Genomic DNA, 72,089 nt, shown 5'->3' with positions numbered 1-72,089 from the left:
TTTACTAGGCTATAGGAGGTATCTACACTACTTTACTAGGCTATAGGAGGTAACTACACTACTTTACTAGGCTATAGGAGGTAACTACACTACTTTACTAGGCTATAGGAGGTATCTACACTACTTTACTAGGCTATAGGAGGTAACTACACTACTTTACTAGGCTATAGGAGGTAACTACACTACTTTACTAGGCTATAGGAGGTATCTACACTACTTTACTAGGCTATAGGAGGTAACTACACTACTTTACTAGGCTATAGGAGGTAACTACACTACTTTACTAGGCTATAGGAGGTAACTACACTACTTTACTAGGCTATAGGAGGTAACTACACTACTTTACTAGACTATAGGAGGTAACTACACTACTTTACTAGGCTATAGGAGGTATCTACACTACTTTACTAGGCTATAGGAGGTAACTACACCACTTTACTAGGCTATAGGAAGTAACTACACTACTTTACTAGGATATAGGAGGTATCTACACTACTTTACTAGGCTATAGGAGGTATCTACACTACTTTACTAGGCTATAGGAGGTAACTACACTACTTTACTAGGCTATAGGAGGTAACTACACTACTTTACTAGGCTATAGGAGGTAACTACACTACTTTACTAGGCTATAGGAGGTAACTACACTACTTTACTAGACTATAGGAGGTAACTACACCACTTTACTAGGCTATAGGAAGTAACTACACTACTTTACTAGGCTATAGGAGGTATCTACACTACTTTACTAGACTATAGGAGGTAACTACACTACTTTACTAGGCTATAGGAGGTATCTACACTACTTTACTAGGCTATAGGAGGTAACTACACTACTTTACTAGACTATAGGAGGTAACTACACTACTTTACTAGACTATAGGAGGTAACTACACTACTTTACTAGACTATAGGAGGTAACTACACTACTTTACTAGACTATAGGAGGTAACTACACTACTTTACTAGGCTATAGGAGGTATCTACACTACTTTACTAGACTATAGGAGGTAACTACACTACTTTACTAGGCTATAGGAGGTATCTACACTACTTTACTAGGCTATAGGAGGTAACTACACTACTTTACTAGACTATAGGAGGTAACTACACTACTTTACTAGACTATGGGAGGTAACTACACTACTTTACTAGGCTATAGGAGGTATCTACACTACTTTACTAGACTATAGGAGGTAACTACACTACTTTACTAGACTATAGGAGGTAACTACACTACTTTACTAGACTATAGGAGGTAACTACATTACTTTACTAGGCTATAGGAGGTAACTACACTACTTTACTAGACTATAGGAGGTAACTACACTACTTTACTAGGCTATAGGAGGTAACTACACTACTTTACTAGGCTATAGGAGGTAACTACACTACTTTACTAGGCTATAGGAGGTAACTACACTACTTTACTAGGCTATAGGAGGTATCTACACTACTTTACTAGACTATAGGAGGTATCTACACTACTTTACTAGACTATAGGAGGTATCTACACTACTTTACTAGGCTATAGGAGGTAACTACACTACTTTACTAGACTATAGGAGGTAACTACACTACTTTACTAGACTATAGGAGGTAACTACACTACTTTACTAGACTATAGGAGGTAACTACATTACTTTACTAGGCTATAGGAGGTAACTACACTACTTTACTAGACTATAGGAGGTAACTACACTACTTTACTAGGCTATAGGAGGTAACTACACTACTTTACTAGGCTATAGGAGGTAACTACACTACTTTACTAGGCTATAGGAGGTAACTACACTACTTTACTAGGCTATAGGAGGTAACTACACTACTTTACTAGACTATAGGAGGTATCTACACTACTTTACTAGACTATAGGAGGTAACTACACTACTTTACTAGGCTATAGGAGGTACCTACACTACTTTACTAGACTATAGGAGGTAACTACACTACTTTACTAGACTATAGGAGGTAACTACACTACTTTACTAGACTATAGGAGGTAACTACACTACTTTACTAGACTATAGGAGGTAACTACACTACTTTACTAGACTATAGGAGGTAACTACACTACTTTACTAGACTATAGGAGGTAACTACACTACTTTACTAGGCTATAGGAGGTAACTACCCTACTTTACTAGACTATAGGAGGTATCTACACTACTTTACTAGACTATAGGAGGTATCTACACTACTTTACTAGACTATAGGAGGTATCTACACTACTTTACTAGACTATAGGAGGTAACTACACTACTTTACTAGGCTATAGGAACGCGCTTTCCTGTGTTACCCAAGGGATGAAGTTTATGACTTTTTGTTGCACTTTATGTTTTATTCAGTTTTTTCAGGTTTTGTTCTCATGTTTCCCAAAGCCTGTGCTTATACAATAAACTCTATGCAGAAAGAGTGTCATGTATCTTCTTCTACACGGTCAATTAAGAAAGAGGAAAGTAAAGTAATAAGTAGTGAAGTTACTTTTCAAATGCAGTAACTAGTAAAGTAATCTCGTTACAATTTACAGAAGTAACTAGTAACTAGTAACTAATTACATTTTTTGAGTAACTACCCCAACACTGGTCACTTGTGTGAACATTTCCCTCTGTCCTGGTGTGTGAACTTTGTGAGCTCAGCCCAGCACTACTAGTCAGCAGATGAAGGCGGAGTGCCCCTTAAAGCTGAGGTGGGGCACTTAGAGAAGGGTGCAGCTTTTCCAATGGCTTCCTTCACATAATCCTAATATATCTATCAATACAATTTATTGATCCTTCCACATCATTATCTTCTACAGCTGGAAGTGACTGATGCTGCATCGCCCTCTGCTGGTCACTGCTGATCATTGCTGGAAAACATCTATGCATGGTACTTCTGAGCGTTTCCGCAGTGCTTTTTGCTGTGCTTTCCACTATATGGACACGCGTTTTGCGTTTTTGATTTTTTTTTCTTTTAATTTGCCCAAGTTGTCGTTGAACAGATTAAAGAACGCAAAACGTGTCAAAAATGCATCAAAACGCGCCAAAACCACTCTAAAAACGCACTTTCTGCTGCTTTTCCATTGAAGTCTATTAAAACAAAAAAAGCAAAAAAGCATCGCTTTGCGTTTAACCACTTCCAGACCGCCCACTGTAAATATATGTGGGTACTTTGACGTTACATACCAGGGTTATGATAGCAGATGGCTGCCATGACATCGGTATTTTTTTAAATGGCGGGCGGTCTGCTTTAACATAAAAGTGGTCCCAGCAAACGGATTCACTGCAGGATCGCCTTTATCGGCGCTTCCCTGACGTTTTTCCCCCTTTCCAGAGCCGTCGGTAGCGAGAAAAATGATCCGGTCCTTCCCCTCCTAGGCAGAAAGTGGAGTGAGGGCAAACTAGCCCCCACTCCACTCGATGGCCTCGGAGGACCGGAGCGACGTCATACGTCACTTCCTCCCAACGGCCTTAATGGGCCCATTTTTTATCATGAAAAAAATGACTTTTTTTTTTTTTTGCTTTTTAGTGTAGATGTGAGGTGTGAGGTCTTTTTGACCCCGGATCTCACATTAAAGAGGACCTGTCCTGCTTATTTCTATTACAAGGGATGTTTACATTCCATGTAACAAGAATAAAAGTGATCAAATTTTTTTTTTAAAAGGGACAGTGTAAAAATAAAAAAAGATAAAATAAATAGCAAAAAAAATAATTAAAGCGCCCCGTCCCCGTTAGCTCACGTGCAGAAGCGAACGCATATGCAAGGCCCGCCCACATATGTAAACGGTGTTCAAACCACACCTGTGAGATATCGCCGCGATTGTTAGAGCGAGAGCAATAATTTGAGCCCTAGACCTCCTCTGTGACTCTAAGCTGGTAACCTGTAGAAATTTTTAATGGATATTTTTAAGTACCAATGTTTGTGGCCATTCCACGAGCGTGCGAAATTTTGAAGCGTGACATGTTGGGTATCTATTTACTCGGCGTAACATCATCTTTCACAATATACAAAAATGTTGGGCTAACTTTACTTCTTTCTTATTTTTTGATTCAAAAAAGTGTATTTTTCCAAAAATATTGCATTTGCAAGACTGCTGCACAAATACGGTGATAAAAAATATTGCAACGATCTCAATTTTATTCTCTAGGGTCTCTGCTAAGAAAAAAAAAATGTTTGGGGGTTCTAAGTAATTTTCTAGTAAAAAAAAACGATTTTAACTTGTAAACAACAAGTGTCAGAAATAGGCCCAGTCCTTAAAGCGGAGTTCCGGCCTGAAAATTTTTTTTATATAAAAATACCCCCGGGACAGTCAGGGCTGTGCATTTCAGCAATGATAGCCTCTGAACTGTCCCCGGGTTCACTTACCTTTTAGAAGAAATACTTACCTTGAAAATTTCTTGTCCAGCGCTGCCATCTCAGGTGTGGGCAGCTGAAGCCAGGTCCGAGAATGCCCTGCATCGGCCCCGCTCGTCAGTACCGGCGCAGGCACGTCATCCCTGCACAGCTTCTGGGCATGCCCAGAAGCTGTTTAGCAGGGAATGACGCGCCTGCTCCGGAAGGGACGAGCGGGGCCGGTGCAGGCGCATTGATTCCTGGGAGTGATGACGTTCAGCTCCCAGGAATCAATGCAAGCAGGAAGTGACAGCCGCAGAGGGAGGAAGTGGAAGTAAGGTGAGTATATTTTCTTTAAAAACAAGGTAAGTGAATAAAAAAAAAATGTTAATTATCCAATGGTTTTACAGGTAATTTTGAGCAAGCGAACAGTGAAAAAAAATTTTTCAGGGTGGAACTCCGCTTTAAGTGTTTAAAAAAAAAAAAGTCGCTGACCCTTTCGAAAACCGCAGAGGCACAAAAATGCATTGATGGGAATGAGTTCCATAGGAATCCGTGTTCAAAACAATGTCCTGCGTTTCTGCCAAAAAATATGAAAAAACGCATTAGTGTGAACCGAGCCTAAGCCTGGATTCACACTACTGCCATGCGGGAACCAGTGCGATTATAGTGCAAGTTCCCGCATCGCATCTTCCACCCAGGCTGTTCAAACAGTGCGAACTGTGAATTCCGACAGGAACCGGACCGCATGGGTGTGAACACCAATGCGATCCGATTCCAGTGCGGGAAAAAAAAAAGTTCCTGCAGCATTTTGTGCGAATGGGATGTGAGTTGAGTTTGCATGGCACAGACATCGCATGTAATCTGCATAGAAATGCGGTGCGAATCACATGCGATGTCTGTGTTTATAATAGTGTGAGCCGGGGCTGAGTCACTGCTGGCTGCTCCTATCATAGCATGTAAATAGAGATGACATAGTCTGCAGCGCTGTACAAAGCGAGGACACATTGCAACATAGAACAGCAGCATCAATTACAATCTACATTCCATATATATATATATATATATATATATATACACTCACCGGACACTTTATTAGGTACACCCGTTCAGTTGCTTGGTAACACAAATTTATAGTCAGCCAATCACATGGCAGCAACTCAATGCATTTAGGCATCTAGACCTGGGTAAGACGACTTGCTGAAGTTTGAAGCATCAGAATGTGGAAGAAAGGGGACTGAGGTTTGCTTCAGTGAATATTATTGTGTTGTACTGCTGCTGCCACCTAGTGATGACAATTGGTTACTGCAATTATAAATGTCATTATTATAAATGTAGTAATAATAATAATAAAAATGATAAAAATAACGGTAAAAACAATAACAACAACAACATTATTGTATATAGTAATGATAATAATAATTTTGTATACAGCGATAAAAATATTCATAATTACAGGGGTGTCAGTATTGCGGTTCTATTCTTCGCCTTCTACAAAAACAATGCTGAGCTCTGTAGTGACCTAAGGGTTGGAGGACGGAGGCACAGGATGAGGCAGGGGTCACAGAGGACAAGGGGGACACAGAGGGACACAGAGGGTCACAGAGGGACACAGAGGTCACAGAGGGACACAGAGGGACATAAAGGGACATAAAGGGACACGGGGCCACACAAAAGGACACAGGGGATCGCAGGGGACACAGAGGGACACAGAGGGACATAAAGGGACACAGGGAACACAGAAGGACACAGGGGATCCCAGGGGACGCAGGGGACAGAGGGACACAAAGGGATCACAGGGGACACAGAGGGATCACAGAGGGACACAGAGGAACACAGGGGACACAGAGGGACATAAAGGGACACAGGGCGACACAAAAGGACACAGGGAACACAGAGGGACACAGGGGATCCCAGGGAATGCAGGGGACACAGAGGGACACAGAGGGACACAGAGGGATCACAGGGAACACAGAGGGATCACAGGGGACACAGAGAGATCACAGGGGACACAGAGAGATCACAGGGGACACAGGGGGACAAAGAGGGACACAGAGGGACATAGGGGGTCACAGGGTTCACAGGGGGTCACAGAGGAACACAGAGGGACACAGGGGGACACGGGGGACCCAGGGGGACACAGCGGGTCACAGGAGACACAGAGGGACACAGGGGGACACAGCGAGTCACAGGAGACACAGAGGGACATAGGGGGTCACAGGGGACACAGGGGTTCAACATTTATGGAAGTGTGGAATGGTGAAGATTCTAACAGAGGCTGCAGCACACCAACAAAGTGAAGAGACAATGGCTGCTGGAGAGGTGAGAATATTATCTCTTCTTTTTATCTGCAGGGGGGCCTGAGAACTAAAACCTCCCGGGCCCCCGGGTACAATCAACCCACTGCTTCTCAGTACAGAAAGAAACATGCAAAAGGAAATCTGCAAAGTTTATACAGCGGGGGAGGGGTGTATTTGAAAAAATTAAAAAAACAAGAAGGAAACCCCTGTAAATATTTTTTTTTAATTGTTTTTCAATTGTTAGCCTTGAAGGAGGGAAAAGCCCTTCCCCCGAAACGCGTTGGCTATATTTTTGCCACAGATCAGCTTTTCAGCAGATCTGGTCCTGCTCTTCTGTCACTTGTAGTCCCACACACATGTGGTCTGGTCTTCCCTCCTTGCTGCACAGGACTGAAGGCTTTAGGTGTCACCACATCTCACCTGGTGATATAGATAATTCTGCCTTATTCAGGGCCATGAGTTGTCCAGCCTCCCTGTCTATGTCTTTATATATATACTGTATATAGTGCTCAGACTGTTATCCGGTGTCTAGGCAAAAGGCTGCATTCCTCACTGCAGTGTTTCCCAGTGACCCCGAGTTCCAGTTCCTGTGTCCCCAAGTATCCTTGTGACCCCAGTGCCCCCATGGGATCCCTGTACTCTGTGACCCTGTGTCCCCCCGGTGTCTTTATGCCCAGCGGCCCTGAGTTCCTGTGTTTCTGTCTCTTGGATTATGGACCTCGGCCAGGGTTCCCACTTTATCTTCAAGCCAAACCCGATCACGTTAGCGGTGCACAGCAGATTCCTTTTTTTAGTATACAATACAAGAGGATACCAGTCTTGGGACATCTTCGGGCGCGCCAAAGAGAAAAGTAATGCAGCTCGCATAGATCCCCTCACCCTCCTGTCATGTTGGGGGGGGGGGCAGCATCCTGGGAGCTGTGCAGCAGCAAAACCCATCACCCCTCGCAGGGTGCACCTCAGTTCCTGTCTCTTGAGTTTAGGACCTCGGCCCTGTGTCTGGCTACGCTTGTCTGCTGCCTACCCTGAACTTTATTTTCTCCCTTTTTTCGAGATTGGTACAAGTATCCTTGTGACCCCAGCGCCTCCTGGGATCCCTGCGCTCTGTGCATCCAGTGACCCCGAGTTCCCCAGTGACTTTGCACCCAGTGTCCCTGAGTTTGCACGTTTCTTAGGTTATTTACGTATCTGGCCCCGCTTGTCCGCTGCCTGCCCTGACCTTCCATTTTTCCCTGTTTTCCAGATTGGTATTTCCTTCTAGTTCTTTTCCCGGTCAGCTGCCATCAGCATGGGAATGTTGGGCGGCCGCAACCTGGGAGCAGCCGTGCCGCAGCAAAGCCCATCGCCTTGCGGGGTGCACTGGTGATTTCCAGGCGGTTCATTAAACTTTGTGCCTCCGCCCTGTTTATGGCTCACCAATCATGCAGACAGTCCCAGGGGTCTACAGTCCCAGTAGCTCATAATATTTTTTTTCAATAGACTTTTCAATTAATTTTCCATCTCCTTGATTGTTTATGAGGGGCGCTCCTAAATTTACTCAAAATATGGATCATCTGTTGAGCGTTCACCGCGGTCTGAGAGGCAGCAGCCTAAGGACCACAACTAGGAAACTTTCCACCACGGCTTTGTTGGAGTTTTCTTCCAGAATTATGTAAATTAACACCTAACTGGACGCTCCCACGTCTTCCTAATCCTCAATGTCTAGCGTCGCGTTCCAGGATAATGAGGGGATATTTTCTGGCACTGGGAGAGATGAAAGAAGATTCTGGAACCCCCAGGAGCCATTAATACCCCGATATCCCTTCACAAACCACCTTCTATCTGCCGCTTTCATTGACTTCAATGCATTCTGGTAAAATTTTAGATTTTTGCCGAAAGTTTGAAGGAACCAAAATTCCCAATTTCATCCTCGCCCCATTCACACTTGTGTGACTCGTCATGTGACCTTGCACCCCAAAGTTGCACGACAAGTCATGTTTCTCAATGAGTACCGTTCAAATCTGTGCAAACTAAAGTTGCAGCAACTTTAAAGTAGTTCCTGCACTTCTTTGATCCAACTTTTATGCGACTTGAGGGCCATAGACTTCAGGCTGGGATCAAAGTTATGCGAATTGGATGCGGATTTCCAATTCGCATGACAGGAGATTGTGACCAGCTCTCAATGGAGCCACTTAACACATTTCCAGGGGGGCCACGAAGCGCATTACACGGGGGTCCTGTGCGTCTTTGGCTTTGTTTCAGGTCCGAATTTAAGCAAAAATTTGGGCCTGGTTCATCCCTGAAATGGAGAACAGGGACGCACCGGACCCCCAGCTGTGAGCCACATCGGTATTTGGTGTGAACCCAGCTTTAATGCAAACCCTCAAAAGTCGCACCTACATGATATATATGCGACTTTGTAGAGCACAATCAATTGGTCAAAGCCGAAGTGGCAAGGAAGTTGGACTCATCCAAAGTCTAATCAAAAGACGCATCAAGTCGCAATAGAAATTGTAAATTTTTTAAGTCGCACAAGTGTGAATGGACTCCTAAACCCGTTATGTGGAGGGCTGAGTATGTTGGATGGATGAAGGCAAACCTAAGGAGATAAATCTATGAACATCTCTCATCTACAGAGCTGAGGGCCCCTTCACACCAGTGTGGTCATTAAATGCACGTGCATTACCGCACATTTCATCGCATGTTGGGGTGCGTTGGGTTACGGCAGTCCATTCATATAAATGCACCACAATGAACCAAAATCATGCGTGTGCGCAGAGCGCCGCCAGTTATTGCATTGCTGCATCTTGCTGTGCGTTGCGCTGCACATCTGTCGGCACGCTGCATTGGGGTGGCGGTTAGAAAGAATAGCAATGCATCCACCAATGCAAGCAGTGGCCGTTCCCACAATGCGATATTCTGCAGGAGCCCCAGGGGCCCATTTATATTAGTGCGGTATGGAATTGGCCCCTCTGGGTTTGGCCTTCTGCGTTGGCGCAGCGGATTATTCAGCCTGGGCTCGGAATCTTCAGATCAGAATCCGGAGATCTGCAATAATCTTTGCTGTATGCAGCCGGTCCGTCTTTTTGTTTTTCTGGAGTTCCCCTTTAAGTTGTGCGTTGTGTGCGGATGTTCTGAGAATCGCAGCCTCAGAGTTATTTTTAGTGATCTCAGCGTTACCGGAGGAATCCGGATGGCTCAGCACAAAGTGTGAGGGGGGGGGGGGGGGTCTCTGAGCCCCACAACACCTCCGACAAGAATCATTATCATCCCAACACTGCAAATATCAGCAAATCGCTCTGCAGAGAGGAGAAGGCAAAACTCCACCAATCAGATCACAGACATGGGGAGGAAAAGGGGTCCTATCAATGGGGACCCCTAAACTCCCAACCCCAAACACAACACTGACACTTGGGGGTCCCAGAACAATGACACACTGACACTTGGGGGTCCCAGAACAATGACACACTGACACTTTGGGGTCTCAGAATAATGACACACTGACACTTGGGGGTCCCAGAACAATGACACACTGACACTTGGGGGTCCCAGAACAATGACACACTGACACTTGGGGGTCCCAGAACAATGACACACTGACACTTGGGGTTCCAGAACAATGACACACTGACACTTGGGGGTCCCAGAACAATGACACACTGACACTTGGGGGGTCCCAGAACAATGACACACTGACACTAGGGGTTCCAGAACAATGACACACTGACACTTGGGGATCCAGAACAATGACACACTGACACTTGGGGTCCAGAACAATGACACACTGACACTTGGGGGTCCCAGAACAATGACACACTGACACTTGGGGTTCCAGAACAATGACACACTGACACTTGGGGGTCCCAGAACAATGACACACTGACACTTGGGGTTCCAGAACAATGACACACTGACACTTGGGGGTCCCAGAACAATGACACACTGACACTTGGGGGTCCCAGAACAATGACACCCTGACACTTGGAGGACCAGAACAATGACACACTGACACTTGGGGTTCCAGAACAATGACACACTGACACTTGGGGTTCCAGAACAATGACACACTGACACTTGGGTGTCCCAGAACAATGACACACTGACACTTGGGGATCCAGAACAATGACACACTGACACTTGGGGTCCAGAACAATGACACACTGACACTTGGGGGTCCCAGAACAATGACACACTGACACTTGGGGTTCCAGAACAATGACACACTGACACTTGGGGGTCCCAGAACAATGACACACTGACACTTGGGGTTCCAGAACAATGACACACTGACACTTGGGGGTCCCAGAACAATGACACACTGACACTTGGGGGTCCCAGAACAATGACACCCTGACACTTGGAGGACCAGAACAATGACACACTGACACTTGGGGTTCCAGAACAATGACACACTGACACTTGGGGTTCCAGAACAATGACACACTGACACTTGGGGGTCCCAGAACAATGACACCCTGACACTTGGAGGACCAGAACAATGACACACTGACACTTGGGGTTCCAGAACAATGACACACTGACACTTGGGGTTCCAGAACAATGACACACTGACACTTGGGGGTCCCACAAGAATGACACACTGACACTTGGGGGTCCCAGAACAATGACACACTGACACTTGGGGGTCCCAGAACAATGACACCCTGACACTTGGAGGACCAGAACAATGACACACTGACACTTGGGGTTCCAGAACAATGACACACTGACACTTGGGGTTCCAGAACAATGACACACTGACACTTGGGGGTCCCAGAACAATGACACCCTGACACTTGGAGGACCAGAACAATGACACACTGACACTTGGGGTTCCAGAACAATGACACACTGACACTTGGGGTTCCAGAACAATGACACACTGACACTTGGGTGTCCCAGAACAATGACACACTGACACTGGGGGGTCCCCAGAACAATGACACACTGACACTTGGGGGTCCCAGAACAATGACACACTGACACTTGGAGGACCAGAACAATGACACACTGACACTTGGGGGTCCCCGAACAATGACACACTGACACTTGGGGGTCCCAAATTCTTTAAATGGGGGAGTCAGGGATTTTTAGATGGGGGTGTTGAGGAATTCTTTAGATGGGGGTGTCTGGGGATTCTTTAGTTGGGGGTGTCTGGGAATTCTTTCAATGGGGGTGTCAGGGAATTCTTTAGTTGGGGGTGTCGGGGAATTCTTTAGATGGGGGTCGGAATTCTTTAGATGGGTGTCGGGGGATTCTTTAGATGGGGATGTCGGGGGGATTATTTAGATGGGGGTGTCGGGATTCTTTCAATGGGGGGTGTCGGGGGATTCTTTAAATGGGGGGTGTCGGGATTCTTTAAATGGGGGTGTCAGGGAATTCTTTCGATGGGGGGGGGTGTCGAGGGATTCTTTAGATGGGGGTGTCGAGGGATTCTTTAGATGGGGGTGTCGGGGATTCTTTCGATGGGGGGTGTCGGGGGATTCTTTAAATGGGGGGTGTCGGGGATTCTTTAAATGGGGGTGTCAGGGAATTCTTTCGATGGGGGGGGTGTCGGGAATTCTTTAGATGGGGGTGTTGAGGGATTCTTTAGATGGGGGTGTTGAGGGATTCTTTAGATGGGGGTGTCAGGGATTCTTTAGATGGGGGTGTCGGGGAATTCCTTAGATGGGGGTGTCGGGGGGATTCTTTAGATGGGGGTGTCGGGAATTCTTTAGATTGGGGTGTCAGGGATTCTTTATATGGGGGTGTCGGGGAATTCTTTAGTTTGGGGTGTCGGGGGATTCTTTAGTTGGGGTTGTTGGGGAATTCTTTAGATGGGGGTGTAGGGGAATTCTTTAGTTGGGGTTGTCGGGGAATTCTTTAGATGGGGGTTTCGAGGGATTCTTTAGATGGGGGTGTCGAGGGATTCTTTAGATGGGGGTGTCGGGGAATTCTTTAGATGGGGGTGTCGGGGAATTCTTTAGATGGGGGTGTTGAGGGATTATTTTGATGGGGGTGTCGGGGAATTCTTTAGATGGGGGTGTCGGGGATTCTTTAGATGGGGGTTTCGGGGATTCTTTAGATGGGGGTGTCGGGGAATTCTTTAGATGGGGGTGTCGGGGAATTCTTTAGATGGGGGTGTCGGGGAATTCTTTAGATGGGGGTGTTGGGGGATTCTGCGTTCTGGTAAAGGGAGCCCCCCCAATAGGAGGAGAAACGCTGATCTAGTGGCGCCCTCACTGGACATGAAATTATTTCAGCCAATAGAAATATTCTTTGTATCTCTGCAGACTGCGGAATCCTGAGCCGCCATTGCTTCTTGTCACGCCAGTCCGATCGTTCCTATTGGATCAGCATGACAGCCAGGCAGTTGGTATTTCTAGAAGGGGGCGGGACTTGAACCTCCTATTTTACTGATTATACAATATACTGACACTTCCATGGCTGCCCCTTCTTCTGGATACACCGGTCCTCATTCCCATCCAATGGCTTCAGTACTTTCCAAGCCCCCTGATGCAGATCAGATGTTGTGATTTCACTGGCTGCTTGCTTGCTCAGTGACACAGAAAGTACTGAAGCCTGATGTAGCCAGTAGGGTTGCCACCTCATCCCTTTAAAACAGAACACATATTTATTACACAGGTTCTGTGGCTGATTAAGGTGGTAATTAAATTCACTTAGTGCCTTTTCTGCTTTAAATTTGCTCCAGAACCTGTGTAATAAATATGTGTTCTGTTTTAAAGGGATGAGGTGGCAACCTAGTAGCCAGGCACATTAGCATCTTCGGACAGCCAGAGACAGAATGAAGCATTTCCTAGGACAGGTTCTCTTGTAGGAGGGCTGTAATGATCACTTTCTGTCAGCAGGTGGCGGCAGAGTGCAGGAAGCGGCGGATGGAGGATTTGTGCGGCGGGCAGGAGGCGCTCCCGGTGCCGGTGTGCGGGGGGGCCCGGGGGGAGTTGGGGCCCTTCCAGGTGAGCCGGGGGGGGGGGAGGGGGAATGACTGCACAGTGTGAGGCTTTATGGGAACACATAGAGGCCAGGGAGCACTCTGATTGGCTGAGGGATTTCTTTTACTTTCTGCATGGAGCCCCCCACCCCCCCCCCCCTTATCTCATGCTGGATTCTGATTGGTTGGAGGGAGTTACATTTAACCTCTTCATTACCGCCCAATTCTGACACTTATTACTGTTTTTTATTGGTTGAGCCCGATGGACTTTTTTCAACCTTTGCTGCTATATGTAAAATCATTTTCTTTTTTTTTTTTTTTTGCTAGAAAATTATTTAGAACCCCCAAACATGATTTTTTTTTTTAGCAGAGGCCCTAGAAAACAAAATGGTGGTCATTGAAATTTTTTTATGTCACGGGGCGTTTGCACAGCGGTTTTTTAAATGCAATTTTTTTGGGAACGAATACACTTTAATGAAGTTTATTGCAAAAAAAACACGATAGATGACCCAATTTTTCCCTAAAATGTGAAAGTTGATGTTTCGCCGAGTAAATGGATACCCAACATGTCACGCTTTAATATTGTGCTCGCTCGCGGAATGGCGTGAAACTTAAAGCTCTCCATAGGCGATGATTTAAATGCCTTCACAGATTATCAGTTTAGAGTTACAGAGGAGGTCGGGGGAGGGAATTATTTCTCTCGCTTTTACGATCGCGGCGATACCTCACATGTGTGGTTTGAATGTTTCTTTACATATGTGGGCGTGGTTTATGTATGCGTTCACTTGTGCGCGAGGGATGGGGGTGCTTTAAATTATTTTATTTTTCCTGTTACGTGTTTTATTTTTACACTGCCCTTTTATTTATTTATTTTAATCACTTTTAGACCCCGTTTACACCGGGGCGACCTGGTCACCTCACAGGTCGCCGTAGGTCGTCTCCCATACAGAAGCTATGGACCCATTCTAATAGGAGTGACACAAGTCGCTCCGACTTAGAAAAAGGGTCCGGAACTTCTTTGGGGCGACCCGGAGGCGACCGCCATAGACTTCAATGTTATGAAGTCCGTGGTGGCCGCTCCGAAGTCGCCCGGCAAGTAGCGTCGCCCCAGTGTGAACGGGGTCTTACAAGGAATATAAACTTCCCTTATAATAGGAAAAAGGATGACCGGTCCTCTTTATGGAGAGAATTCCGGGGTTAAAAACAAACAAAATTTCTCCTCTTCCTTTAAAAGCAAAAGATCAAAAAAACATTTTTTCCATTTAAAAAAACAAAACAAATTAACCACTTAAGGACCAGGTATTATTTCATGTCTGAACTCTAAATGATGGAACGGATCGTGTCTCCGGTTCTTTTTTTTATTTTTAGGGCCCTTCTATGTAGACTTTGTGTAACTGCCCCTCCCCCTCCTTCTAAAGCACATGAGTATAACCCCCCCCAACCATCTCAAGCTCACCTAAGCACCTCTTCCTCCCACCCAGAGCAGCCACTCCCACTGCAAGCCTGATTTCAGCTGGTGTGGCCGCTGAATCTTCTCACCAAATGAAAGATGTTTTATAAGAAATACATAAATGAAGGATGTTCTGTATCTTCGCCCGGAATGTCGGCGTATGCAGGGATACCGGTGACTCCCCGCCGGGGGGGCGCTGCACAGCGGGGTGCGCTGTGCGACGACTCTCCGCTGGGGGCACTGTGCGATGACTCCCCGCCAGAGGGCGCTGTGAGGTGACTCCCTGCCGGGGGTGGCGCTGTGCAATGACTCCCCTCCGGGGGGCGCTGTGCGAGTACTCCCCGCCGGGGGGCGCTGTGAGGTGACTCCCCGCCGGGGGGGCGCTGTGCGATGATTCCCCGCCGTGGGGCGATGTGCGATGACTCCCAGTGAGGGGCGCTGTGCGATGACTCCCCGCCGGGGGGCGCTGTGTGATGACTCCCCGCCAGAGGGCGCTGTGAGGTGACTCCCTGCCGGGGGGGGGCGCTGTGCGATGACTCCCCGCCTTGGGGGGGCGCTGTGCGATGACTCCCCGCCAGGGGGAGCGCTGTGCAATGACTCCCCGCCTGGGGGGGGCAATGTGCGATGACTCCCCGCCGGGGGGGGGCGATGTGCGATGACTCCCCGCCGGGGGGCGCTGTGCGATGACTCCCCGCCGGGGGGCGCTGTGCGATGACTCCCCACCGGGGGGCGCTGTGCGATGATTCCCCACCGGGGGGCGCTGTACGATGATTCCCCGCCGGGGGGTGCTGTGCGATGACTCTCTGCGGGGGACTCTGTGAGATGACTCCCCGCCGGGGGGCGCTGTGCGATGATTCCCCGCTGGGGGGCGCTGTGCGATGATTCCCCGCCGGGGGGGGCGATGTGCGATGACTCCCTGCCGGGGGGGCCGATGTGCGATGACTCCCCGCCGGGGGGCGCTGTGCGATGACTCCCCGCCGGGGGGCGCTGTGCGATGACTCCCCGCCGGGGGGCGCTGTGCGATGACTCCCCACCGGGGGGCGCTGTGCGATGATTCCCCGCCGGGGGGCGCTGTACGATGATTCCCCGCCGGGGGGCGCTGTGCGATGACTCTCTGCGGGGGACTCTGTGCGATGACTCCCCGCCGGGGGGCGCTGTGCGATGATTCTCCGCTGGGGGGCGCTGTGCGATGATTCCCCACCGGGGGGCGCTGTGCGATGATTCTCCGCTGGGGGGCGCTGTACGATGATTCCCCGCCGGGGGGTGCTGTGCGATGACTCTCTGCGGGGGACTCTGTGCGATGACTCCCCGCCGGGGGGCACTGTGCGATGATTCTCCGCTGGGGGGCGCTGTGCGATGATTCCCCACCGGGGGGTGCTGTTTGATGACTCCCCACCGGGGGGCACTGTACACAGAGGAACAATGAACAGAAGCTGACAGTTTAATTACACGCCCCCTGAGAGGGGATCGCGGCGGTATTGTGTGCGCTCGACTGTCTACAGAATAATTATACATTCCATGCGATGAAAGAAGCCGTGACATTCCGCCGGGTGCGCATCTTCCAGGCGCTGCGATCGCTGGCGGGGGGAGGGCTGCGATCACAAGGTGAGCCTGGTGGGGGGGCGGGGAGGCACTGCAATCACAAGGTGAGCCTGGCGGGGGGGCAGGGAGGCACTGCAATCACAAGGTGAGCCTGGCGGGGGAAGGGGAGCATTATAAGGCGTCAGTTGTCAGCACTATACGGGGTCCCTGCGTGTCGGCACCGGCGCCTGCTCCACATATGGCGATGGCTTCAGGGCGGAATGTGCGATTTTTCACCTCCGCAGACAGAGCGCCATTGTCTTCTGATTGGCAGAAAATTAAAACCGCAAACAACGGCGCTGATTACCGGCCAAATACCTGCAAAATCAAGTCGTGACACCGATGCCGAGCTCTGCCAGTTCAGGGACCGCGCCAAAGAATTCCCGTTAAAAAAAATGTAAATGTCCCTCCGCTCATCAATAACGATCTGGACTTTCCTTATCGCGGTCCGATCACCGATCTGCCATAAAGGAAGTCCGTGCAACTCTCTGTTCCGCACTCCGCCGTCCAATCACAGAAGACGGAGAATAATGTCATATCACATGATACAAAGTATCAAAATAAATCCGTAACAAAATCATAACAAAGTCCAATAACAATGAATCCTTCTATAGAGAATATGAAACTCCGGAACTCCACAGAGAAACAAACTCCGCCCCCCAAATAAAGTATCTTTTTATATTATAAGATAACATTTCAGACAGAAGACTAATAACAACGTATCACAATACAATAAAGTATTACTAATAAATAATAGAAAACAATACAAATAATATGAAGTCATAACAAAGACTCGTTACAAAGTAAATTAATAACAATGAATCATTTTTTATACGGGTATAAAGTATATCATAAGATAAAATATCAGACAGAAGACTAATAACAATGTATCACAATATAATAAAGTATAAGAGCCGTTCACACCGAGCCTGGGGGTCACACTGAGCCTGGGGGTCACACTGAGCCTGGGGTTCACACCCAGCCTGGGGGGGTCACTAAGCCTGTCTCTCTCTTCCCTGTCTGTATTTATATTGTCTCCCCCTTCCCTGTCTTTACTTACAGTGCCTTGCGAAAGTATTCGGCCCCCTTGAACTTTTCGACCTTTTGCCACATTTCAGGCTTCAAACATAAAGATATAAAACTGTAATTTTTTGTGAAGAATCAAGTGGGACACAATCATGAAGTGGAACGAAATTTATTGGATATTTCAAACTTTTTTAATAAATAAAAAACTGAAAAATTGGGCGTGCAAAATTATTCAGCCCCCTTAAGTTAATACTTTGTAGCGCCACCTTTTGCTGCGATTACAGCTGTAAGTCGCTTGGGGTATGTCTCTATCAGTTTTGCACATCGAGAGACTGAAATTTTTGCCCATTCCTCCTTGCAAAACAGCTGGAGCTCAGTGAGGTTGGATGGAGAGCGTTTGTGAACAGCAGTTTTCAGTTCTTTCCACAGATTCTCGATTGGATTCAGGTCTGGACTTTGACTTGGCCATTCTAACACCTGGATATGTTTATTTGTGAACCATTCCATTGTAGATTTTGCTTTATGTTTTGGATCATTGTCTTGTTGGAAGACAAATCTCTGTCCCAGTCTCAGGTCTTTTGCAGACTCCATCAGGTTTTCTTCCAGAATGGTCCTGTATTTGGCTCCATCCATCTTCCCATCAATTTTAACCATCTTCCCTGTCCCTGCTGAAGAAAAGCAGGCCCAAACCATGATGCTGCCACCACCATGTTTCACAGTGGGGATGGTGTGTTCAGGGTGATGAGCTGTGTTGCTTTTACACCAAACATAACGTTTTACATTGTTGCCAAAAAGTTTGATTTTGGTTTCATCTGAGCAGAGCGCCTTCTTCCACATGTTTGGTGTCTCCCAGGTGGCTTGTGGCAAACTTTAAACGACACTTTTTATGGATAAGAAATGGCTTTCTTCTTGCCACTCTTCCATAAAGGGCAGATTTGTGCAGTATACGACTGATTGTTGTCCTATGGACAGAGTCTCCCACCTCAGCTGTAGATCTCTGCAGTTCATCCAGAGTGATCATGGGCCTCTTGGCTGCATCTCTGATCAGTCTTCTCCTTGTATGAGCTGAAAGTTTAGAGGGACGGCCAGGTCTTCGTAGATTTGCAGTGGTCTGATACTCCTTCCATTTCAATATTATCGCTTGCACAGTGCTCCTTGGGATGTTTAAAGCTTGGGAAATCTTTTTGTATCCAAATCCGGCTTTAAACTTCTCCACAACAGTATCTCGGACCTGGCTGGTGTGTTCCTTGTTCTTCATGATGCTCTCTGCGCTTTAAACGGACCTCTGAGACTATCACAGTGCAGGTGCATTTATACGGAGACTTGATTACACACAGGTGGATTCTATTTATCATCATTAGTCATTTAGGTCAACATTGGATCATTCAGAGATCCTCACTGAACTTCTGGAGAGAGTTTGCTGCACTGAAAGTAAAGGGGCTGAATAATTTTGCACGCCCAATTTTTCAGTTTTTTATTTGTTAAAAAAGTTTGAAATATCCAATAAATTTCGTTCCACTTCATGATTGTGTCCCACTTGTTGTTGATTCTTCACAAAAAATTACAGTTTTATATCTTTATGTTTGAAGTCTGAAATGTGGCAAAAGGTCGCAAAGTTCAAGGGGGGCCGAATACTTTCGGAAGGCACTGTATATTGTCTCTCTCTTCCCTGTCTGTACTTATATTGTCTCTCTCTTCCCTCTGTACTTATATTGTCTCTCTCTTTCCTGTCTGTACTTCTATTGTCTCTCTCTTCTCTGTCTGTACTTATATTGTCTCTCTCTTCCCTGGGTGTACTTATATTGTCTCTCTCCCCTGTCTGTATTTATATTGTCTCTCTCTCCCCTGTCTGTACTTATATTGTCTCTCTCTTCCCTGTCTGTACTTATATTGTCTCTCTCTCCCCTGTCTGTATTTATATTGTCTCTCTCTTCTCTGTCTGTATTTATATTGTCTCTCTCTCTCCCCTGGGTGTACTTATATTGTCTCTCTCCCCTGTCTGTATTTATATTGTCTCTCTCTCCCCTGTCTGTACTTATATTGTCTCTCTCTCCCCTGTCTGTACTTATATTGTCTCTCTCCCCTGTCTGTACTTATATTGTCTCTCTCTCCCCTGTCTGTATTTATATTGTCTCTCTCTCCCCTGTCTGTACTTATATTGTCTCTCTCTCCCCTGTCTGTACTTATATTGTCTCTCTCTTCCCTGGGTGTACTTATATTGTCTCTCTCTCCCCTGTCTGTACTTATATTGTCTCTCTCTCCCCTGTCTGTACTTATATTGTCTCTCTCTCCCCTGTCTGTACTTATATTGTCTCTCTCTCCCCTGTCTGTATTTATATTGTCTCTCTCTCTTCCCCCTGCAGTACACCCCGGATCTGATCGCCGGCCCCGGAGCGGATTTGGACCCGAGTGAAGTGACCCTCCAGGGGTGTGACTGTGGAGGTCGGGGGTGTGTGGAGGGGCGGTGCCTGTGTCTGCCGCGGGGTGTGAACTATGTGAAGGGGCGGGTGATCCTGGGCCGGGACACGCCCATCCTGGAATGTAACGTCCTGTGTGGCTGCGCAGAGACTTGTGCCAACCGGGAGACGCAGCGCGGCCTGCAGTTCCAACTAGAGGTGTGCAGGATGCCTGGTAAGGGGTGGGGCCTGCGCACAAAAGAGGCGGTACCCAGCGGGCGCTTTGTCTGCGAGTACGCGGGGGAGGTGCTTGGGGAAGAGGAGGCGTGTCGTAGGATAAAATCGCAGGACCCCAACGCCAACAATTACATCATCGCTGTGCGGGAGCACCTTGATGACGGGCGGATGCTGCGGACGTACGTGGACCCGACTCGGATCGGAAACATTGGCCGCTTCCTCAACCACTCCTGCCGGCCCAACCTGGCCATGCTGCCGGTGCGGAGTCACTCCATGGTGCCCCGCCTGGCGCTATTCGCCGCTCGCCATATTCAGGCCGGAGAGGAGTTGTGTTACGACTATTCCGGGAGATCGTTCAACGCAGAACCTCAGACTCTGGAGGAGGAGCGTGCGGGGCCCTGGAAGAGTCTGGAGTGTGCGGGACACGGGGGCCCGGGGCCCCGGATGAGTCCGGAGACGGAGGGTGCGGGACATGGGGGCCCGGGGCCCCGGAAGAGGTGCCTGTGCGGCACTGACGTCTGTTCCGGGTATTTACCCTTCGATGGTTCCTTGTATGGAGAAAACGCACCAAAATCCTAACAGAAAACAACCGACATTTATTTAATAAAAAAAATCTGTTTTCACCTTTTTTTCCTCCTTTGTTACATCTCAGCGCTGGACGTCTCCTGCAGCCACTTTACAGCCACTTCCTGTCTACATACACCCCCACCAATGGCGGCATTTCTCAAAGAAAGATTCTGGATGGTGACAATGATAGACTTAAGGGGGGGCTGGGGGGAGGATTTAAGAATGAAGGGGGGGGGCGGCGGGAGGATAGAAGATTGGGGCGGGGGAGAATCGAGGACTGAAGGGAGGGGCAGGGGGAGGATAGAAGATTGAAGGGGGGGTGGGGGGAGGATAGAGGACTGAAGGGGGGAGCAAGGGAGAATAGAGGACTAAAGGGGGAGCAGGGGGAGGATAGCAGACTGAAGGGGTGGGGGGAGGATAGAAGATTGAATGGGGCGGGGGAAGGATAGAAGACTAAAGGGGGGGATAGAAGACTGAAGGGGGAGGATAGAGGACTGAAGGGGGGCCAGGGGGAGGATAGAAGGCTGAAGGGGGGGGGGCAAGGGAGAATAGAGGACTAAAGGGGGAGCAGGGGGAGGATAGCAGACTGAAGGGGGGAGGGGGGGAGGATAGAAGATTAGGGGGGTGGGGGGAGGATAGAAGATTGAATGGGGCGGGGGAAGGATAGAAGACTAAAGGGGGGATAGAAGACTGAAGGGGGAGGATAGAGGACTGAAGGGGGGCCAGGGGGAGGATAGAAGGCTGAAATGGGGGCGGGGGAGGATATAAGATTGAAGGGGGTAGAGGACTGAAGGGGGAGTGGGGGGAGGATAGAAGACTGAAGGGGGGGCGGGGGAGGATAGAAGATTGAAGGGGGGGGCGGGGGAGGATAGAAGACTGAAGGGGGATGGGGGGAGGATAGAAGATTGAAGGGGGGCAGGGGGAGGATAGAGGACTAAAGAGGGGCGCGGCAGGAGGATAGAGGACTGAAGGGGGGGGAGAAGGAGGATGGAAGTTTGAAGGGGGGCGGGGGAGGATAGAAGATTGAAGGGGGGGGCGGGGGGAGGATAGAACACTGAAGGGGGGCACGGCGGGAGGATAGAGGACTGAAGGGGGGCGCGGCAGGAGGATAGAGGACTGAAGTGGGGGAGAAGGAGGATAGAAGTTTGAAGGGGGGGCGGGGGAGGATAGAAGATTGAAGGGGGGGGCGGGGTAGGATAGAAGATTGAAGGGGGGGGCGGGGGGAGGATAGAAGATTGAAGAGGATAGAAGATTGAAGGGGGCGGGGAGGATAGAAAATTGAAGGAGGAGTAGAGGACTGAAGGGGGGGCGGGGGAGGATAGAAGATTGAAGGGGGGAGGATAGAGGACTGAAGGGGGGCAGGGGGAGGATAGAAGACTGAAGGGGGGGCGGGGGAGGATAGAAGATTGAAGGGGGTAGAAGATTGAAGGGGGGGCGGGGGGAGGATAGAAGGCTTAAAGGGGGGGGATAGAGGACTGAAGGGGGGGGTGGAGGGGATAGAAGACTGAAGGGGGATGGGGGGAGGATAGAAGATTGAAGGGGAGGATAGAAGACTGAAGGGGGCGCAGGGGGAGGATACAGGACTGAAGAGGGGGCGGGGGGAGGATAGAAGATTGAACGGGGGGGCGGGGGAGGATAGAAGACTGAAGGGGGGCACGGCGGGAGGATAGAGGACTGAAGGGGGGCGCGGCAGGAGGATAGAAGTTTGAAGGGGGGGGCGGGGGGAGGATAGAAGATTGAAGGGGGGGCGGGGGGAGGATAGAAGATTGAAGGGGGGCGGGGGTGGAGAATAGAATATTGAAGGGGGGGGTGGGGGGGATAGAAGATTGAAGGGGGGTGGCGGGAGGATAGAAGATTGAAGGGGGGCTGGGGGAGGATAGAAGATTGAAGGGGGAGTGGGGGGAGGATAGAAGATTGAAGGGGGGCGGGGGGAGGATAGAAGATTGGATGGGGGGAGGATAGAGGACTGAAGGGGGATTTAAATGTGAAATATTCCATACAGATAATTACAAATGATATCCAGCAGGGGAGGAGCCCAGCAGGGGAGGAGACCGGCCCATGCAGGTCTTAGTATCAGTCCTCGGTCACAGTGATTGGTCAGTGATAGAAGTCGCACCGCACTGCCAGCAATGTCGCATCGATGTGAAGAAAGATTTCTTACTTCTGGTAATTTGGGGACTTGCAGAGATATTTCTATATGAAGCCACAGAGATGTCCTTCCAGTCACACCCGAAGTCACAGCTGTGAAATGATTTCAGGTGAAGTCGCACAATTTCAAAGCCACATTCAATGTTAGCCGGGGGTCAGGGAGATCAGATTACAAAGAGTGCCTCAGACCCCCCATTCTATCTTGGCAGAGATGGGGTCACCTGGCAGAGATGGGGTCACCTGGCAGAGATGGGATCTCCTGGCAGAGATGGGGTCACCTGGCAGAGATGGGATCTCCTGGCAGAGATGGGGACACCTGGCAGAGATGGGATCTCCTGGCAGAGATGGGGACACCTGGCAGAGATGGGATCACCTGGCAGAGATGGGATCTCCTGGCAGAGATGGGGTCACCTGGCAGAGATGGGATCTCCTGGCAGAGATGGGGACACCTGGCAGAGATGGGATCTCCTGGCAGAGATGGGGACACCTGGCAGAGATGGGATCTCCTGGCAGAGATGGGATCTCCTGGCAGAGATGGGGGGTCAACTGGCAGAGATGGGGGGTCAACTGGCAGAGATGGGCGGTCACCTGGCAGAGATGGGGTCACCTGGCAGAGATGGGGTCAACTGGCAGAGATGGGCGGTCACCTGGCAGAGATGGGGTCACCTGGCAGAGACGGAATATACTTTTAGTCATCTGATAAAATGTTTGGGATGCCGCATGGAATAAATTCTTCTCATTCATCAAACATGCCGATGACTAAAAGTATATCCCGTCTCTGCCAATCAGAGGAAGGGGGCGTGTCCATCTCCTATGAGTCACTCTGCACTGTGTGTAGTCTGATCTCCCTGATATTTCTGTATTGAATCTTTATTCTACAGATAAACATTTATTACCGAACCATCTAAAGTGTGCAGAAGACGAAGCCACCAGGTGATCCCATTTCTGGCAGGTGAGAGGAAGGGGGCGTGTCGATCTTCTATGAGTCACTCAGTGATGGGGAGCCTTGGCACCCCAGATGTTCTGGAACTATATTTCCCATGATGCTCCTGTACTCTGCAGTGTAGTTGAGCATGATGGGATATGTAGTTCCAGAACATCTGGGTTGCCAAGGTTCCCCATCACTGATTCTCTATAATAAATGTGGAAGCAAAAAAATGACTGCGCTACCTAATAAGTGAAGAAGCAGATGACACCAATCACTAGACAATGAAGTGATAAACAGTATACAAAACAAAACAAATGTGCAGCGCTGAGATTAATAAATAAGTATAAGTGAATAATACATAAGAGTCCAACAAACATGAAAAGTCCATAAAAAAATTTCATGTGAATAATGGTGATGAAAAAAATTCCAGCAAAGAATATTGTGAACTAGTTGTGCAGCAAATCCCAACACCAGTGAAGATAAAGTGGATTGCGCTCACCAGATGGATGGGACCCAGATACCATATAGTATAGGGGTCAAACAGGCTTGAGGGAGTGATGATGGAATGTCCCAGCAGGATTCACCGACCTCGATGGATAACATGTAGATCAGTGGCGAGCAGAGTTGTATAAAGTACTCGAAACCCATACTTGAGTAAAAGTACAAGTGCTCGATAAAAAAGTGACTTGAGTAGAAGTGGAAGTGCTCGATGAAAAAGTGACTTGAGTAGAAGTACTAAAGTATTCAACATTTTTTGTACTTAAGTATTGCAAGTAGTTTTTTTTTTTTAAAAATTGCTACTCAAGTACTGAAAGTAAAAGTACAAGTACTGTGTTATGTAGTTATTAAAGAAAGAAGTCAAAAGTTTGAACATCATATTGTTTTTTATCATTTCAAATGCAGCTTTTATTTATACATACAGTAGCATTTATTTTCCTATGCGCTGATAATACACAATGTTTTGAGCTTCATGAAACCTCCATCTACTGTTCTGGCAGTGGTAATTTTTATAATTGTAACGAGTAACTATGCAGCACAAAAAAAAAATATCGGAGTAGAAGTATTGAAATCATTGAAAAAATGTAGTGAAGTAAAAGTGGAAGTAGGAGAAAAAAATTCTACTCCAGGAAAGTACAGATACCGCCTTTCGGTACTTAAGTACAGTAGTGAAGTAGTTCTACTTCGTTACTATACATCTCTGGTGGCGAGTATGAACACTCAAAGTCTCCACTGGCTGATGGTGTCCTGTTCTGGAGGTTGATGTGGAGCTCCTCTGGTGACTCTTCTATGGTTGGGTGACTTCTGACTCTTCCCAGCACGGTGACCGGACATGAAGGGGGAAATCTCTCCCAACTCTCGGCTTCTCTTCCTCACACCTCTCAGCCAGGACAAGAAGCCTCCATCTTCCATCGGGGACACGGAGGAGAGACAGAGAAGATCCTCACACAGGTCAGAGCAGAATCAGCTTCATGTCTACAGTCTGCACATTGCAGGCCTAGGACCCCCCACAAGGTGGAATGACACTTTAAGGGGAACTTTCCCCTGATTGTGAACACTTGTGAGCAGGAGGAAGAGAAGCCGAGAGTTGGGAGAGATTTCCCCCTTCATGTCCGGTCACCGTGCTGGGAAGAGTCAGAAGTCACCCAACCATAGAAGAGTCATCAGAGGAGCTCCACATCAACCTCCAGAACAGGACATCATCAGCCAGTGGAGACTTTGAGTGTTCATACTCGCCACCAGAGATGTATAGTAACGAAGTAGAACTACTTCACTACTGTACTAAGTACGGAAAGGCGGTATCTGTACTTTCCTGGAGTAGAATTTTTTTCTCCTACTTCCACTTTTACTTCACTACATTTTTTCAATGATTTCAATACTTCTACTCCGATATTTTTTTTTTGTACATAGTTACTCGTTACTATTATAAAAATTACCACTGCCAGAACAGTAGATGGAAGTTTCATGAAGCTCAAAACATTGTATTATCAGCGCATACGGAAATAAAAGCTACTGTATGTATAAATAAAAGCTGCATTTGAAATGATAAAAAACAATATGATGTTCAAACTTTTGACTTCTTTCTTTAATAACTACATAACACAGTACTTGTACTTTCAGTACTTGAGTAGCATTTTTTTTTTTCAAAACTACTGGTACTTTTACTTTCAGTACTTGAGTAGCAAAATTATTAAAAAAACTACTTGCAATACTTAAGTACAAAAAATGTTGAATATTTTAGTACTTCTACTCAAGTCACTTTTTCATCGAGCACTTCCACTTCTATTCAAGTCACTTTTTTATCGAGCACTTGTACTTTTACTCGAGTATGGGTTTCGAGTACTTTATACAACTCTGCTCGCCACTGATCTACACGTTATCCATCGAGGTCGGTGAATCCTGCTGGGACATTCCATCATCACTCCCTCAAGCCTGTTTGACCCCTATACTATATGGTATCTGGGTCCCATCCATCTGGTGAGCGCAATCCACTTTATCTTCACTGGTGTTGGGATTTGCTGCACAACTAGTTCACAATATTCTTTGCTGGAATTTTTTTCATCACCATTATTCACATGAAATTTTTTTATGGACTTTTCATGTTTGTTGGACTCTTATGTATTATTCACTTATACTTATTTATTAATCTCAGCGCTGCACATTTGTTTTGTTTTTTTATACTGATTCTCTATAGTAAGAAATCTTTATCCTACTTACACAGGATCCATTCTTCTCTGTAAATCTTTGATGCATAGAATTATACAAAGTATCAATTGGTGAATCTCTGAAGGAATGAAAATCCGGGATCCCCTCCCCTCTAATGACAGTGTGTGAGTGTCGGTTCTGGGAGCGTCCATAGCGCAGCGAGGGTCTCTTTGTAACGAATGAATCTTTATTGGTGTACGATGTGCGTCGTCCCTTCCTCCAGCTGCGGCTTATTATAGCACAGAGGGGCGGCTGGGAATCCGCCCCCCCATAAACTGTCCCTGTCACTACTTCCTGATGGGGCCCCCCCCCATTCCCTCCCCTCCCCCCTCACACAGCAAGAGGCGACCATGAAAAAAAATCACAAAAATAATTTTATTCAAATAATTTCTGTACAAAAGGTAGAAAATACAAAATTAACAGATCAGTCCACATAAAACCACCACTAAGACAGCGTCACCCGGTGGATGGGGACTCCGGACAGCGTCACCCGGTGGATGGGGACTCCGGACAGCGCCACCCGGTGGATGGGGACTCCGGACAGCGTCACCCGGTGGATGGGGACTCCGGACAGCGCCACCCGGTGGATGGGGACTCCGGACAGCGCCACCCGGTGGATGGGGACTCCCGACAGGCACCTGATTTCCTGCAGCTCCTCACATGGCCTTTCCTCCATTCACACCTTGAGCGTTTCGGCGGTGCTGCTTGCGGGGCTTTCCGCGTCTTTGAATCTTTTTTTTGTAGCCAATTTGTTGTTAGAATAAATAATGCAGAACGCATCAAAAACGCACCACACGCTTTTCTGCTGGAAACAAAAGAAGAAAAAAAGCAGTATTTTGCGTGTAAAAAAGTCGCTGACCCTTTCCAAAAACGCAGAGGCACAAAAATGCATTGATGTGAACGTGTTCCATAGGAACCCATGTTAAAAATAATGTCCTGCATTTCTGAAAAAAAAAAACGCATTAGTGTGAATCGAGCCTTAGAGTCTCACTCCTTCTGCTGAATTCTCTGCAGCAGAGAAAGGGAGGTCTTCATGTTTGCTGAGTGTTCAGCAGAAGGAGTGAGACTAGTCAAGTTTCTCTGCAGGAGATGAGGCTGATTGGAAGCCACCATCCACCCATAAATGGAACCAGCTGCTGGGTGGACTGACACCTTTAAAAATGCTGGCTGCCTGGCATCCATCCTGCTACACAGACTGAAGAACGACTGCAAAAAGAAAACCAGCTCAGTCACAGCTGAGATACCAGATTTCACCAGCAGGGGGGCTGTGTGTGAAGTAGCTGCAGATTTGGACTAATGGGACCTGCAAAAGCCGTCTGCGTGAGGCTTTGTCCTGACATTGTTCCTCCCTCCTCGAAATAAAACAGTCTCTGCAGCAACCCTCTTTCTTTTATCTGCATACAGCGTCTCTTTTAATGAAGCATCACATGGTGCACTTATGTGGCTAGCTTGGATAAAGGGAGGGGGGGGGGGGGCAATGCAGAAGAAAGCCATCAGGGTGCCCTAAACACTGGCAGCTTTTCCAGATCCCACTTTGATCAGAAAATTTGCACCATGCAGCGCCCCCTCTGCTTTTCTGGTGGAATCTGGTATTGCAGCGTGACCTGAATTGGGTGTTATATTTGCTAAGCTGGGTGGAGTTTCTGATGTCTGCCAGGAGTACGGAGATTTCTTTGCTTGAATCCCCGTCCTGCGGGTGAGACTCGGAGCCCGATAATTCGCATGGAATGTCGCTGTGATACAAGTGAATGGAAGAAAATGGCAGCAATTGCAGCACCATCTGATTTCTGATTGGCTGCCGTGATAGAAGACACATGAAATGATTAGAAATCTTCAAGTGTGTGATGGGACTTTCCACACGGGTGTCCCGGCCTGTGATTGGCTACGGTGGGTGGTGCTGCCCTCCGGCCGGGCTACTTTGCGTCTGCAGCGCAGCGGAAGCCGAGATTGGAGGCGGAGCTGTCCGGGGTGTTCTGGCTGCGAGCCGCACATCGGTACCTATAGCAATAAGACTGAGAGAAGAAGGAGAGGATCAGGATAGAGAATGATGTGCGTTCTGTCTACAGGAAGCAAACAAGCAGGAGGGCCTTTCACCAGACTCGTCAATCATAAAATGTATTGATTGGGGAACTGATCACCAATCAGACGTGGGGGGGAATTATGCAGTATACCCATTCACTCATTGTGCACCCCACCCCCACCTAACCCACTGCCTGCATCACCAATTGCCCCCAAGACCCCGTTCACACCCGAAGAGTTTCAATGATCAATACTGGGATTTCCATTACATTCACACCTGAGCAGAGTCACTCACTGGAATACGTATACTGGTTTATTCATACTAGCGGTTAAGCTGCACTCTTACTGCTCCTCAACCACTACCCACTTCAGCTGCAGAGGCAGCGGCCAGGTGTGTACACATGCTGCGGGATCGGCAAAAATTATACCCCCCCCCCGTCTCTTGTGGTGGGTGCGACGAGTGGATGGGGCCGCTCTGTAAGTAAGCTAATGCAAGGTTTACGTGGTTGAGGGCCGGTTTACACCACATGCAGTCCGGTGCGGTTTTTTTCTGCATCAAAAACTCATAGAAAGTAGGTTATATGGTTTCCAATGGCTTATAAAAAAAAAAAAGGCAATGGTGATGGTGTGGTTTCCAATAGCACAGTTCACACCAGTGCATCCCAGAATTCCAGAAAAAAAAAGAAGAACATGCTGCATTTTTTCCTGCACTGGAACGCTGTAAAATGCATAAAAAATGCACTGGAACACACGTGTCCTTATTTGGGTTAAGAAAAAAAAGAGGGGGGGGGGGAAATGCACAGGACTGCATCAAAAACGCACCAAAAACGCGCATGCAGAAAAGAATCCGGACTGCATTTTTATGGTGTGAACTGACCCTAAAGCAGGCGGTGAGGAGGTAACACCCGAAACACCCCCCTTCCAAATGCTCAGCACTGCTGGTCTGAACGACCTTCTTCTGTTCCCGAGTCGCTCAGTATGGCACCCACAGACTTGCCTAAAAAACACCTTTTCTTGCCTAGAAAGTAGATTTCCATTGGCTAAAAACAAATAAATAAAAATTGTTCAACCTCAAAACACATTAAATCCTTCATAGATTTTTTTTTTGGGGGGGGGGGGGTTGCCTGTGATACCCTCGCATTACCATTTTTTGTAGTTTTCAGCACTGATAATTTGACTGATGATTACTCAGTCATGCCAAATTTATTTTATGTATTTTTAAATACAGAGCTTTCTTTTAGTGTTATGTCTTTATTAAGTTGATTGTAAAGGTTTTTTTTTTTTTAAATCAAACATGTTATACTTACCTGCTCAGTGTAAGGGTTTTTCACAGAGCAGCCCTGAACCTCCTCTTCTTGGGTGTCCCGGCGTCCCTTCTGGCTCCTCCTCTTCATTGGGTGCCCCCACAGAGAGCCGCTTTCCATAGGGGCGCCTGTGTGAGCGAGCTCACGAGTCCTGCTGCATCTATTGACACAGACAGCAGGACTCGGCCCCGCCCCCCCGGCTCCCATGTCACTGGATTTGATTGAGCCAATGGCTCCTGCTGCTATCAATCTGTCCAATGAGGACCCGAGACAGCGGCTGGAGCCACTGGGATTGTCACCGGAACCATTGGGTTCAGGTAAGAAAAATGGGGGTCTGGGGGGGGGGGGGGGGGGAGGTCTGGGGGTGAAGCAGGAAAGATTTTTCACCTTAATACATAGAATGCAAACCATGAGATTTTACAACTCCTTTCATTTTCTTTTTTTTTTTTTACAATAAAAAGGAAAAAAAACATTTTAGAAAAGAAACCGTTTTCCCTACTTTCCGCTGAGATGAAAATGCAAGGATTGTACAAAAACCCCAGGTGGCCTCTTTTTTGGAAAGTAGAAACTCCAAGGTGATTTTGGGGTTAAACATTTGGTGAGGGGTCCCCCTCCATATTAGATGTTCCTGGTATAGATATTGAAGGGGAACTCCGATCTCTCTCACAGAAGGGAGAAGGAAGAAATGATACAGAAAATAAGAAAAAGGCCACCTTTCCCGTAGATCGCGGTGGAAGTTATACGACGTCCACCCCGATCACACCTGCGGGGCCGCGTTGCGGCGCGATTGGTCACCCACGGTGTCCACTGGATACAGCGGATGACTGATCACTGTACCGGCCCTCTGCCGGTATCATGTGACCGCTGTGACCAATCACAGCATGAGAGTTGTAGACAATGGATGGCTTCCTTTATGCCATTCATTGTGTTGCTAGCTGTGATTGGTCAAAGTGATTACATGGAACAGACTGGGCCAATCACAGCCCATCTGTGCTATGTGATCAGCTGTGGCCAATCACAGCTAATCACAACAAAACAAACTGAATGAATCGATTTCATTCAGTAAAATGCTCGCTTATAACAATGAAATTCACTGCTATAAGCAAACATAATGTGTAAAAAAAATCCTGATCGCTTCCCCAGAGTAGAACAATGTTACTATGGTAACACTATATTGCTCTGGTTACAGTGTGTTAAAGTTTAAAAGAAAAAATATAGAAGAAAAAAAAAGACATTTATTTTTTTTTTTGTCTCCCCGATCACCCCACACCCATTATATGATGTCACTGTACTGTACTGGTGACACCCCAATCACTCCACACCTGTTATATGATGTCACTGTACTGTACTGGTGACATCCCGATAACCTCACACCCATTATATGATGTCACTGTACTGTACTGGTGACATCCCGATAACCTCACACCCATTATATGATGTCACTGTACTGTACTGGTGACATCCCGATCACTCCACACCCGTTATATGATGTCACTGTACTGTACTGGTGACATCCCGATCACTCCACACCCGTTATATGATGTCACTGTACTGTACTGGTGACATCCCGATCACTCCACACCCGTTATATGATGTCACTGTACTGTACTGGTGACACCCCGATCACCCCACACCCGTTATATGATGTCACTGTACTGTACTGGTGACATCCCGATCACTCCACACCCGTTATATGATGTCACTGTACTGTACTGGTGACACCCCGATCACCTCACACCCGTTATATGATGTCACTGTACTGTACTGGTGACACCCCGATCACCTCACACCCATTATTTGATGTCACTGTACTGTACTGGTGACATCCCGATCACCTCACACCCGTTATATGATGTCACTGTACTGTACTGGTGACACCCCGATCACCTCACACCCGTTATATGATGTCACTGTACTGTACTGGTGACATCCCGATCACTCCACACCCGTTATATGATGTCACTGTACTGTACTGGTGACACCCCGATCACCTCACACCCGTTATATGATGTCACTGTACTGTACTGGTGACATCCCGATCACTCCACACCCGTTATATGATGTCACTGTACTGTACTGGTGACACCCCGATCACCTCACACCCGTTATATGATGTCACTGTACTGTACTGGTGACATCCCGATCACTCCACACCCGTTATATGATGTCACTGTACTGTACTGGTGACACCCCGATCACCCCACACCCGTTATATGATGTCACTGTACTGTACTGGTGACATCCCGATCACTCCACACCCGTTATATGATGTCACTGTACTGTACTGGTGACATCCTGATCACCCCACACCCATTATATGATGTCACTGTACTGTACTGGTGACACCCCGATCACTTCACACCCGTTATATGATGTCACTGTACTGGTGACACCCCGATCACCCCACACCCGTTATATGATGTCACTGTACTGTACTGGTGACATCCCGATCACTCCACACCCATTATATGATGTCACTGTACTGTACTGGTGACACCCCGATCACCTCACACCCGTTATATGATGTCACTGTACTGTACTGGTGACATCCCGATCACTCCACACCCGTTATATGATGTCACTGTACTGTACTGGTGACACCCCGATCACTCCACACCCGTTATATGATGTCACTGTACTGTACTGGTGACACCCCGATCACCCCACACCTGTTATATGATGTCACTGTACTGTACTGGTGACATCCCGATCACTCCACACCCATTATATGATGTCACTGTACTGTACTGGTGACACCCCGATCACCTCACACCCGTTATATGATGTCACTGTACTGTACTGGTGACATCCCGATCACTCCACACCCGTTATATGATGTCACTGTACTGTACTGGTGACACCCCGATCACTCCACACCCGTTATATGATGTCACTGTACTGTACTGGTGACACCCCGATCACCTCACACCTGTTATATGATGTCACTGTACTGTACTGGTGACATCCCGATCACTCCACACCCGTTATATGATGTCACTGTACTGTACTGGTGACACCTCGATCACCCCACACCCGTTATATGATGTCACTGTACTGATGACAGTGCGTAAAAAAAAAAAAATATATATATATATATATATATATATATATATATATATATATAATCAATTTTCCAAAAAATTCAAAAAACTTGCCGTGCTTCTTACTAAATACTTTGGGCTGTTTACTTTCTAGAAAGGGGTGATTTGGGGGGTATTTGTACTGGGGGGTTATTTGGGGGGTATTTGTACTGGGGGTGATTTGGGGGGTATTTGTATTGGGGGGGTGATTTGGGGGGTATTTGTATTGGGGGGTGATTTGGGAGGTATTTGTACTGGGGGGTGATTTGGGGGGTATTTGTACTGGGGGTGATTTGGGGGGTATTTGTATTGGGGGGTGATTTGGGGGGTATTTGTATTGGGGGGTGATTTGGGGGGTATTTGTATTGGGGGGTATTTGTACTGTCCTGACATTTTCGGGCCTCAAGAAATTAGATCGGTTGTCAGTACATCAGGATTGATAGATTTTCAGATATATATCCCATAATTTGTGATCTATAACTTTCCTACAGACTAAATAATAGACACGGATTTGGGTTATTTTCACCTAAGAATTGTAGCAGAATACATTTTAACCAAAATTTATGAAGAAAGATTATTTATTTGCAAACATTTTTAACAGAAACAAAGAAAAACGTGATTTTTTTTTTAATGTTTGGCCTTTTTTTTAGTTTAGGAAAAAATAAAAAACCCAGAAATGATTAAATACCACCAAAAGCTCTTTTTGTGTGAACAGGATGATAAAAATGTTATATGGATAAAGTGTTGCATGACCGTGTAATTGTCATTCAAAGTGTGACATCACTGAAAGCTGGAAATTGGCCTGGGCAGGAAAAGGTTAAAAGTGCCCGGTATTGAAGGGGTTAAAAAAAAACCCCCAAAAAAACCCTCCACATCAATGGATGTCGATGCACATAAAGACACAATTGGACTCCGATCACGAATGTGTTCTCTATGCAGCGCCCGGTCAGCAGAGGCAACTCAAGACCTCAAGGAGGCGCTAAGGAGCCGATTTATTTAGGAAAGCGTTCAGTATATCACTATCTGCACCCCCAATGGACACCGCAGTGTTACTCCGCATTACACTCTGTATTCTCAAATTAAATTGTGAAACTTGTGGGTGCCTCGCGGGGTGAACTCTGCATACAGAGCCCTCTGTGATTGGAGGAAAGGCCGGTCACATGACCTCCTGGCTTAGATTTTGCTTGCTTTGGAGTCCTGACATGAAAGGAAGCCCTGAGCACGTTTGTAGAGCCCACAGCTGTGTATTATATATGGGAGGGTTTATGTTTCGTTGCGGTGGGGGGTGAAGGGAGGTGGGGGGTGAAGGGCGGTGGGGGGTGAAGGGAGGTGGGGGGTGAAGGGAGGTGGGGGGTGAAGGGCGGTGGGGGGTGAAGGTAAATCGGCGCCCCAGTTTTAGGTCCAAAGAGCTCACAGCCCCACATTCCTGCGCACAGATTGGGGCTCCTCATCGCTCACCTTGTGGCACATGTACGAGCCGCCCTTCTTCACTTTGTCCTTTCCCGAACTCGGACCTTTCTGCACAGAAATAAAATAAAAAGAATTTACAACCAGTTCAGCTGGGTGTCGCCAGTACTGTGCACCGCCCCTATGGGCGGAGCAATCCTTATATTCTCACTATGGAACAGATTATTTAAGGGGAACTTTGACATTACTTAAAATACCAAAATAATATAAAGATTATATAATCATATATTAAATATATACAGGGGGGAGGGGTATATACAGGTGCATCTATAAAAAATGAGATCATCAAAAAGTTAATTAATTTTAGTAATTCAATTCAAAAAGGTAACCTCCTATATTTTATATAGATGTTACACACACATTATTATGAAACTATATATTACTATGTATATACAGGGGGGAGGGGTATGTACAGGGGGGGGGGGTATATACAGGGGGGGGTATATACAGGGGGGAGGGGTATGTACAGGGGGGGGGGGGTATATACAGGGGGGGTATATACAGGGGGGAGGGGTATGTACAGGGGGGGGGGTATATACAGGGGGGGTATATACAGGTGTGTCTCATAAAATTAGAATATCATCAAAAAAGTCATTTATTTCCGTAATTCAATTCAAATGTGAAAGTCCTATATTTTCTATAGATGTCACACAGAGTGAGAGATTTCATACATTTATTTCTTTTAATTTTGATGATTATGGCTTCCAGCGAGTGACACCCCAAAATTCACCATCTCAGAAAATTAGATTATTACATGAACCCAAAAAAAATAAAAATAAAATTTTAATCCAGAAATGTTGTCTTAGTGAGAAGTCTGTCCATGTACGGTATAGGATGCACTCAGTACTTGGTTGGGGCTCCTTTTGCATGAATTACTGAATCTCTGCATGGAGGCGTGGCATGGAGGTGTGGCATGGAGGCGTGGCATGGAGGCGATCAGCCTGTGGCACTGCTGAGGTGTTATGGAAGCCCAGGTTGCTTTGATAGCGGCCTTCACCTCCTCTGCATTGTTGGGTCTGGTGTCTCTCATCTTCCTCCTGACACCCCCCACAGATCCTTTATGGGGTTTAGGTCAGGCCAGTTTGCTGCCCAATCAAGCACAGTGATCCCATGATCATGTGACCAGGTATTGGTAGTTTTGGCAGTGTGGGCGGTGCCAAGTCCTGCTGGAAAATGAAATCAGCATCTCCATAAAGCTGGTCAGCAGAGGGAAGCATGAAGAGCTCTAGAATTTCCTGCTAGAGGGCTGCACTGACTTTGGTGGACCAACACCAGCAGGTGACACGGCTCCCCAAATCATCACTGATGGTGTTGGTCCACTGTGTTTTATCAAGGCCAAAGTCAGCTCCGCCATCTAGCAGGAAATTCTAGAGCTCTTCATGCTTCCCTCTGCTGACCAGCTTTATGGAGATGCTGATTTCATTTTCCAGGACTTGGCACCGCCCACACTGCCAAAACTACCAATACCTGGTCACATGATCATGGGATCACTGTGCTTGATTGGGCAGCAAACTGGCCTGACCTAAACCCCATAGAGAATCTGTGGGGGATTGTCAGGAGGAAGATGAGAGACACCAGACCCAACAATGCAGAGGAGCTGAAGGCCGCTATCAAAGCAACCTGGGCTTCCATAACACCTCAGCAGTGCCACAGGCTGATCGCCTCCATGCCACGCCGCATTGATGCAGTAATTCATGGAAAAGGAGCCCCGACCAAATATTGAGTGCATCCTATACTGTACATGGACAGACTTCTCACTAAGACAACATTTCTCTATCAAAAATCCTTTTTTTTTATTGGTCTTATGTAATATTCTAATTTTCTGGGATACTGAATTTTGGGGTGTCACTCGCTGGAAGCCAAAATCATCAAAATTAGGAGAAAGAAATGTGTGAAATCTCTCACTCTGTGTGACATCTATAGAAAATATAGGACTTTCACATTTGAATTGAATTACTGAAATAAATGACTTTTTTGATGATATTTTTAATTTTATGAGACACACTTGTATATACCCCTCCCCCTGTATATACCCCCCCGTATATACCCCTCCCCCCCTGTATATACCCCCCCGTATATACCCCTCCCCCCCTGTATATACCCCTCCCCCTGTATATACATAGTAATATATATTATGATAATAATATGGAGGACTTAGTCAACACAATTATTTATCATCATATTTATCGCAGGTCAGGCTGCGTCTCCTGCAGCAGCTTTACAAACCATCTGCAGATTGTTGCACTTGGATGCCCAGGAAGACAAAAGTTCAAAGATTTATTACTGAAGAGAAGACAAATTTCCCCCCTTTGAGGCAGAATTAGGAAGTGGTCAGGGTCAGGAGGAATGCAGCTGTAAAACAGCCAAAGGAGGAATTTATGGCTCTGGCTGTAACCTTCTAATAAATCTGTCTCATAATGTGTCTCACAATGTGTCTCTCTCCTCCTGTTCAGCATTTCCCATACAAAAAGAAAAAAAAGATACGATCTGCGCTAAAATGAAAATAAAGAAACGGCGGCTAGCGCATTCGGTGGAGGATTTGTGTCACATACCTGCAGCACTTTTTTTTTTTTCTATTAATTTTTGGGGTTTTGTGGGACTTCTTGGACTTTGGTCTCTATTATGATTAGACTCAATGATGATTTGACACACACATACAGAACTCACCTGGCAACATTGATGCTTTGTTATATAAGAGAGAAATTTGAGTGTTCGCAATACACAGCGCTATTTATATTCACTTTATAGTGCTGATGACACTTTGTTTTATATTTGTTGCTGTATTTTTCCGTCACCGCTGCTGACTATTTCCTTAAAAAAAATAATAATTTCAATTGTTTTTTATTTTAACTCTTTTATGACCCATGTTAGCTTTTAGGATGTATCTCTGACCTTCAAACCCTCAAGTTTACCTTACACTGACCGGCCACTTTATTAGGTACACCTGTTCAGTTGCTTGGTAACACAAATTGCTAATCAGCCAATCACATGGCAGCAACTCAGTGTATTTAGGCATCTAGACGTGGTGAAGACGACTTGCTGAAGTGCAAACCGAGCATCAGAATGGGGAAGAAAGGGGATTTCGGTGACTTTGAACGTGGATTGGTTGTTGGTGGCAGACGGTCTGAGTATTTCTGGGATCTCTCGGGATTACAGAGAATGGTGGGAAAAAGAGAAAATATCCAGTGAGCGGCAGTTGTGTGGAGGAAAATGCCTTGTTGAGGTCAGAGGAGAATGGGCAGTCTGGTTCCAGATGATAGAAAGGCAACAGTAACTCAAATAACCACTCGATACACCCAAGACATGGCCGTCCACCTAAACTGACCAGCCGGGCCTGTACCAAGACATGGCTGTCCATCTAAACTGACCGGCTGGGCCCCTACCAAGACATGGCCGTCCACCTAAATTGACCGGCCGGGCCCCTACCAAGACATGGACGTCCACCTAAACTGACCGGCCGGGCCCCTACCAAAACATGGCTGTCCACCTAAACTTACCAGCTGGGCCCCTACCAAGACATGGCCGTCCACCTAAACTTACCAGCCGGGCCCCTACAAAGACATGGCTGTCCATCTAAACTGACCGGCTGGGCCCCTACCAAGACATGGCCGTCCACCTAAATTGACCGGCCGGGCCCCTACCAAGACATGGACGTCCACCTAAACTGACCGGCCGGGCCCCTACCAAAACATGGCTGTCCACCTAAACTTACCAGCTGGGCCCCTACCAAGACATGGCCGTCCACCTAAACTTACCAGCCGGGCCCCTACAAAGACATGGCCGTCCACCTAAACTGACCGGCCAGGCCCCTACCAAGACATGGCCGTCCACCTAAACTGACCGGCTGGGCAAGGAGAGCATTCATCAGAGAAGCAGCCAAGAGGCCCATAGGGAACTCTGGAGGAGCTGCAGAGATCCACAGCTCAGGTGGGAGAATCTGTCCACAGGACAACTATTAGTCGTGCGCTCCACAAATCTGCCCTTTATGGAAGAGTGAGAAGAAGAAAGCCATTGGTGGAAGAAAGCCATAAGAAGTCCTGTTTGCAGTTTGGGAGAAGCCATGTGGGGGGAGGGGGACACAGCAAACATGTGGAAGAAGGAGCTCTGCTCAGAGGAGACCAAAATTCTACTTTTTGGCCTAAAAGTGTGGGGGAAAACTAACACAGCTCATCACCCTGAACACACCATCCCCACTGTGAAACATGGTGGTGGCAGCATCATGGTGTGGGGATGCTTTTCTTCAGCAGGGACAGGGAAGCTGGTCAGAGTTGATGGGAAGATGGATGGAGCCAAATACAGGACAATCTTAGAAGAAAACCTGTTAGAGTCTGCAAAAGATTCCAATTTCCTGTAAAATTTCGAAATGAGCGGCTGATGATGGGGGAGGAGAAGGAGGAGGAGTTCATAGTGATACTTAGCACTCTCTGGTGGAAGGAGTGGAGCACAACATGTGATCACTGAGCCGCTGGATGGGGACGGCTGGATGACATCACACACAACTCACCGGGTTATGAGCTTCATCCGCTGAGTGCCGGGTGGTCCACCAATCTGCCGTCCATTCCCAGGCGTTCCCCACCATATTGTAAAGTCCAAAACCATTGGCGGGGAAAGCTGTGACCTGCAGAGAGCAGAAAATCCGACATTCAGAACTCCAGAAAATATGGAGCCTATACACCGATCAGCCATAGCATTATGACCCCCCCTACCTAATATTGGGTAGGTCCCCCTTTCCTGACCCCTGCAGGCATGGACCCCACTAGACCTGTGAAGTTATGCTGGGGGTATCCGGCACCGAGCCGTCACCAGCAGATCCTTTAATTGACCCCGCCTTTTCTGGCACTTTTGTTTAGAAGTGTAAAGTAGAATTTTTTGCTAGAAAAGGACTTCAAACCCCCAAACATTCTATAAAAATGGCGGTCGGTGCAATATTTGATGTCACACGGTATTTGCGCAGCCGTCTTTCAAACACTTTTTTTTTTTTCTTAAATACACTTTAATGAATTTTAGAAAATAAAAAAAAAACTTAAGGATAGCCCAATTCTTTTCTATAATGTGAAAGACTATGTTATCCCGATGTGTGTATATATATATATATATATATATACACACAGTAAATGGTCATAATGTTATGGCTGATCTGTGTATATAGAGGGGGAGGGGTGTATATACACATATTGGGGGATATATATATATTATACACACACACATTGCATACAGTCAGTGGTCAGAATGTTATGGCTGGTCAGTGTATATAGAGGGGGGAGGGGTGTATATACATTGTATACAGTCAGTGGTCAGAATGTTATGGCTGCACTGTGTATATAGAGGGGGGAAGGGGTGTATATACACATATTGGGGGATATATATATGCATTGTATACAGTCAGTGGTCAGAATGTTATGGCTGCACTGTGTATATAGAGGGGGGGAGGGGTGTATATACAGATATTGGGGGATATATATATGCATTGTATACAGTCAGTGGTCAGAATTTTCTGTCTGGTCGGTGTATATAGAGGGGGGAGGGGTGTATATACATTGTATACAGTCAGTGGTCAGAATGTTTTGGCTGATCTGTGTATATAGAGGGGGGGAGGGGTGTATCACAGATCAGCCATAACATTCTGACCACTGACTGTATACAATGTATATACACCCCTCCCCTCTATATACATATATTGGGGATAGATATATATATATATGCATTGTATACAGTCAGTGGTCAGAATTTTCTGTCTGGTCGGTGTATATAGAGGGGGGAGGGGTGTATATAGATTGTATACAGTCAGTGGTCAGAATGTTATGGCTGATCTGTGTATATAGAGGGGGGAGGGGTGTATATACACATATTGGGGGATATATATATGCATTGTATACAGTCAGTGGTCAGAATGTTATGGCTGTGTATATAGAGGGGGGAGGGGTTTATATACACATATTGGGGATATATATATATATATATATATATATATATGCATTGTATACAGTCAGTGGTCGGATTTTTCTGGCTGGTCGGTGTATATAGAAGGGGGAGGGGTTTATATACACATATTGGGGATATATATATATATATATATATATATATATATATATATATATATATATATATATATATATGCATTGTATACAGTCAGTGTTCAGATTTTTCTGGCTGGCCGGTGTAAATAGCGGGGGAGGGGTGTATATACAGATATTGGGGGAACATACAGGTGAAGTCTTCACATATCCGTCCTCTCCGGTGTTGGCGTTGGGGAAGTCGCCCTGCCAGACATTGGCGTAGTGCTGCCCCTTCGGCTCCAGCTTGTTCCCCCAGGGGAAGAGTCTTGGAGAGAGAAGACATTTAGAAGTCAGGAAGAATTCAGATGAAGCCTCAATGATCCTCCAATGAGGAGAGACAATTATTTCTAAAGTTGCCAGGGAACATTTGATACCTAGTGACTTTATTTGGACCTTATGCATCAAACCAGCCGCTCGTCTCTCTGATGTCCCACAACCACCAAGAGGACTGGAGTCCAGCCTGGAAATGTGATGGTCAATGAAGGCGTTCTCTTATAACCACATAAAGCCAGACATCCCATAATTCCTATTCTCTCTGTAGGACACGAAGCTCACATACAGCTGACGTTTAACCTGCTCATATTTGCCCTCCCTGGTTACCCCCCCCTCACGCCCTTCATCGACATGATAATCATGTTTTAATTAAAATGTTTTCATTTTCGTTACATATCATCATGACAATTGCGCAGTCATATGACACTGTAGCTATATGACATTTTTTTTTGAGACAGAGAGCTTTTGGTGTTATTTAATCACCTCTGGGGGTTTTTGGTTTTTTATTATTTAAACAAACTAAAAAAGACAGGAAATTTTGAAAAAAAATTGGATTTCTGACTTACCGTAAAATCAATTTCTCTGATGTTCATTGACGGACAGCTCCTGATCTTCCTAACCATTGGGTTATACTGCCCCCTACAGGAGTAGGACACTAGGCAGAAAAAAAAAGTCTGGCTACGCCCATGGGCGGTCCCAGGAGGTACACTCCCTCTCTCTGCTATAGGCACTCAGTTTTGTTACAAGCAGTGTCAGGAGAATTACAACTCCACAGGGGTGGGTGCTGTGTCCACCAATGAACATCAGAGAAATGGATTTTACAGTAAGTCAAAAAAAAAAACATTTTCTCTTTCGTTCATTGACGGACACAGCTCCTGATCTTCATAACCATTGGGACGTCCCAAAGCAGTGTTAAACATGAGGGGTGGGAACAGAGAAAAATAAATTCCCAAGGCTAACTATAGCCAACCAGGAAACAGGAGCTCAACCAAAACAACTGGAGCTCACCTGAAAAAAAAACAATACACCCTCAAAGAGGACCAGGTACTCAGCAGCTTGCCAAACTTTGCAGCCAAAGGAAGCATCCGCAGATGCCAACACATCCACTTCATAGAACTTTGTGAAAGTGTGCACCGACGACGAGGTGGCCACCTTGCAAACCTTCGTCACTGACGCCTGATGACAGAAGGCCCAGGAGGCACTGAGCGCCCGAGTATAGGAGCGCCTTGACAGGGAAAGGAGGAACCTGACCCCTGATGGAATAGGCCTGACCCACTGTCTGTCTGATCCAGCTAGAAATGGTCGCAGAGGAAGCGGACAACCCTCTGAGGTCCATTCGTAAGCACAAATAGTGAGTCCCATTTCCTAAAAGACTCCATAGCTGCCAGGTGCACCCTAATTGCCAAGACCACATCCAAGGCATGCAAAGCAATTTCTTTCTGATGTTTTGGCCTGGGACACAGGGAAGGCAACACAATGTCTTCATTCAAATGAAAATCAGAGAAAACCTGAGGAAGGAACGACGGACAGGGACGAAGAACCACCTCATCTCTGAGAACCACCAAGTAAGGTGGACGACGGGAGAACACCGCCAATTCTAAAACCCTGCATACAGAGGTGATAGCCACCAAAAAGGCCACCTTCTGGGACAGCCTAAGCAGGGGAATCTCCCGAAGATTCTCAAAGGGAGGCTTCTGGAGGACTGAGAGCACCAAATTGAGGTCCTAAGGCAGTAATGAAGACCGCACTGGAGGAGCCAAGTGCCTAAACTCCCTGAAGAAAAGTACACACCAAGGAGTGTGTGGCCAAGGGCCGTTGAAAGAAGACGGCTAAGGCCGCCACCTGACCCTTGATAGTACTCAAGGCCAGTTTCTGCTCAACCCCCAATGGAAGGAAGGTCAAGATCCGAGCCACCGAAAAAGAACGAGGATGAACGCCACACTCACACCACGCAATGTACGACTTCAACATACAATGGTAGATCTTCCTAGAAGGAGAATTAATAGCTTTTAACAGCATTGGAATCACCGACTCAGACAAACCTCTATCCTTCAGCACCTGGCGTTCAACAGCCAAGCCGTCAAAGCCAGCCACTGTAAAGCAGGATGGAAGATTGGTCCTTAGGACAGCAGATCCTCCCTGAGAGGAAGCTTCCAAGGAATGTCGGTGACAAGCCGCACCAGATCAGCATAGAAAGCCCGGCAAGGCTAGTCCAGGGCCACTAAGTTGACTGGAATCCCATCTGCCTCGATCCTGCATAGAAGTCTTGGCAGAAGCTTGAGAGGAGGAAAGGTGTAAATCAGACGATACTGACCCCACGGGGCCACAAGCGCTTCTGTGATGTCCGCCAGAGGATCCTGAGACCGGGCCACAAACTTTTGCACCTTTCTGTTGAGCCGAGACGCCAACAGATCCAACTTGGGGATGCCCCACCAGAGACGCAACTGATGAAACCCCTCTGGATGAAGGGCCCCCCCACCCCGGTCCAACACCTGCTGACTGAGGTAATCCGCCTCAGGATTTATTGCTGTCGGCAGGTAGATGGCCATTAAATGGGTTTTTTTTTGGTAATAAATAAATGAAATTAGTAACGAACGATATCTGTAATTAGACGATTCTCTGCGTCTCTTCCTGTAATAAGCGGGGGAGGTGTTTCTATATTTAGGTGGAACATCCTGAAAGGACACAGAGAGGTTTTATGATAACCGGCTGCCGGGATGATGGAGCGTTCACAGACACCTCACCCGGCACCGCCGGAGGGTCACACCAAGGACACCTCACCCGGCACCGCCGGAGGGTCACACCAAGGACACCTCACCCGGCACTGCCGGAGGGTCACACCAAGGACTCCTCGCCTGACACCGCCGGAGGTTCACACCAAGGACACCTCACCCGGCACTGCCGGAGGGTCACACCAAGGACACCTCACCCGGCACTGCCGGAGGGTCACACCAAGGACTCCTCGCCTGACACCGCCGGAGGTTCACACCAAGGACACCTCACCCGGCACCACTGGAGGGTCACACCAAGGACACCTCACCCGGCACTGCAGGAGGGTCACACCAAGGACACCTCACCCGGCACTGCCGGAGGGTCACACCAAGGACACCTCACCCGGCACTGCCGGAGGGTCACACCAAAGACACCTCACCCGGCACCGCCGGAGGGTCACACCAAGGACACCCATACACAGAAGTACACAGGCTGTCTGCTCAGAAAAGTCACTATATGGCTGATCCTTCAGCTTCACTGACCATTATTGTGCCCCATCATTGGTGTGTCGGTGAGATCACAGGGGGAGTGTCAAGGAGATCACGGGGTGGGGGGGGGTGTCAAGGAGATCACAGGGGGGTCAGTGAGATCACGGGGGGGGGTCGTTGAGATCATGGGGGGGGGTTTCAGTGAGATCACAGGGGGGGGGGGGGGTGTCAGTGAGATTATGGAGGGGTGTCAGTGAGATCACAGGGGTATCTAATTTTATAGATGTCTGTGATGTAATCTCTTATGGCTGGGCACAGGGAGCGCTCACAATTCCAGGAGAATAGGTGGGGTAGACCAGGAGTCTCCTTGCCTGTCAATCAAGGTGCAATGTCACGGTGGGCAGGGTAGACCTGGAGTCTCCTGAGCTGCCCATCAAAGTGTGATGTCATGGTGGGCAGGGCAGACCTGGCGTCTCCTGGCCTGCCCATTAAAGTGTGATGTCATGGTAGGCGGCGCAGACCTTGGGTCTCCTGGCCTGCCCATCAAAGTATGAGGTCATTGTGGGCAGGGCACACCTGGAGTCTCCTAGCCTGCCAATCAAAATGCAATGTCATGGTGGGCTGGGCAGATCTGGAGTCTCCTGGCCTGCCCATTAAAGTGTGAAGTCATTATGGGCAGGATAGACATTGAGTCTCCTGGCTTGCCAATCAAAACGTGATGTCATGGTGTGCGGGCCATAACCTGGAGTCTACCGGCCTATCAATCAAGGTGTAATGTAATGGTGGGTGGAGCAAACCTGGAGTGTCTAAGCCTGCCAATGTGTGCAGAGGAAGGCGCCCTCACCTGTTCTCCAGGCCGCCCCGGCAGCTGTACTCCCACTCCGCCTCCGTCGGAAGACGCTTCCCGGCCCAGGCGCAGAAAGCAACGGCATCGCTCCAGGAGACGTGAAGAACCGGATGATCCATTCTGTGAACGATAGAAGAGAAGCAATTAATCCGAATCATGGTCTGTCCCGCCCACTTCTACCGAACCGCATCCCATCTCCTCCACAGGACTCAGCGCTTTCTCTGCAAAGCAGCCAATCAGGGAAGAGGAAGCCGGGGAGATCATCATTACCATACTGCTAAATACCCAGATGGGGGGCAAAGGGCAACATATTTTATACATCATTGGCGGTGTTCACAAATGTCTGACACAGATCACCCTCTGCTGCAGCCTCTCACCTTGTGACTGGATACAATGTTACAATGTACAGTCTGATCACTGGGGGTGGGGAGACTCAGGAAATGCTTCCTCCTCCTTCTACAATGTTACAATGCAAAGTCTGATCACTGGGGGAGGGGAGACTTAGGAAATGCTTCCTCCTGCCTGCAGCAGACTGATGACATGATCCCAGCCTAGGCGGAGTCACTGGGTGGAGTAGAAGTATGGCTTTGTAATGGTAAATGTTGTATATTGTGACATGTGAAGAAGGACCATACAGAAGGACAGATCCTCTTTACCTATAATACCAAATAGATGTAAAATAAGTCGCATGGCGGATCACAGATTGCGGCTATCAAACCCGGAAGAGCCGATCTCCGGGGAGAGTGTCAGTTCTGCCGACGCAGCGACCCCCATCCCCCCATTCCTTTGTTGTCATTTGCTGAGATGGGAGGAATCGGCTCCTTTCTCTGATGAGGTTCGCTGAATTTACAACAATCGTTCCTAAATTTAGCGGCAGCCTGTCACCCGACGTTAGTCACAGAGCGCGGGGGGGGGGGGGGTCACCCAGCGTTCATCACAGAGTGGAACGGCAAATAATGAACCTCCATGAGTGCTAGGGGAAAACCGCTACAAGTACCGACAACATGTAGAGAACATGTGGAGAACATGTAGAGAACATGTAGAGAACACGTAGAGAACATGTAGAGAACATGTAGAGAACATGTAGAGAACATGTGGAGAACATGTGGAGAACATGTGGAGAACATGTGGAGAACATGTGGAGAACATGTAGAGAACATGTAGAGAACATGTGGAGAACATGTGGAGAACATGTGGAGAACATGTGGAGAACATGTGGAGAACATGTAGAGAACATGTAGAGAACATGTGGAGAACATGTGGAGAAGTGTAAGCTATTACACTTGAGGACTAAAAACATAAAAGCACAATACACGTTAGGAGGGGAACCCTTGGGGGAATCAAAAATGGAGAAAGATCTGGGAGTCTTGGTTGATGATAGATTAGGCAACAGCATGCAATGTCAAGCGGCAGCTGCCAAAGCCAGCAGAATATTAGCATGCATAAAGAAAGGGATGTATTCCAGAGATAAGACTATAATCCTTCCACTTTATAAAACTCTGGTCCAACCGCATCTGGAGTATTCTGTCCAGTTCTGGTCGCCAGTCCTCAGGAGGGATGTGTTGGAGCTGGAGAGAGTCCAGAGAAGGGCAACTAAACTAATTAGGGGATTGGAGGACCTTAATTATGAGGAGCGTCTGCAATCGCTTGATTTATTCTCCCTGGAGAAGAGACGCCTGAGAGGGGACATGATAGCAATTTATAAATACTAGGGATGCACCAAAATTAAAATTCCGGGCCAAAACAGAAAATTCAGGATGCCCTTGCCTGAAAACCAAAACCAAAAATCACTTCTTACCCCCAAATGATTTAAATTTTTAGTTAGATTTTAGTTACAGCCTGTATATAGATGCTCCTGACACTATATACTAGTGATTGACCGATATCGGTTTTTCTTTGCCGATACCGATATTTTGGTCAGTGCATATCAGTATCGGCCGATCCCTTGTGGAGAGATCTGGGGGTCTAAAAGACCCCAACCCCCTCCTCTGCACCTAAAAGCATTCAAAACGTCTAGTTTGGCTGTTTTGAATGCTGTCATTTTTTTATAATCTGGCGCCGAGTGCCCGGAAGTGATGTCATATTATCAGCTATGGACGCCGGTCATGATATCACTTCCGGGTTTTTACATGGAGACCCGATCAGAGCTGAATGCGGCTTTGATCGGGTCTTCAGCGGCCGAGCAGGCTGGTTGCCCGGGCCTCGTGGTGGGACGGGAGACCCGGGCGAGCCACAGAAGGCGGTGGGAGGAGAAGCCTCATCGCTCCTTGTAATGACAGCTGAGCGGCTTCTCAGCCACATCGGTTATCATTAGAAGACAGCCGACTGTCGGCTATGGACGCCGGTACCGGGGTGATGCCTCTAGCTGCAGGGATCACTCCAGTACAGCACTTTCCCGAAATATCGGCAATATCGGTAACCTCCGGGGCCGATTCCGATATATCGGGGAAAGTGCATATCGGCCCTCGATATATTGGCTTTGCCGATAATCAGTCGATCCCTACTATATACCTGTCCCATAGCTGTATTATGCAGGTATAGTGCCAGGGGGGTAGCTAAGTATAGGGAAACAATGATGCACATCATAACACATAATATGTTGTCACTCACTGCTCCCCACAGATAGCTGGTTGACTCTGGTTCTGCTCCCGTCCTTCCTATCCTCAGTGGCCATACAGTAGAAGATGGTGGGAGGAGGTGGGTGGAGCCAGAGAGTCAGTAATAGGTGCGGAGGAGGAAGATCCTCCTCCACTCTGCATGCTGGGTCCTCTTCTCAGCCTCGCTTTCCTCTCGGAACCGTGATGCCACTGGTTGCTAGACGCCAGGCGGATGGCAATTCTAGCAGCCAGTCTAGCACAGGGCGGGTGAGGAGGTACAAACGGCGGGTCTCGGGAGTCAGCCGAGCCCAGTCACGCACCATATAAGTTAAAGTGAAAGCTGCTGCTGCGGCGGCCATTAATCTTCGGCATATATGACCCGTTTTAGGCCAAAATGGGATAGGCCCATCTTGGGCTGAAAATTTCGGTTGCTCAAATTTCGGTGCACCACTAATAAATACCTCAATGGTGATCTCAGCATAGAAAAAAAAACTATTCAGTCGCAAGGATTGTATGAGGACACCAATAAAAGCTCTATTTTTCTTCTGTGAAGAAACGGATCAGACAAATGGTGAGTTTTCCACCCGTTTTTGCATTGGTGGTGGATGAAAAAAAACTGATGAATATTTCATCCATTTTGATGTGACTGAATTGATGAAATGAACATCCGCATGTGTGAAGGGGGCCTTACCTTTCATGGGAAGAATTACCCCCCTAGATTTATTGTTTATACCAGTAATGGTGGCGATCAGCGACTTATAGCGGGACTGCGATATTGCGGCACACATTCTGACACTTTGTGGAAACCAATCCCATGATCAGTGTTAATAATATGCACTGTCACTGTACTAATGACACTGACTGGGAAGGGGTTAACATCAGGGGCAATTCAAGGGTTAACTGTGTGCCTAGCCAGTGTCTATGTGTACTGTGTGCCTAGCCAGTGTTTATGTGTACTGTGTGCCTAGCCAGTGTTTATGTGTACTGTGTGCCTAGCTGGTGTTTATGTGTACTGTGTGCCTAGCCAGTGTTTATGTGTACTGTGTGCCTAGCCAGTGTTTATGTGTACTGTGTGCCTAGCCGGTGTTTATGTGTACTGTGGTGTCAGTGGGAGGAATAGTGTCCCATCATTGGTGTCAAGGGGAGGAATAGTGTCCCATCATTGGTGTCAGTGGGAGGAATAGTGTCCCATCATTGGTGTCAAGGGGAGGAATAGTGTCCCATCATTGGTGTCAAGGGGAGGAATAGTGTCCCATCATTGGTGTCAGTGGGAGGAATAGTGCTCCACCATTGGTGTCAGTGGGAGGAATAGTGCCCCATCATTAGTGTCAATGGGGGGGGGGGGCATTGTGCCCCATCATTGGGGGGAATTGGGCCCCATTATTGGTTTTATTGGGAGGAATGGGGCCCCATCATTGGTGTCATGGGGAGGAATTGGGCCCCCATAATTGGTGTCATTGGGGGGAATTGTACCCCATCATTGGTGTCATTGGGGGTAATTGGGCCCCATCATTGAGCCCCATTATTGGAATCATTGGAATGAATAGTGCCCCATCATTGGTGTCATTGGGAGGAATTGGGCCCCTATCATTGGGGGGAATTGGCCCCCATCATTAGTGTCATGGGAGGAATTGGGCCCCATCATTGGTGTCATGGGAGGAATTGGGCCCCATCATTGCTGTCATGGGGGGAATTGGGCCCCATCATTGGTGTTATCGAGGGGAATTGGGCCCCATCATTGGTGTCATTGGGAGGAATTGGGCCCCCATTATTGGTGTCATGGGGGGGGGGGGGAAATGGGCCCTAATTATTGGTGTCAGTGGGAGGAAGAGTGCCCCAAGGGCCACATAAAAAACAAGCAAAGGGCCACTTCCAGCCCTCAGGTCGCAGTTTGGAGAACACCGGCCTAGATGATGCTGGACGTCCCCCAGCCAGGAAAGGAGGCGGGCCCCCAATGAGACACCTGACAGGGGTTAGAACCCTCCCATACTCCAATCAAAAAAAAAAAAATGTAACCCTAATTTTGACTTGGATTCGATTGAATTTTGTTTTCTATGGCCTGGTTGTCTATGGTTGGGTTGTCTATGGTTTGGTTGTCTATGGTTTGGTTGTCTATGGTTTGGTTTTGTCCCCCTGTGCATTACCTGTTAGCGATGTCGGAGTCGGGCCCCTCGGGATGCCTCCAGCTCGCTCCTTTCACCGGCAGCCACCAGGGTGCAGCAGCGACCTGAAGAACATAAGAGAAAGGATTTGGTGACATGAAGGTGTCGCTGTCTCTGCCAATCGGCTCCTCTGAGGCGTGAAATGAGCGGCACAATCTCTACATATGGAGCAGAATCTGCCCTGCGGCCAATCTGTTCCGGGAGAAGCCAGAGAGGGCGCACCGTGCCGCCATGCTTCCCTCCACATGGGGGTCACAAACGTGGGAGCGCGGCGTGCAAACACGGACCGTCTTTTCCTGGGGGGGGGGGGAGGGGACGTTTTCTGTGTCATGTCAATTGTGTCATGTGTTAAAAATTGCATTAAAGAGAGCGGACGCCCCCCGGGAGAACGCACTTCTAATTGCCATTCATCTAATTAGCACAAATGGTAATTAGCCGAGGGACGCGGCGCCCCCCGGAGGAAAGGCGCAGCTCATCCAAATTCAAGCAGCAGCCATGAGAAACTTCATCTTAAAGCTGAACTGCACTCATTAAATACACAGAAGGTGAGACTTTACCAAAGAATTTCCATTTCTGTCCATCCAGTCCTGAGATTTACACAGCTCTGTCACACAGCACAGCCCGGGCAGGAGAAATTATTTTTTTTTTTTTTTGCTGTTCAGTAGCACTTCCAGGTCTTGTGACTGGACAGTGAAAGGAGAAGCAGCAGATTGATGAGCTCATCTTTCTGCTCTCTTCTCCAATCAGCATATCCCTTGCACTGCAGCACAACAGACTGGCTCCTGCTGCTTCTCCCTCTCCCAGTCTGAGCTCTGCTGAGCTAAATCCAGGTACTTACACTGTATTAATAAACACAGAGCTGCATTTATTTTATATCTGCCTGGAACTCCCGGATAATAAATCCATCGGTCACGTGACTTCTTCTGGAATCTTCTCCCAGATCTGTGCAGCAATCCTGTGTGAGACTTCCTGGAATAAAGACCGCCCACTGCTGCTCTCTCTCCTTGTGCAGAGGGACTGGTCTTGTCTCCACCCCTCCTCTGTAGTGGGTGGAGCCTGCTGGACCCCTCCCACAGCTCTGCTCTCTCTCTCCTTGTGCAGAGAGACTGGTCTTGTCTCCACCCCTCCTCTGTAGTGGGTGGAGCCTGCTGGACCCCTCCTATAGCCCTGCTCTCTTTTCTTTGGGCAGGGTGACCTGGTCTCTGCCCCCTTCTGCAGTGGGTGGAGCCTGCTGCCCCCCCCCCCCCCAATAGCTCTACTCTCTATAATTGTGCAGGGTGACTGGTCTTGTCGCCACCTCTTCCTGTAGTGGGTGGAGCCTGCTGGACCCCTTCCACAGCTCTGCTCTCTCCCCTTGTGCAGGGAGACTGGTATTATCTCCGCCCCCTCCTACAGTGGGTGGAGCCTGCTGTACCCCTCCCACAGCTCTGCTCTCTCTCTCCTTGTGTAGGGGGGACTGGTCTTGTCTCTGCCCCTCCTGTATTGGGTGGAGCCTGCTGGACCCCTCCTATAGCCCTGCTTTATTTTCTTTGTGCAGGGTGACTGGTCTGGTCTCTGCCCCCTCCTGTAGTGGGTGGAGCCTGCTGGACCCCTCCCACAGCTCTGCTCTCTTCCTTGTGCAGGGTGACTGGTCTGGTCTCTGCCCCCTCCTGCAGTGGGAGGAACCTGCTGGGCCCCTCCCATAGCTCTGCTCTCTCTCCTTGTGCAGGGTGACTGGTCTTGTCTCTGCCCCCTCCTGTAGTTTTCTGCAGCTAAAAGTTTTTTGGCGCAAGGCACCAGTTCCCTGCGCTCAGAGAGGTGTAGTTGCTAGTCCTCCTTATTAGGGTCTTTCCACTGTTTCTAGAGCTGTGGACTCGACAACCAAGGATGAATGCTGCGACCTTGCTGCCCTTTATACGACCAGGGAAGTCTGGAAATACTGCAAACAACAAACAAACACAGGGGCGCACAGGCCTAGTGCATTATCCTTTGGTTGGTTTATTAAAAGAAAAAAGATTAAAAATACTCACAAACGAGTTCTTGGTTAAAAGCATATCACATAAGGAGCGCAGTCCTCAGTTGTGTGATCCGAGGGTATGTTGTCCCTTGAATTCGTATTGGCTAACGCGTTTCGAGGCTTAGCCTCTTCCTCAGAGCCTAGAAAAGCATGTCTAAGCCCTTGCTTAAATACTATACAATGACATTTGAAACAAAGACACATATTGGGGTCAGACCCTCCTCCTGTGGGGCGTGTACAAAAAACGCCCGCCCACCTCGTCAATGGGCCATGTAGAAATCATATGCATTGTAAACATCTAGAGACATTTTTGGGTCAAAGCAATACTTATTGTAAATATTAAAAATATTAAAAATATTATTAAAAAATCCATATACATACATATATATATATATATATATATATATATATATATATATACATACATGCACATACATATCAAAAGCAAAAATGATAATAATGGTAATATACCCATATAGTGTTTTTTAAAAAAGAGCAATGAGATAAGCTGTACCAGTGCACACTGTACTTATTGCTTGGACAACATGCACAGTATGCAAACACCAGTGTATGTAACATACTGGCCATAAGGGATCCAGATCAGGCGATGTGTGTGTGTGCTAAACATACACTGATGCATCTTCTGGTCCCCACCTATAGAGGCTAATCTCTGGATGTAGATGGGTGAGGGAGACTTCCTCCCAGTGTGTGTATATAAAAATAAATGAAAGAAGTCCACTACCTTTCCTAAGTCCCGGGCGGGTTACAGGTCTCAGGGGAGGGGGCGAGACAATATGTGTCTTTGTTTCAAATGTCATTGTATAGTATTTAAGCAAGGGCTTAGACATGCTTTTCTAGGCTCTGAGGAAGAGGCTAAGCCTCGAAACGCGTTAGCCAATACGAATTCAAGGGACAACATACCCTCAGTTTTCTGCAGGCAGCCTGTAGTGGGTGGAGCCGTCTAGGCCCCTTCCACAGTTCTGCTCTCTGCACAGCGATGATGTCACTGCTACTTCTACAAGGTAATATCTGAGTTTGCATTTGGTGCACACAGAGCACATTTCTTTGCTATTGGGGAATTGATATGTTTTGCATCTATGACACGTGATAATAATAATATAACATGTGATAATAAAACTTTCCAATCCTCCCCAAAACATACCAACCCCGACCTTTGACCCTGACACTAAGCTACATCAGGCCACAGTCTACCTATTTACAGAAAGGGAGGAGAGGAAAGGGGAAGTGGGGAGAATAGAGAAAGGGAGATTGGAGGGGTATGGGGGGGAAATGGGAGGGGCAGAGACACAAAGGATTACATAAGGGGGCGGGGATATGATGACCTCTTATGCACACACAGTACTATTGCCATGGATGCAGGAAAAGGAGTTTTTATTAGAAGCCGGGATTGAGAGAAAAGTGGAAATCCTATTTTTAGTAACATTATAAAAAGTTGTTTGCAGCAATCACGGAGGAGGTTATAAATAGATCGGTCAGGGAAGGGGTGCGAAGTTCTCTCCATCCGTCTGCAGAGGAGCCCCCGGATTACATAGGAGGAGGATGAAACGTATATACAGTATATATATATATATATTGTCTCCATGGCCGGGGATGGAAGGAATGCGGTGCTGCGCAGTGTCTGTTCCTGGAGACGGATTCCTGGGAAGGGAATGATGGAGATCTGAGTGTCAGAGACTCCCCAACACATGGAAATCACTTCACACCTCTTACTCATCACAGTACATGGGAGGGGGGAGGGGGGGGTCATGGGACTCGAAGACAATCAGTGAAACATTTAAATCTAACTAATAAAGAGGAAGCTCCGGGACTCGTGGATCCTTCCGGGGCCACAACATCACTAAAGGGCCCAGAGATGGTCAGAGACTGCAGACATAGTACAGGAGATTGTCAGAGACTGCAGACATAGTACAGGAGATGGTCAGAGACTGCAGACATACTACAGGAGACGGTCAGAGACTGCAGACATGGTACAGGAGACGGTCAGAGACTGCAGACATAGTACAGGAGATGGTCAGAGACTGCCGACATAGTACAGGAGACAGTCAGAGACTGCAGACATAGTACAGGAGATGGTCAGAGACTGCAGACATGGTACAGGGGGTGGTCAGAGACTGCCGACATAGTACAGGGGGTGGTCAGAGACTGCAGACATAGTACAGGAGACGGTCAGAGACTGCAGACATGATACAGGAGACGGTCAGAGACTGCAGACATAGTACAGGAGACGGTCAGAGACTGCAGACATAGTACAGGAGACGGTCAGAGACTGCAGACATGGTACAGGGGGTGGTCAGAGACTGCCGACATAGTACAGGGGGTGGTCAGAGACTGCAGACATAGTACAGGAGACGGTCAGAGACTGCAGACATGATACAGGAGACGGTCAGAGACTGCAGACATAGTACAGGAGATGGTCAGAGACTGCAGACATAGTACAGGGGGTGGTCAGAGACTGCCGACATAGTACAGGAGATGGTCAGAGACTGCAGACATAGTACAGGGGGTGGTCAGAGACTGCCGACATAGTACAGGGGGTGGTCAGAGACTGCAGACATAGTACAGGAGACGGTCAGAGACTGCAGACATAGTACAGGAGAAGGTCAGAGACTGCAGACATAGTACAGGAGACAGTCAGAGACTGCAGACATAGTACAGGAGATGGTCGGAGACTGCAGACATAGTACAGGAGATGGTCGGAGACTGCAGACATAGTACAGGAGATGGTCAGAGACTGCAGACATAGTACAGGAGATGGTCAGAGACTGCAGACATAGTACAGGAGACAGTCAGAGACTGCAGACATAGTACAGGAGATGGTCAGAGACTGCAGACATAGTACAGGAGATGGTCAGAGACTGCAGACATAGTACAGGAGACAGTCAGAGACTGCAGACATAGTACAGGAGATGGTCGGAGACTGCAGACATAGTACGGGAGATGGTCAGAGACTGCAGACATAGTACAGGAGATGGTCAGAGACTGCAGATATAGTGCAGGAGACGGTCAGAGACTGCAGACATGGTACAGGAGACGGTCAGAGACTGCAGACATAGCACAGGAGACGGTCAGAGACTGCAGACATGGTACAGGAGACGGTCAGAGACTGCAGACATAGTACGGGAGATGGTCAGAGACTGCAGACATAGTACGGGAGATGGTCAGAGACTGCAGACATAGTACAGGAGACGGTCAGAGACGGCAGACATGGTACAGGAGACGGTCAGAGACTGCAGACATAGTACGGGAGATGGTCAGAGACTGCAGACATGGTACAGGAGACGGTCAGAGACTGCAGACATGGTACAGGAGACGGTCAGAGACTGCAGACATAGTACAAGAGGTCGTACAAGAGACATCAGAGGCTGTGAACTTGCTATATGAGTTGTTGGCATTTGGGGACAGGCTTCAGGAGACAGTCAGAGACTGCAGACATATTACATGAGACTGCTAAAAATCAATGCTGAAACAGGACAATAGGGAAACACAGATTTGTGTCTGTTGTGGCCCCAAGGACCATACAAAAAGTGCTGAAGGGACAGATGCAGCCCCAGGGCCACAGGTTTGGCACCAGGGACTTAAAGAGACTCCCCATAACCATACAGGATCTTAAATCCCACCCACTTTAACCCCTTCTTGACCGCCCCACACAGATAGACGGCAGTAGGACGTCCCTCCTGCGCAAAATCACGTACCTGTCCGTGATTTCGTGCACGGAGCCTTGGGCGAGCGTGCATTGCTCGTGACCCGCTGTGACTGGACACAGTGGGAGCCAATCAGCGGGTCTGGTGGACCCGATGTTCGCTGGCACCCTGCGATCGTTCTTAGGAGAGGCAGAACTGCGGTCTGTGAGAGAGGAAGATGGAGATTTTGTGTATCTGCTAAGCAGGAACACGGATCTCTGTCTTCCCCCAGTCAAAGCACCTCCCCCACACAGTCAGTAATCACTCCCTAGGAACACATTTAACCCTTTGATCACCCCTGATGTTAACCCCTTCCCTGCCGGTGTCAGTAGTACAGTGACAGTATATATCAATATACAATTACTGGGATTTTTTTTTACCAAAAATATTCATCAGAATACACATTGGAATACATTCGTGAAGAAATTTAATTTGTTACATTTATAGCAGAAAGTAAAAAATATTGTTTTTTTAATTAAAAAATGTCGCTCTTTTTTGTTTATAGCGCAACAACTAAAAATCGCACAGGAGATCAAATACCGCCAAAAGAAAGTTCTATTTGTGGGAAAAAAGGACATCGATTTTATTGAGGTACAGTGTCGCACGACCGCACAATTGTCAGTTAAAGTAACGCAGTGCCATATCGCAAAAAATGGCCTGGTCATGAAGGGGGGTAAATCTTCAGTGGCTGAAGAGGTTAACTCACCTTTGCAGGGAGACAGACAGAAGGTGTCGGACGGACAGACAGAAGGACGGACAGACAGACGGACAGACAGACGGACACGGACTGAGCCCAGGTTCACACTGGCGTCGTTTTTGAAACTCGCACGATTTCAAGCTGGCATTTCAGTCCGACTTCAGACATCTGTGTGGGTTCCTGCACAGATGTCTATGAACCCGACCCCAAATTCGCCCAAAGTAGTACAGAAACTACTTTTGTAAAACGGTGCCGCAAAGTTGGCGTTGCACCGACTCGGACAGTGCCATTGCCTTCAATTTCTTCCGATTTGACACGTCAGATCACATTTCAAATCAGACCAATGTGAACGTGGGTAGAGAGAGAGGGACAGACGGACAGACCTTTGTAGGGAAACAGGCAAAAAAAGAGGACAGAGATAGACGGACCAAAGGAGAGAGACAGAGACTAATGTAGGGAGATAGGAGGACCAAAGGAGAAAGACAGACAGATAGACAGAAGGAGATAGACCAATGTAATGAGATTGATGGACAGAAGAAGAGATAAGGACCAATGGATGAACATATGGAGAGACAGACAGACCAGCAAAGTGAGAGGGACAAACGGACAAACGTATGGAAGGAGAGAGACAGAGACTAATGTAGGGAGATAGGAGGACCAAAGGAGAAATACGGACTAATGAAGGGAAATAGGAGGACCAAAGGAGAAAGACAGACAGACTAATGTAGGGAGATAGGAGGACCAAAGGAGAAAGACAGACAGACTAATGTAGGGAGATAGGAGGACCAAAGGACAGAGACAGACAGACTAATGTAGGGACATAGAAGGACCAAAGGAGAAATACGGACTAATGTAGGGAGATAGGAGGACCAAAGGAGAAATACAGACAGATAGACCGACCAATGTAATTGATGGACAGAAGAAGAGATAAGGACCAATAGATGAACACATGGAGAGAAAGACAGACCAGCAAAGTGAGAGGAATGAACGGACGAACGTATGGAAGGAGAGAGAGGGATGGATATGTGGAGAAGGACAGAAGGATAGATTGAAGAAGAAAGACGCATGGACCAACCAATGGTGAGAGATGGAGACAGACAGAAGGACCAATTGAAGGAGAAGAGAAAAGAATGAAGGAGAGAAATTCATAAAAACCGCAAAAAAAAAAAAGAGAGAAGTGGGAGGAGCTGCAAATGGAAAACAAACTTCACATTTCCTTCTATGGGGAGTTCTGATTGGTTCTTATTGGTGACAATGTAACTTTCTCTGCTCCATTGGTAATAAGAACTGGAGAGGGCGGAGCGCCCTCCTGGGGCCCCTGACTTGTATCACAAGGTGGCTCCATCATTTCCAACCAGCACAAACCGGATCTCACTTACCGCCTGATCAATCCCGCTCTTCACTTCTTCACTCAGCAGCCCTTCAAATACAAAGGAGTCCCCGAAGGTCTCTGCCTGGAAATGAGATGATAGGGGTCACCTGTGTGTGAAGAGCCAATCAGGCCCTTAATATTGAATATGTTTATTAGAAATGTGCTGCGTGCCTTCTATTACCTCCATTACCCGGAGCCCCGCCCTCTGTGTGCCCCTCTGAAACACATTCCAAATATTGCCAAAAAGCCCCGCCCACCCTCCATCTCCGTGTCCAGTAATATTGCTAGCACTGGCGATGGAGGCACACATTAGACAGGAGGATGCTGAGAGGCAGAGCTCAGGTTTACCATCGGGGTATTCTAGTTTCAGAGAGGTGCACTGACTGATAAAAGGACGGCCAGCACCGAATGTTTGTCATTTAATCGGTGACACCTCCATAGGTAATGGGGTCATGCGGGGTCACCGACACCATCAACAGTCTACAGCAGAGATATGCAAACTGAGGCACTTCAGATATTGCAGAACTACAACTCCCATGAGGCATAGCAAGCCTCTGACAGCCACAAGCATGACACCCAGAGGCAGAGGCATGATGGGAGGGCCGCAGTTTGAATATCCCGGGTCTACAGAAACCAAAAAACTGCAGGTGACACCCGGAAGATCACATGACGGTCGTCACTCACCTCGGTCACATGACCGCTGGCCTCCACAAAGCGGGAGAATTCCGCATTGCTGACCTCATACAAGTCCATATAAAAGGAATCGATGTGAACTCGCCGAGCCGGACTCTCCCCATCCTGAGGGATCCCGGGGTCATCCGTCCCCATAGTGAACACCCCCGAGGGGAGCAGGACCATCTAGGAGGAGAGAGATTGTAATGTATTCTGCAGGAGGAGACAAATCTCCCTCATGTCCCACAACAGTCCCTCCCCTGACTCCAGCAACAGTCCCTCCTCCAGCAACAGTCCCTCCTCCACCTCCCGCAACAGTCCCTCCTCCGCCTCCCGCAACAGTCCCTCCCCTGCCTCCAGCAACAGTCCCTCCCCTGCCTCCAGCAACAGTCCCTCCTCCGCCTCCAGCAACAGTCCCTCCCCTGCCTCCAGCAACAGTCCTCTACCCCCCAACTGTCCCTCCTCCGCCTCCAGTAACAGTCCCTCCTCCGCCTCCAGCAACAGTCCTCTACCCCCCTACAGTCCCTCCTCCGCCTCCAGTAACAGTCCCTCCTCCGCCTCCAGCAACAGTCCCTCCCCTGCCTCCAGCAACAGTCCTCTACCCCCCAACAGTCCCTCCTCCGCCTCCAGTAACAGTCCCTCCTCCGCCTCCAGCAACAGTCCCTCCCCTGCCTCCAGCAACAGTCCCTCCCCTGCCTCCAGCAACAGTCCTCTACCTCCCAACTGTCCCTCCTCCGCCTCCAGTAACAGTCCCTCCTCCGCCTCCAGCAACAGTCCTCTACCCCCCAACAGTCCCTCCTCTGCCTCCAGTAACAGTCCCTCCTCCACCTCCAGCAACAGTCCCTCCCCTGCCTCCAGCAACAGTCCCTCCTCCGCCTCCAGCAACAGTCCCTCCCCTGCCTCCAGCAACAGTCCTCTACCCCCCAACAGTCCCTCCTCTGCCTCCAGTAACAGTCCCTCCTCCGCCTCCAGTAACAGTCCTCTACCCCCCAACAGTCCCTCCTCCAGTAACAGTCCCTCCTCCACCTCCAGCAACAGTCCCTCCCCTGCCTCCAGCAACAGTCCCTCCCCTGCCTCCAGCAACAGTCCTCTACCCCCCCAACTGTCCCTCCTCCGCCTCCTCCTCCACCTCCAGCAACAGTCCCTCCCCTGCCTCCAGCAACAGTCCCTCCCCTGCCTCCAGCAACAGTCCCTCCTCCGCCTCCAGCAACAGTCCCTCCCCTGCCTCCAGCAACAGTCCTCTACCCCCCAACAGTCCCTCCTCCGCCTCCAGTAACAGTCCCTCCTCCGCCTCCAGCAACAGTCCCTCCCCTGCCTCCAGCAACAGTCCCTCCCCTGCCTCCAGCAACAGTCCCTCCCCTGCCTCCAGCAACAGTCCTCTACCCCCCAACAGTCCCTCCTCTGCCTCCAGTAACAGTCCCTCCTCCGCCTCCAGTAACAGTCCTCTACCCCCCAACAGTCCCTCCTCCGCCTCCAGTAACAGTCCCTCCTCCACCTCCAGCAACAGTCCCTCCCCTGCCTCCAGCAACAGTCCCTCCCCTGCCTCCAGCAACAGTCCTCTACCCCCCCAACTGTCCCTCCTCCGCCTCCTCCTCCACCTCCAGCAACAGTCCCTCCCCTGCCTCCAGCAGCAGTCCCTCCCCTGCCTCCAGCAACAGTCCCTCCCCTGCCTCCAGCAACAGTCCTCTACCCCCCAACTGTCCCTCCTCCGCCTCCAGTAACAGTCCCTCCTCCGCCTCCAGCAACAGTCCTCTACCCCCCAACAGTCCCTCCTCCGCCTCCAGTAACAGTCCCTCCTCCAGCAACAGTCCCTCCCCTGCCTCCAGCAACAGTCCCTCCCCTGCCTCCAGCAACAGTCCCTCCCCTGCCTCCAGCAACAGTCCCTCCCCTGCCTCCAGCAACAGTCCTCTACCCCCCAACAGTCCCTCCTCTGCCTCCAGTAACAGTCCCTCCTCCGCCTCCAGTAACAGTCCTCTACCCCCCAACAGTCCCTCCTCCGCCTCCAGTAACAGTCCCTCCTCCACCTCCAGCAACAGTCCCTCCCCTGCCTCCAGCAACAGTCCCTCCCCTGCCTCCAGCAACAGTCCTCTACCCCCCCAACTGTCCCTCCTCCGCCTCCTCCTCCACCTCCAGCAACAGTCCCTCCCCTGCCTCCAGCAACAGTCCCTCCCCTGCCTCCAGCAACAGTCCCTCCTCCGCCTCCAGCAACAGTCCCTCCCCTGCCTCCAGCAACAGTCCTCTACCCCCCAACTGTCCCTCCTCCGCCTCCAGTAACAGTCCCTCCTCCGCCTCCAGCAACAGTCCTCTACCCCCCAACAGTCCCTCCTCCGCCTCCAGCAACAGTCCCTCCCCTGCCTCCAGCAACAGTCCCTCCCCTGCCTCCAGCAACAGTCCCTCCTCCGCCTCCAGCAACAGTCCCTCCCCTGCCTCCAGCAACAGTCCTCTACCCCCCAACAGTCCCTCCTCTGCCTCCAGTAACAGTCCCTCCTCCGCCTCCAGTAACAGTCCTCTACCCCCCAACAGTCCCTCCTCCGCCTCCAGTAACAGTCCCTCCTCCGCCTCCAGTAACAGTCCTCTACCCCCCAACAGTCCCTCCTCCGCCTCCAGTAACAGTCCCTCCCCTGCCTCCAGCAACAGTCCCTCCCCTGCCTCCAGCAACAGTCCCTCCCCTGCCTCCAGCAACAGTCCCTCCCCTGCCTCCAGCAACAGTCCCTCCCCTGCCTCCAGCAACAGTCCTCTACCCCCCCAACTGTCCCTCCTCCGCCTCCTCCTCCACCTCCAGCAACAGTCCCTCCCCTGCCTCCAGCAACAGTCCCTCCCCTGCCTCCAGCAACAGTCCCTCCTCCGCCTCCAGCAACAGTCCCTCCCCTGCCTCCAGCAACAGTCCTCTACCCCCCAACTGTCCCTCCTCCGCCTCCAGCAACAGTCCTCTACCCCCCAACAGTCCCTCCTCCGCCTCCAGTAACAGTCCCTCCTCCGCCTCCAGCAACAGTCCCTCCCCTGCCTCCAGCAACAGTCCTCTACCCCCCAACAGTCCCTCCTCCGCCTCCAGTAACAGTCCCTCCTCCGCCTCCAGCAACAGTCCCTCCCCTGCCTCCAGCAACAGTCCCTCCCCTGCCTCCAGCAACAGTCCTCTACCCCCCAACTGTCCCTCCTCCGCCTCCAGTAACAGTCCCTCCTCCGCCTCCAGCAACAGTCCTCTACCCCCCAACAGTCCCTCCTCTGCCTCCAGTAACAGTCCCTCCTCCGCCTCCAGTAACAGTCCATCCTCCACCTCCAGCAACAGTCCCTCCCCTGCCTCCAGCAACAGTCCCTCCCCTGCCTCCAGCAACAGTCCTCTACCCCCCCAACTGTCCCTCCTCCGCCTCCTCCTCCACCTCCAGCAACAGTCCCTCCCCTGCCTCCAGCAACAGTCCCTCCCCTGCCTCCAGCAACAGTCCCTCCTCCGCCTCCAGCAACAGTCCCTCCCCTGCCTCCAGCAACAGTCCTCTACCCGCCAACTGTCCCTCCTCCGCCTCCAGTAACAGTCCCTCCTCCGCCTCCAGCAACAGTCCTCTACCCCCCAACAGTCCCTCCTCCGCCTCCAGTAACAGTCCCTCCTCCGCCTCCAGCAACAGTCCCTCCCCTGCCTCCAGCAACAGTCCCTCCCCTGCCTCCAGCAACAGTCCTCTACCCCCCAACAGTCCCTCCTCTGCCTCCAGTAACAGTCCCTCCTCCGCCTCCAGTAACAGTCCTCTACCCCCCAACAGTCCCTCCTCCGCCTCCAGTAACAGTCCCTCCTCCACCTCCAGCAACAGTCCCTCCCCTGCCTCCAGCAACAGTCCCTCCCCTGCCTCCAGCAACAGTCCTCTACCCCCCCAACTGTCCCTCCTCCGCCTCCTCCTCCACCTCCAGCAACAGTCCCTCCCCTGCCTCCAGCAACAGTCCCTCCCCTGCCTCCAGCAACAGTCCCTCCTCCGCCTCCAGCAACAGTCCCTCCCCTGCCTCCAGCAACAGTCCTCTACCCCCCAACTGTCCCTCCTCCGCCTCCAGTAACAGTCCCTCCTCCGCCTCCAGCAACAGTCCTCTACCCCCCAACAGTCCCTCCTCCGCCTCCAGTAACAGTCCCTCCTCCGCCTCCAGCAACAGTCCCTCCCCTGCCTCCAGCAACAGTCCCTCCCCTGCCTCCAGCAACAGTCCCTCCCCTGCCTCCAGCAACAGTCCCTCCCCTGCCTCCAGCAACAGTCCTCTACCCCCCAACAGTCCCTCCTCTGCCTCCAGTAACAGTCCCTCCTCCGCCTCCAGTAACAGTCCTCTACCCCCCAACAGTCCCTCCTCCGCCTCCAGTAACAGTCCCTCCTCCACCTCCAGCAACAGTCCCTCCCCTGCCTCCAGCAACAGTCCCTCCCCTGCCTCCAGCAACAGTCCTCTACCCCCCCAACTGTCCCTCCTCCGCCTCCTCCTCCACCTCCAGCAACAGTCCCTCCCCTGCCTCCAGCAACAGTCCCTCCCCTGCCTCCAGCAACAGTCCCTCCTCCGCCTCCAGCAACAGTCCCTCCCCTGCCTCCAGCAACAGTCCTCTACCCCCCAACTGTCCCTCCTCCGCCTCCAGTAACAGTCCCTCCTCCGCCTCCAGCAACAGTCCTCTACCCCCCAACAGTCCCTCCTCCGCCTCCAGTAACAGTCCCTCCTCCGCCTCCAGCAACAGTCCCTCCCCTGCCTCCAGCAACAGTCCCTCCCCTGCCTCCAGCAACAGTCCCTCCTCCGCCTCCAGCAACAGTCCCTCCCCTGCCTCCAGCAACAGTCCTCTACCCCCCAACAGTCCCTCCTCTGCCTCCAGTAACAGTCCCTCCTCCGCCTCCAGTAACAGTCCTCTACCCCCCAACAGTCCCTCCTCCAGTAACAGTCCCTCCTCCACCTCCAGCAACAGTCCCTCCCCTGCCTCCAGCAACAGTCCCTCCCCTGCCTCCAGCAACAGTCCTCTACCCCCCCAACTGTCCCTCCTCCGCCTCCTCCTCCACCTCCAGCAACAGTCCCTCCCCTGCCTCCAGCAACAGTCCCTCCCCTGCCTCCAGCAACAGTCCCTCCTCCGCCTCCAGCAACAGTCCCTCCCCTGCCTCCAGCAACAGTCCTCTACCCCCCAACTGTCCCTCCTCCGCCTCCAGTAACAGTCCCTCCTCCGCCTCCAGTAACAGTCCTCTACCCCCCAACAGTCCCTCCTCCGCCTCCAGCAACAGTCCCTCCCCTGCCTCCAGCAACAGTCCCTCCCCTGCCTCCAGCAACAGTCCCTCCCCTGCCTCCAGCAACAGTCCCTCCCCTGCCTCCAGCAACAGTCCTCTACCCCCCAACAGTCCCTCCTCCAGTAACAGTCCCTCCTCCGCCTCCAGTAACAGTCCTCTACCCCCCAACAGTCCCTCCTCCGCCTCCAGTAACAGTCCTCTACCCCCCAACAGTCCCTCCCCTGCCTCCAGTAACAGTCCCTCCTCTGCCTCCAGCAACAGTCCCTCCTCCGCCTCCAGTAACAGTCCTCTACCCCCCAACAGTCCCTCCTCCGCCTCCAGCAACAGTCCCTCCTCCACCTCCAGCAACAGTCCCTCCGCTGCCTCCAGCAACAGTCCCTCCCCTGCCTCCAGCAACAGTCCTCTACCCCCCAACTGTCCCTCCTCCGCCTCCTCCTCCACCTCCAGCAACAGTCCCTCCCCTGCCTCCAGCAACAGTCCCTCCCCTGCCTCCAGCAACAGTCCCTCCTCCAGCAACAGTCCCTCCCCTGCCTCCAGCAACAGTCCTCTACCCCCCAACTGTCCCTCCTCCGCCTCCAGTAACAGTCCCTCCTCCGCCTCCAGTAACAGTCCTCTACCCCCCAACAGTCCCTCCTCCGCCTCCAGCAACAGTCCCTCCCCTGCCTCCAGCAACAGTCCCTCCCCTGCCTCCAGCAACAGTCCCTCCCCTGCCTCCAGCAACAGTCCTCTACCCCCCAACAGTCCCTCCTCCAGTAACAGTCCCTCCTCCGCCTCCAGTAACAGTCCTCTACCCCCCAACAGTCCCTCCTCCGCCTCCAGTAACAGTCCTCTACCCCCCAACAGTCCCTCCCCTGCCTCCAGTAACAGTCCCTCCTCTGCCTCCAGCAACAGTCCCTCCCCTGCCTCCAGCAACAGTCCTCTACCCCCCAACAGTCCCTCCTCCGCCTCCAGTAACAGTCCTCTACCCCCCAACAGTCCCTCCCCTGCCTCCAGTAACAGTCCCTCCTCCGCCTCCAGTAACAGTCCATCCTCCACCTCCAGCAACAGTCCCTCCCCTGCCTCCAGCAACAGTCCTCTACCCCCCAACAGTCCCTCCTCCGCCTCCAGTAACAGTCCTCTACCCCCCAACAGTCCCTCCCCTGCCTCCAGTAACAGTCCCTCCCCTGCCTCCAGCAACAGTCCCTCCTGCAACATTCCCCCCCCCCTGCCTCTCTCATTGGTCAGCTCCTCCACTACAATGGACTGTCCTCCTCTGTCTAGGGTTACCACCTCCTCCCTGTAATCCAGGACACAATAATTACCCGGTTCTGGGGTGATAAGGTGGTCATTACCCTCACTCTGTGCATTATATCCGCCTCAAATCTGTGTAATAATATTATGTGTCCGGGTATAAAGGGGCACCCCTAGCTGTGCTCCTCACCCCCCCACATGCTGGGGTCCCCCATTCACTCCCCCCACTAAACTCCTCCCTCCAGGGACTGTCCTGCAATGTTGGCTCCTCTGGGTCCCAAGACCCCGCCCCCTGTCTCCTCACACTCCACCCCCAGTTGCGCTCACCCCGCCCCTCCGCTCATTGGCCTCCCGGGAGTATTTGAAGGCAGCCGCTGGTTGGTGGGTGTGATCCCCGGGAGCCCCGCCCTCCCTGCTGGCCGATCCGCAGCCGCAATCCGCCCCAACCGGCCCCGGACCGACCAGAGACAAGAAGGAGACCAGCACAGCGGCACAGTGCGCCGCCATCTTCCCTGGTCATGTGACCCCGGGGAGGAGTCAGCTGACCGAGGAGCACGTGACCCATCGTAACAGGTGAAACAATCCAGACACCTGTCACCCAATCACATCCCTTCATCTGTGTGACGTCATTACTGTTATTATTGTCAATGATATTACTCTATCCGATATTATTATTATTACTATTACTATATTCACCATTATTATTATTATTATTATTATTACTATTGTCATCATTATTATTATTATTAATATTGCTACTATATAAACCATTATTATTACTATATACACTATTTATATTATTACTACTACTATTTTCACCAGTATTATAATTATTATCACCATTATTATTAGTATTATTATTATTACTACTATATTCACCAATATTATTATTAGTACTATATATTCCATTATTATTTTTTTTTATTACTATTACTATATTCTCTATTATTATTGTTATTATATACACTATTATTATTACAACTTTATTCACCAATATTATTATTAATTATTGGTATTACTATAAACACCATTATTATTATTATTATTATTATTATTAATATTATTACATACACTATTATTATTGCTACTATATCCACCATTAATATTATTATTATTACTACTATCTGCACCAATATTATTATTAGTACTATATACACCATTATTATTATTAATATTATTTATTATTACTACTATATTCACCATTATTATTATTATTATTAATACTATATACACTATTTTTATTATCATTATTATAATTATTACTACTATATTAACCATTTATTATTGTTGTTATCATCACTATTATTATTGTTATCATTATTATTACTATATTCACCATTATTATTATTAGTACTATATAAACCATTATTTATTATTACTACTATATTCACCAATATTATTATTACTGCTATATATTCCATTATTATTTTTTTTTATTACTATATTCTCCATTATTATTATTGTTATTATTATTATATACACTATTATTATAACTACTACTATATTCACCATTATTATTATTATTATTATTATTATTATTGTTATTATTACTATAAACACCATTATTATTATTATTAATATTATTACATACACTATTATTATTACTACTATATACACCGATATTATTATTATAACTATATCCACCATTAATATTATTATTGTTACTACTATATCCACTATTATTAATATTATTACTATACACTATTACTATTATTATTATAATCATCATTACTATTATTATTACTCTTATATACACCATTATTATTATTATCATCATTATTATAATTACGCTTATATACACCATTAATATTATTATTAAAACTAATCTTATTATTATATATTACAGAGATTTTTACATGAACTGTTCATATTGTTATTATTATTCTGCATATCGAATATTATTACATTTTCTCCAAGCTCATATTATCCTTCCTGTTAAATTAATGATTTTACAGCTATTACACTGCCAGAGCCATTTTTGCTGTATATTTTTTTTACACATATTAAAAAAAAAAAAAAAAAAAAAATCACTTTATTCCTGAAGATTATGTAAAACCCCAAATTATTAGATACTTCTTGAAAGCAGAGACCCTGGAGAATAAAATAGTGGTAATTCCAATTTGCATGTCACATGATATTAGGGCTATGGTTTATCAGTACAAATGTTCAATAAAAAATACTCTAAAGTTCATTTTAGGTCACATAAACATAATATATGATATAATATAATTATTTTTTGTTTAAATAACAAACTTGTTATACTAACCTGCTCTTTGTACAGAGCAGCCCCGATCCTCCTTTTATGGGGTCCCCCACCAACACTCCAGGCCCCTCCTCTTCATAAGGTGCCACCACAGAAAGCCGCTTTCAATGGGGGCACCTGTGTGGGCTCACTCCTGAGTCCCGCTGCTGCGTTTATTGACACAGACAGCGGGAATCGGCCACCGCTCCCGTCTCAACAGCTTTTGATTGACAGCAGCAGGAGCCAATAGGGTGACGCAGAAGTGACGGACTCCGGCTCTGTGACTGGCCGGAGCCTCGAACCTGGAAGCAGGACGGGTGAAGATGGAAGCCCCTGCAGCGCTGACTTCTTTGCACAGGAGGGCTTTGTTTTAAGATAAGTTTAAAATAATGTGCTAGTATGTGATGCACACTAGCACATTATGGCTTTACCTTGCAGGTTCACAAAAAAAAGGCCAGCGGTTTACAACCACTTTAACAACATGGATATACACTATATTACCAAAAGTATTGGGACGCCTCTCTATATACACTATATTACCAAAAGTATTGGGACGCCTCTCTATATACACTATATTTCCAAAAGTATTGGGACCCCTCTCTATATACACTATATTACCAAAAGTATTGGGACGCCTCTCTATATACTCTATATTACCAAAAGTATTGGGACGCCTCTCTATATACACTATATTACCAAAAGTATTGGGACGCCTCTCTATATACACTATATTACCAAAAGTATTGGGACGCCTCCCTATATACTCTATATTACCAAAAGTATTGGGACGCCGGCCTTTACACACACATGAACTTTAATGACATCCCAGTCTTAGCCCATAGGGTTCAATATTGAGTTGGACCACACTTTGCAGCTATAACAGCTTCAACTCTTCTGGAAAGGCCGTCCACAAGGTTTAGGAGTATCTATGGGAATGTTTCACCATTCTTCCAGAAGTGCATTTGTGAGCTCAGGCACTGATGTTGGACGAGAAAGCCTGGCTCTCAGTCTCCGCTCTGATTCATCCCAAAGGTTTTCTATGGGGTTGAGGTCAGGACTCTGTGCAGGCCAGTCAAGTTCCTCCACCCCAAACTCGCTCATCCATGTCTTTATGGACCTTGCTTTGTGCACTGGTCCAAATCATTTGGTGGAGGGGGGATTATGGTGTGGGGGGGGGGGTTTATGGTGTGGGGGAGGGGGGATTATGGTGTGGGGGAGGAGATTATGGTGTGGGGGAGGGGATTATGGTGTGGGGGTGTTCTTCAGGGGTTGGGCTTGGCCCCTTAGTTCCAGTGAAGGGAACTCTTAAGGCGTCAGCATACCAAGACATTTTGGACCATTTCATGCTCCCAACTTTGTGGGAGGAGTTTGGGGATGGCCCCTCCCTGTTCCAACATGACTGCGCAGGTAGGTGAGAACCTGTTATCTATATACTATCACATAGCAGCTATTGGTCCCCTAGGTGATAGCAATAAAGTTGTGTAAAAAATACATTAATTAAAAAAAAAAAACAGTTTAAACTTTAAATAGACACAAAAAAAAATAATAAAAAAAGCCAGGAATGGAGTAGAGAGTCAGGAATGGAAGAGAGAGCCAGGAATGAAGGGGAAAGCTGGGAATAGAGAAGAGAGCCTGGAATAGATGAGAGAGCCGGGAAAAGAGAAGAGAGCCGGGAATAGAGAAGAGAGCCTGGAATAGATGAGAGAGCCTGGAATAGATGAGAGAGCTGGGAATAGAGAAGAGAGCCCGGAATAGATGAGAGAGCCGGGAATGGAGGAGAGTGCCTGGAATAAAGGGGAGAGAGACGGTAATGAAGTGGAGAGGCGGGAATGGAAGAGAGAGCCAGGAATGAAGGGGAGAGCCGGAAATGGAGAAGAAAGTCTGGAATGAAGGGGAGAGCCAGGAATAGAGGAGAGAGCCAGGAATGAAAGGGAGAGACGGGAATGAAGGGGAGAGCTGGGAATGGATGAGAGAGCCAGAAGTGGAGGAAAGAGCCGGGAATGAAGGGGAGAGCCGGGAATGAAGGGGAGAGCTGGGAATGAAGAGGAGAGCAGGGAATGGATGAGAGAGCCAGAAGTGGAGGAAAGAGCTGGGAATGGAGGTGAGAGCCGAGAATGAGAGAGCCGGGAATGAAGAGGAGAGCCAGGAATGGAGGAGAGAGCGAGGAATGAAGGGGAGTGCCGGGAATGAAGGGGAGAGACGGGAATGGAGGAGAGAGCCAGGAATGAAGGGGAGAGCCGGGAATGGAGGAGAGAGCCGGGAATGAAGGGGAGAGCCGGGAATGGAGGAGAGAGCCAGGAATGAAGGGGAGATCCGGGAATGGAGGAGAGAGCCGGGAATGAAGGGGAGAGCCGGGAATGGAGGTGAGAGCCGAGAATGAAAGGGAGAGCCGGGAATGAAGAGGAGAGCCAGGAATGGCGGAGAGAGCTGGGAATGAAGGGGAGTGCCAGGAAAGAAGAGGAGAGCTGGGAATGGAGAAGTGAGCCAAGAATGGAGGAGAGAGTCAGGAATGAAGGGGAGAGCCACAGCCGGGAATGGAGGAGAGAGCCGGGAATGGAGGTGAGAGCCGAGAATGAAAAGGAGAGCCGGGGATGAAGAGGAGAGCCAGGAATGGCGGAGAGAGCTGGGAATGAAGGGGAGTGCCAGGAAAGAAGAGGCGAGCTGGGAATGGAGAAGTGAGCCAAGAATGAAGGAGAGAGCCAGGAATGAAGGGGAGAGCCGGGAATGGAGGAGAGAGCCGGGAATGGAGGAGAGAGTCGGGAATGAAGGGGAGAGCCGGGAAAGAAGAGGAGAGCTGGGAATGGAGAAGTGAGCCAAGAATGGAGGAGAGAGCCAGGAATGGAGGGGACAGCCGAGAAAACCTCTCCATTCCTGGCTCTCTCCTTCATTCCCAGCCCACTCCTCCATTCCCAGCTCTCCTCCACTCCTCTTTTCCCTCGTCATTCCCAGCTGTTTCCTCCACTCCTGGCTCTCTTCTCCACTCCTGCTCAGAGGTGCAGGCTGTGCTCTCTCTCCCACTCCTCCTTCCTCCTAGTGCAGTTCCTCTGTGTCTGTGCCGCCTACTTTTTAATACAGGAGCACTGCACTGTCAGGATGGAGGAGGGGGAGTGAGAACACAGCCAGCACCATGTCCCAGCTTCATCCCTCTTTCTTCGCTGCTCCCAGGGCTGGGCTGACAGGAGTAGTGATGCCATTGTCACTACTCCTGTCAGCCTTGTAGCAGGAAAGTGCTCCCATCCATACAGTAATCCATTGCGCCCAGGGCAGCTCCCCCCTCCTTCTCACCCCTTCACCTTTAATTTTTTTGATAGGGGGGGGGGGGGAGGGATCGGGAAAGGCAAAATGACTGCAGATTAAACTTCAGCTTTAAGGGTTTTTGTGGGTTACCAAAGCCCCTTCTTCTGTCTCCATGTAATCAGCATCAATTTATCAATTTAATTCACAACCCCCCCCCCCCCCTTTTTCTGTTCCTCTCTCCATCACAACGGGTTACAAACTTTTTCTGTTCTGTTATATAATATATTTTTCCTGTGTGTGTTACTCATGTATCATACAAGTATCATAGGAGGATATATTGTATATTTATTTCTTTGTAACTGTATTTGTAGAAAGAAATGTTTTGTCATCATGTATAAAATTCCTAGATCCAGAGGAAGTGAGTTAACTTGTGAAATGCGTCGATCAGCAATGCCAATATACGCGTCATATGGATATCTCACACACCGTGTATAGTGAATGCAGTCATTTATTAACTGTGTTTTAGGATAGGATATTGGAGGGTTAGTGTTGGGGTACAGGACGGTTAGTGTTAGGATATTGGAGGGTTAGTGTTAGGATATTGGAGCTATAGTGTTCGGGTACCGGAGGGTTAGTGTTGGGGTACAGGAGGGTTAGTATTAGGATATTAGGGAGATAGTTTTGGGGTACAGGAGGGTTAGTGTTAGGATATTGGAGGGATAGTGTTGGGGTACAGGAGGGTTAGTGTTAGGATTTTAGGAAGATAGTTTTGGGGTACATAAGGTTAGTGTTGGGGTACAGGAGGGTTAGTGTTAAGATATTGGAGGGTTAGTGTTGGGGTACAGGAGGGCTAGTATTAGAATATATCCTCCTCCCATCCTCCACTCTGCCCCTCAAGACTCCCCCGTCCCCCCATCCTCCACTCTGCCCCCCTAGACCCCGCCATCCTCCACTCTGCTCCCCTACACCCCCCCATCCTCCACTCTGCCTCCCTAGACCCCCCATCCTCCACTCTGCTCCCCTAGACCCCCCCATCCTCCACTCTGCCTCCCTAGACCCCCCATCCTCCACTCTGCTCCCCTAGACCCCCCCCATCCTCCACTCTGCCTCCCTAGACCCCCCCATCCTCCACTCTGCCTCCCTAGACCCCCCCATCCTCCACTCTGCCCCCCTAGACACCCCATCCTCCACTCTGCCTCCCTAGACCCCCCCCATCCTCCACTCTGCCCCCCTAGACCCCCCCATCCTCCACTCTGCTCCCCTAGACCCCCCATCCTCCACTCTGCTCCCCTAGACACCCCATCCTCCACTCTGCTCCCCCCATCCTCCACTCTGCCCCCCTAGGCACCCCCGTCCTCCACTCTGCCCCCCTAGGCTCCCCCCATCCTCCACTCTGCTCCCCTAGACCCCCCCATCCTCCACTCTACTCCCCTAGACCCCCCCCCATCCTCCACTCTGCTCCCCTAGACCCCCCCATCCTCCACTCTGCTCCCCTAGACCCCCCATCCTCCACTCTGCTCCCCTAGACCCCCCATCCTCCACTCTGCCCCCCTAGACCCCCATCCTCCACTCTGCTCCCCCCATCCTCCACTCTGCTCCCCTAGACCCCCCCATCCTCCACTCTGCTCCCCTAGACCCCCCATCCTCCACTCTGCTCCCCCCATCCTCCACTCTGCTCCCCTAGACCCCCCCATCCTCCACTCTGCTCCCCTAGACCCCCCATCCTCCACTCTGCTCCCCTAGACCCCCCCCATCCTCCACTCTGCCTCCCTAGACCCCCCATCCTCCACTCTGCCTCCCTAGACCCCCCATACTCCACTCTGCCCCCCTAGACTCCCCATCCTCCACTCTGCCTCCCTAGACCCCCCCCCCATCCTCCACTCTGCCTCCCTAGACCCCCCCATCCTCCACTCTGCCTCCCTAGACCCCCCCATCCTCCACTCTGCCCCCCTAGACCCCCCATCCTCCACTCTGCCTCCCTAGACCCCCCCCATCCTCCACTCTGCTCCCCTAGACCCCCCCCCATCCTCCACTCTGCCCCCCTAGACTCCCCCCATATTCTCCCCCACTCTTCCCCCCTGGACTCCCTTGTTCCCCCCATCCTCCACTCTGCCCCCCCCCATCCTCCACTATGCTCCTCTAGACCCCCCCATCCTCCACT

The 72,089-nt window shown here is 49.0% G+C and overlaps 2 protein-coding genes across 2 annotated transcripts; one reads left to right on the top strand and one right to left on the bottom strand.

Annotated features, from left to right (window-relative positions):
- Window positions 1-13,417: 13,417 nt before the first annotated feature.
- On the top strand, window positions 13,418-20,790 carry LOC309561686 (histone-lysine N-methyltransferase SETMAR; the record flags this gene model as incomplete). Its single annotated transcript, XM_082265674.1, has 2 exons — window positions 13,418-13,546; window positions 19,942-20,790. 2 exons carry the CDS (start codon window positions 13,418-13,420, stop codon window positions 20,788-20,790), a joined length of 978 nt encoding a protein of 325 aa, XP_082121800.1.
- A 7,556-nt stretch (window positions 20,791-28,346) lies between these two features.
- On the bottom strand, window positions 28,347-64,967 carry SUMF1 (sulfatase modifying factor 1). The gene is made up of 9 exons (XM_082266151.1): window positions 64,777-64,967; window positions 58,013-58,186; window positions 57,336-57,410; window positions 49,545-49,627; window positions 44,801-44,923; window positions 40,634-40,748; window positions 38,932-39,045; window positions 34,419-34,478; window positions 28,347-28,569 (listed from the first exon to the last, which is right to left on the bottom strand). Exons 1-9 carry the CDS (start codon window positions 64,954-64,956, stop codon window positions 28,471-28,473), a joined length of 1,023 nt encoding a protein of 340 aa, XP_082122277.1. The 5' UTR covers window positions 64,957-64,967; the 3' UTR covers window positions 28,347-28,470.
- Window positions 64,968-72,089: the final 7,122 nt, after the last annotated feature.

The sequence above is a fragment of the Pelophylax lessonae genome, assembly GCF_965119305.1.
Source record: "Pelophylax lessonae genome assembly, chromosome: 8".
NCBI lineage: Eukaryota > Metazoa > Chordata > Amphibia > Anura > Ranidae > Pelophylax > Pelophylax lessonae.
Note: the sequence above shows the minus strand (reverse complement) of the source record. Positions and strands in the feature narration are given on the sequence as shown.

Coding starts and splice junctions, on each gene's coding strand:
- SUMF1 (XM_082266151.1), bottom strand. CDS start 64,956: ATGGCGGCGCACTGTGCCGCTGTGCTGGTCTCCTTCTTGTCTCTGGTC. Junction 49,628..57,335: donor AGAGCGGGATTGATCAGGCG/GTAAGTGAGATC, acceptor TATGTTCTTCAG/GTCGCTGCTGCACCCTGGTG. Junction 40,749..44,800: donor CGGGGCGGCCTGGAGAACAG/GTGAGGGCGCCT, acceptor TCTCTCTCCAAG/ACTCTTCCCCTGGGGGAACA.